Here is a 55,379-nt window from a genome sequence, read left to right on the forward strand (position 1 = left end):
GTTTAAACAGTCAGAGTTAATGTGATCAAATCAGAGGCCAAAGCCACAGTGGCTCCTTAATCCCAGGAGCTCAGTGTGTCGCCTCCGTTTGGACCTGGACTTTGTTTCTGAGTGGTGGAAAAAAAGAAAAAAAAAATCACACTGCCAAGTATGTGCAGCCACTCACAACCAGCATTTCATTATCCTGAGAACCACAAACACGATCATGAATGCACAGATAGTCTAGTCCTCTTGAATCCCTTTTATTGTCCATCTATCTGAAGAACGGCTGCACGAGAAGATCTCAGACCAGCATCAGTGAGGGAACAGCGCACAAACCAAATCATGAAGACTTTTTAAAAAAGGAACAAGAGGAAAAGCTTTTTTTTTTTTTTCAAACATGTTGGAGGTGAATGGACGATAAGACAGTTTAGAGTGACAGTGAACATGCGAGGAGGACACCGGAAGTTTGATTTCAGACCAAAACTAAAAAAATGACTGAATATCTGGATTTAAAAATAAATCCTTCCTGTGGAGGTGACGACACAACAGCAGCACACTTTAGAGTGTAACTGTATGATTACATAGTGAGAAGTTCTCTGTTTAATGAGAGGGCTCCAGGTAAAAACACTCTGGCTGTCGATGTTCTTCCTGATGTGTTTCTGACAAACAGATGCTGCTCAAAAACTATTGTCAGTCTGTCTGAAACTCTGTTACTTGTGTTGCTGCTTGTTTTGTCCGGGACATTCTTGAAAAAGAGATTTTTGATCTCAATGAGTTTCTCTTCCTGGTTAAAAAAACAACAAAAAAAACCCATCTCAAGTGGATCAGCCAATGATTCACATCATGTCTCCATACACAGATTAGGGGAAGTGACTCAGTGTGTGTGTGTGTGTGTGTGTGTGTGTGTGTGTGTGTGTGTGTGTGTGTGTGTGCATGTCTCCTCTTGTAAAAGTCATCTTGAGCTCAGTGTGATTTTTCAGATTAAATAAAGTTTAATATCCTCACATTTGTTGGTGTTAATAACTAATGTTAATTGATGTTATTATATTTTAAATGGTGACTTTTGGGGGCGCCTGAGGGGTAGCGGCGAGTGCATTTCCTCACGTACGGAGGCCAAAGTCCTCCAAGTGGGCAGCCAGGGTTCGAATCCACCCTTTGGCTCCTTTTTTCCAAATCTATCCGCCGTCCTATCTCGACAATAAAAGCCCCAAATTAGCACAACAAAAAAGTGTGTCTCTGATGACAAAATAACACAGATTAACTAAAGTACAGTTTAAACTCCCTGCTGCTCTGGTTCTGCCAACACTGAGTCAGCATGAGGCTAATTTTAGGGCCCATTAACTTTACAACAAGCCCTCTACACTGAAGCATGAGCAAACAGAAAACAAGCACAATCTGTGTGAATGATACAGACTAAAGATAGTTACACAATCCACTTCCACTCACTCATTTTCCTTTTCATCAATCCGTAATCTCAGCTCAGATTCATTGAACTAAAGTGTGAAATGCAGCGTCTTAATCAGGACCTCCAAAGCAAACATGTTGAAAGAAAGACAGGAGCTGGCTGTGAATCTTAGCCTTAAATCAACAAAACACATCCTTGGATTAGCGACGAGGTTTGACCCACAACGTTTCAAAAGACACCTCACAAAACTTCTGTCAAATTAATCAGAAATCAGCGGATTTTAATCTGCAATCTAATGCTCGTCTTTAAGATAACAGAAGCCTGAAAAAGTGGATTTTACAAACCCGAGTCCCTCTCTCTCCTTGAAGCATTTTTGCTGTACAGTAAAAGCTTGCAGACAGGATGTGTATATTTATAGAGCAGGGTGTTTGCATGTTTACCTGTAAAGGTGATGAAGGGTAGATGTCGTCCCCGGCCGAGTCGATCAGGTCCTCCTCGTCCAGCGTGGCTCTCTTGTACGATGACATCTGAAACGTTAAGTGCAGAAAACTCTCTCTCAGTGCTTCCATGTTCCTTCTCCCCTCTCCCACTCATGTGTGTCAGAGAGTTTTTTTATCTGCCTGTGGGAGTGAGTGAGTGAGTGAATGAGTGACGTCTATTCGTCAGCCGTCTGTGCGGCTTCAGGGTAGGGTTTCCCTCTAAAATCCATCAGCAGGTATCTGGTTTGTCTGGTTTGGTGAACCAAGTTGACTCTCAGAGAGTGTCTAAGTCCTCGTCTTTCACAGTCACCTCTGTGCTTCCTAAAAGCCCCACCACACTTCTAACAGCCCTCATAATGTCCTGCTGATAACCCTGGGGGCAAACGGCTCAACAACAACAACCGAAGAACCTCGTCCCGTAAAGTCCTCCAATGAGCTCCTCGTAGGTCCTCTCACAGTTTTGTGCCTCTTCCTGGGCAAAGTTTTTTTTTTTTTTTCCTGGACTTCCTCCTCAGCATGCAAACACGGAACAAGAGAAGAAGAAGACGGAACTAGTGAAAAACAGGAAGAAGCACTGACTTGACTTACACGAGTGAGGCTGTGTGTGTGGAACTGGTTGTGTGTGTGTTTCTGTGTGTGTGTGTGTGTGTGTGTAAGTACATTCCCCAATGTGTTTTCACTTAGATCTGGGGAGGGACCCTCACAGTTGTAGTTCACACACAGTGTCTCTTCTAATAGGACATGAGGCTGCCAGGGGGGAGGGGCACAGACAATATATGCTCCTCCTCCTCCCCCTCCTCCTACTACATGTTTGTAGTTGCTGCCCCGGGTTACCGTTACCCGATAGTCAGTGCGTCTCCAGTTCAACCCCTCACCCACACCAGCACGTACAAGTGGAAATAAACACTTTAAATGCTTCATCTATCTATCTATCTATCTATCTATCTATCTATCTATCTATCTGACACTTATTTCAGAATACTGAAGAAGAATGTGTCTTAGTCCTAACTAGTGTAGGAGTACATTTTAACTAGTTTAAAATATTCCTATCTTGAAATCTTGATACTTTAAAAGCAAGTTGCTGCAATGTTCTCCTGTTTTATCAAACATTTCATACATCCATTATCTATACCACTCATCCTGTTTGCGGTCGCAGGAGCTGCAGCCGATGTTAGCTGTTTTCTGGGCGAAAGGCGGGGTGCATCCTGGACGGGTGGGTGCTCATGGGGTTTGTATTTGTTTCAGGTTTTAGCCTCTTTTTTTTTTTTTTTTAAATTCACTTGTACACCGTGTTTTGGATTTGCACTGTATTACGAGTAGATGTGATGGAGTGTTGTGAATCCTTCATCGACCATGTGTTTGTTATGAAGCTGTTACAGGTCCAATGTTTGTCTCTTTGAAGTTGCAAGATCTACTTAATGATAATCTACTTAATGATTTAATGACTTCATGATGGATCCATCATCCATACTGAATGACCTTCCAATGCCAACTTCACTTCAACAAATAACTGGCACTGCATCATAAAAGATTACCATTGTTTTACTTCCTGCTTTCCCTCATGTGTTCTGCACTGGCTGCTCGAATGCTTATTTGTCCTCCATTGTTGACTTTATGGCTTCTTGTTGTCTTCAATCTGTTTGTCAGATGCTTTCAAAACATCTGGGCAAACAGCCACTGCTGAAAATAACAAGAGAGCCTAACAATAAGATTTATGAGACAGATTCAAAGTCAGATTACAGATGTTGCAACATCGATGCATTTACTGAATTACATTGAAAATAGACACATTTTGATATGGTTTGTTTAACGTTGCATAAAGTGCATTTGGTAGGCTGCTGTCTAAAGTAACAACTCAACAAAGAAATATTTAACATTTTTATACATAAACCAAACTCTCATGTATTGTGAATCAAGCCAGAAAAATAATTGGTTCATTCAAAACCACCCTCTCTGAACTGTAAACGCTCTCACCCCCTCCACCCCGACTTAAAGTCACAAAGTCCCTCACAAAAACTTCTACTAATCATTCATTCCCTCTACAGTAACCACCCGGAACAAAATTAAAGAGACTCCTTTTAACAGTGATCTCCTTTTCAAGAAGTGTAAATAAGTCTCAGAGCTCCCCAACACATGCCCTGCTCAGAACAGGCTGTTTCTGTGTCTGTAGCTTTAAATATGTAAATGAGTTGGGTCTGACCACGCCCCCTCTGCGGAAGGGGAAGTGCGCCAGGGCCGCCTTGCACCATACCCAATAGTTCACAGTGAGAAAGCTGCCTCAGAGGGCAGAACAAACACCAAGCTGTGGGAGTGTCACCCACCTGGGGGGGGGGGGGGGGGGGGGGGGGGGGGGAGGAGTTACTGCCCTTTGTGATGTCATAAAGAGAAAATCTCCAAAACAGCCTGTTCGAGCAGACTTTTTCCCACACATCACAATATGTGATCTTTAATTAAATTAATTGACTTTTTTTCTCTTCAAAAAGTCCTCGTTAAGACATATTTAAAGCTTTTGAAGATTTAAGGAGGAGGATAGAACAGATCATTTTGGGACTTCAGGAGACAAGGTTTGAACCTATCACTCAGATAATGAAAAGGAAGATGTTTTAATAGAGGGACTAGCATTAGACTGCACCTAGATGTATTCATTCATGTTCTCAACGCTGTTATTGGGATGGGATTATGGTTCAACAATATAAGATTAAATTGAAATAGAATTTGGTTAAACAGTTTTTTTTGTTCAAAGCGCTTAAAGCTAAAACATGGTGATCTCCATTGTTATATAGTTTCCTTAAAAAACCATGATTAACCTCAGCTGTCTGTCAACCTGAAAGGAATCAATACAGAGACACTCACTGCTTATTTTTTGCCAACAGAAATATGATGAAAATGTGACATGTGCAGCCAAACAGCCAATTCTTGCCTCTGTTGTTGTATCTTTCCGATCTCAGTGTCTCTCCTTCAGGCTCTGGCATGCACCTCGTCCTGTAAACATCCACCCAGCACAAGACAAACCAGACACTCAACATAAATGTTTACTTGACAAAGACCGATTAGACTTTATTGGAAACTCGACTGGGAAGCAATCCAGTCTCCGATCCTGTTGTTGTTGGGTTTTTTTTTTTTCAGATCCCACATGTTTCACGTCAACATGCCACCGAGGGACAAAAAAATAAATAAAAACATGTTCCCACCACAAGCGCTCCAAGGCATTCCAGCCAAACCAGGAGCGCAGATTCCTGTTCAATCTTGTTTTCTAAGAAGCAAGATGCGCCAATTCAACGCCAGAAACACCAGCAGGAGTGAACTGCCGTCACCTCAAACAGCCAAAACAAAAACCAGAAACATACAACGAACTAACCTGGCTTTGAAGATGCATTTTAAATAGTAGAAATGACCCACTTTCAGTTTATAAAGGGGCTGTTAGGTTAAAAGGACCAACTCAAAAACACACAGAGGAAGAGAGGAGGGAGGAGAAAGAGGCCACAGACGCTTTTTAGGGCACTTTCAATGACATAACTTTCATCGGTTGACCTTTAGCCGAAGGCAAAAATGGCTTGGGATATTGATGTATGACTACACACACACGGGCGCGCACACACACACACACACACACACACACACACACACACACACACACACACTGAATATAGTTCATATTGAACCCACGTGACATGAAAGGATTACAGCTGCTCCATTTAACAAAATGGTGGAAGATGAAAAACTACTGAAACTTAATCTTTGCCCACAAACGCCTCATTTGGTTTAATTTAAACACAGAAGAAGAAGAAGAAGAAGATAAGTGTAACTCTTCTATTCACTTTGTAAAGCACAACAACATGTGAACCTGCCTTGTAATATCTCACATCGTGCTTATACTTCACTGGCCCAAAAGGTGAACATTTCAACCTTCCAATTGAAGCCCAACTGATCAATGTGCTAGCCAACAATATTGGCTGATAATGGTGTATCAATATGACTTTATTAAGTTTAAACAGAAAACTTTAAAGGAAAATATGGATAAAAATGAAAACACAGATCACCATCTGAAGTGACAAACAAATCCATTCTCTTAACTTTACCAAAATCAAGCACACACACACACAAGAGAAGCTGTCCAAAGTAACTCCCATGTAATAAGCGTGTGGTCTGTTTTGGATCACAGTTCAGAGTAAGACTTTGTTCTGCACCGACGCACGCTGTGTTGCTGTCACACTCGTACATTCCTCCACACACACGTGTGCTGTTTTTCAACTCTTTCCTGGCATGGCGTCTGTGCAGATGTGGTCCAACACGCAGAAAGACCCCGCTGAGCTGACAACACTCGGCCTCTCTTTTCCTGTTCACCATATTTGGTGACTAATATCATCCGAAATGTGTCATCACATCTGCCTCTGGTGTCCGAAAGCTTCCTAATAAAACACAGAAGTACAGAAACATGTACATGCATTAAGTCTCTGCTGCTCTCGCTGCGTGTTTGAATACCATCTGTAAAACCTGTAACCTACAGGAGGACTTCCTGTTGATGCACTTCATTTCTCAAAGTCACGCTACAAGTAGCCATTGGGAGCCATTTGCAAATACAAAGTGACACATAATAATAGTCAGCGGTCAAGGTCACTTGTGGACACTTTACAGCAAATTTCCCGTCGTGTCCCAGAGTGCACGAAGATGTCTTTGCGAGGCGAAGCGGACAGCGCGAGGGGGTCAGAATCCCACGCTTCCTGGAAAACCGACGCGAGGCCACGGCCCTCGAGTGAGGCTGTAAAACCATAAACATGCGTCAGTAATTCGTCACTGATCCTGCAAACCAGACCATTATTTGTAGTGCTGGGGAGGGGAGGGGGGTGGGGGGTGGGGGTGGGGGGGGGGCATTCCTCCAAGAATAACCGGAGCGTGTTTTCGTTTGGGATTGGGCGCTGCGTCGGTTTGACCGTTTATCTCTGAGGATAAAATGTGAGAACAGAAGAGAAGAAAGAAGTTCAGGAGTCGTGCAGCAGAATGGAGATGACGGGCACGACTGGAGGGAAGTCAGGTCCCGGTGATTTATAGGCTAGTTTGACGTAGGATGGCAGTAAACACATTCTGCCTGTGAGGGAAGGCGGCTCACTCAACCACCATGTTAACCCAGCGAGATGCGAAGTCTTGAAGTGGTTTCAGACCACAGTCGAACAGTAATTAAAGACTGCACGGCAAAAAACTATCTGAGTGACAATCTAAGCCTGAGAGATTTCTGTGAGGAGAGAAAGTACTGCTGCCGGGATTGTCCTCGTGTTTCTGTTGAAATCTCACTTCTGCAGTTTGAACACGCTCTCCTGCCTCTCCGTCACATGAAGTGAACCCAGGGAGAACAAACGCACCAGACCAAAACCTCCTCGTTTTGTTCATCACAAATGAGAACCCCGAGGTTGGGAAAAACATTCAATTCAATTAAAAAAAAAAAAAACTTTATTCGTCCCCGGGGAGCAAATTCACACAGGGCAGTCAATGAACGACAGCGGAGGTCTACTACATTTAACCTTTGATACAAAAAAAGGAAGGTTTAAGTTCACAGCAACAGAACATAAACAGAAATATGTATCTATGTGCAAGGAGGCAGATAATAATCAATAAAGTGATAGTGGTGCATGGCAGATAATAGAACAACAGACTAAATGTATTTTTAGATGTGTAGGGACAAAAGATGAAGACTGAAAGAATAAAGTGGCCGTGATGCTACCAGAGCTGAGAAGTGACGTAGAATAGAATAAAGTAGAATAGTGCATGAGGCATGGCGTTTTAGGTGCACGCTATGAGGAGAAGCTAAAAACAAGGAGGTCGATGTCACAGAGTTCATGACCTTCTTGTCACAACAAGATTTAGAAACAGTTTCGTTTGACTCGACAACACTTCGCCTGAAGGACACGCTCACGGCGGCTGTTACAGAATGTGTTTTTGTTTTTTTCCAGGGACACAAGCTGCTTTGCATATTTTCCTCTTCAAGTCACCGTCGCTGTCTGCACCATCGTTATATGCAAACGAGTTCACTTCTGGCCCTCACACTTTGAACACGTGTCCCTCCATCGCCGTCTGCTTTGGATCACACTGCAGAGACGATCGTCCTCGCTTGTGATAGACGAAGGGATGGATGAACCAACCAGTGCAGGTCGGCACATCACCGCAGCGCTGACCCCTCACACACACCCCTCGGGGCCGGCAACACAGATCGCTGATCGCCATGACAACCAGCAGCGTTTTCCACAGGCTGACACTCTGATGAGCGTCAAACGGTCAGAAACACGTTAAGATTCAAAATGTCTGTTTTTTTAAAGGAGTGTATGAAGGCCAAGATAAACTGCTGCACATTTGAATTATTCCAACAGCTCTGTCCCGTCCCAGTAAGAGTGTGTGTGTGTGTGTGTGTGTGTGTAAACGTTCAGGGAGTCCACTTAGAATACTGGAGTGAGTAATGTTACAGAGAAAACATCTTCTGTATCTGAACAGGCAAGTTATTGTGCACTGAGGCTTTACGTAAGGTCCTGACCCCCCCAGTTATGTACACTATGTGCTTGTGCGTATGGACGTGACTGGATGTCCTCACATCAAAATACAAACAAAGTAAGAAGACGACTCAACAAGTGGACAGTGAGCCTCGTCTTGTCCTGCACTTTATCTGTCCCACTCAGTCGCCTGTGTTTTCTGCCTGAAGGCCGCAGATAAGACAGAGTCAGCTCGGGCTGCAAGTCCTGATCCATGAGGTCAGGACAGCCCTGGAAATGTCTTTCTTTTCACAGCACAGAGACGTTTCCTTTGGCGAAAACACCCTGATAATGAAAAGAGAGAGAGAGAGAGAGAGAGAGAGAGAGAGAGAAAAAAAAACTACTTTCCCAGGCAATCGGCTTTCCCTCCGCTCCGGAGAGCGGGATTGTTAAACTAAGCCGAGGGCCGCTTACCAGACTCGTAACACTTTTGGTTTATTTTTAGTCATGCATTTGCAGGGTTGCAGAGCTGCAGCTCGGAAATTCTTTGGATTCCTGGTTGCCAGCGGGGACTCCAAGTCATTTCTTCTGTGCACGTTTCAGGTAGTGACGCATGTGCGACGATCAAATATCAAGCAGAAGGGTCCTGTGTCGCCGCCGTCATGCAGCCGGCGTTTTTTAAGTTCTATCTGCAGCAGTGTGCATGCACAGTGCAGTAAAGCAAGTCCGGCTGTATGTCGAAGTCAGAGCTCGTCTATGCATGTTCTGAGATTGTTCAAAAGCACAGCAGATTATGGGACTCTCATGTCATGTTGATGTTAGTGGGATGCTCTCAGTTTGACTTTTTCAGGATTAAATGGAAGCTCGTTTACAGTGAGATCTCCAGACAGATAACAGGAGATTACCTGTTCCGGCTGTTGTTATGGTGCCCTGCAGCTCACTCACCATCACACCTAGGTAATGAATAACTGCTGAGTAAACCGAGCTCCGAAAACACAACACACGCACACACACACACACACTGAGCCATGCAACATTATTAAAGCAATCAATCACAGCGGCATCAGCATGTGGAGTGAAAAGTTCACCCAAGCAAGACGAATAATAAAAACCCCTTCGATGCGTTCATTGGTTTGAGGAGTTTAGGCATTTTAACAGCTTCACGAGACAAAATACAGCCGAGCTGGTTATCAAGTAAAAGAAATGAGACACGACCAAAAGAAAGAAGACACAACACGTCTGCCTGCAATGCAATCCTTTTTTGGGGCAATAAAGCGGCCTGCACCTAAATCTTAATTTAATGAGGTAAAAGGCGCTGCTTCATTTAAGTTTACGCTTGCTTGCTACCATCATCTTTTCGCCCCTCTCAACTGATGCTCAAAGTGAAACCTCTTTGGGTCGTGGGTGGAGAAAAGACGAAAGAGCAAACTTGAGAAGAAACAAACAAACAAACAAACACTGGGTTGAATGTCACCTCTGTATTTGGTTTAACTTGTCTTTGCTCAAAGGTTGATCATCTATAATTGATGTTCTCTCCCATGCTGTTACCTACAATCACCCCCTTGACTCCTCATGATCCATCAACCCATAGACAACACAACCCAATACTTAGACAGTTAAAAGTACACCGAAACGTCATGCCTTTGCAAACATTGGATAAAGCCAAACAGCTATATTGTGGCTGAACACGGTCATTTTTGGCTACAATGTGGTTTTTGGTTGCAGCAGCTATGAGATTTGAAATGTCACACAAATAACTGAAACTTCTGTTGAATGTGGCAGGATGACTCACCAAGAAGTACCCTGAGTACAAATGACGCTCAGATGAGGAAACATTACTGGTGTCACAATATCTGGTTTACAATGTCAAAAGGAAACAGATTGTGAAACTTAGATTAAAAATAAAAAATAAAAAATAAATAAAAAGTAAGCAAGAGTGAGGCTGAAAAGGAGTGACAATCAGCTCATAAATGGCACTGACATCTACAGCAGCTAATAACTATTTTTCTATTCTTTAATCACTTTTTTTTAATTGAATTGAATTCTATTATTATTAATATATAGTGTATATTCTCATGATAATTGTGAACACCTAACAGTTCGGGTAATGTAACTGACTCACTGAACTCCATGTAAAGTCACGTAAACAGCTAATTTTACCTACCTTGCAGTTAAATAAGAAAAAACACATTTTCTAATAGTTTTCTTGAGGAAAAACAGAAAGTTTCATGTCAACAGCCGCACACACGCCTGACACAATCAACAACCTTGGAGCAGAAATAAACACGTGTTCTGTTGTGTCAGTCCTTAAAAACGTCATTTAGACCCATTAAACTCGTTGTTTGTGTGATCAGACTCAGAACACCTGGATACAGTGAAAAGCTCTCTTACCGTGCTGTCAGACGGTCCGCGGACGCAGCGCCTCTGCCCGTGACTCCCCGTGTGCTTTCTGACCGGGGGGACAGCTGAGACGACCAAAGACACTGCACTGTCAAGATAGTTCACTCCCCCCCTGACTCGCACGCCGCTCATGACGCTACACCGGAAGTCTTCGCGCGTTCCTTAACAATAAGAGAAAAACGAAAAAGCCCTTACAAATAAGTTCGTTCAGATAAGTAACCTGTGAAACGCGAATTTTTCTCTTTCATTAAAACAATATGGCGGACTTCCTGTAATGTTTTGATCTTGATATGTTAATGTGCATTAAAATTGTCATGCATGTAGGACAAAACATTTTTATCAGTAGGCCTTTTTGAAAATTTCAAGGAAGCGCCACTGAGCCAAATGTTTTTTACTTGAAAACAAAAATATCACACTTTTGAGATAGCAAATTTGCCTGGGCAGCACAGCCAATCAATTTGAACCTGAGACAAAAAGTTAAACAAATATCTTGTAACCATGCCAACCTGACACCTCTACCTGACCTGGAGGTCGGTTACCTGCTTCAGTCAACTTCAGGGGAAAAATATCAAATCAATGAAAACTTTATGGTGTGTCCAATATTTGGTTTCAGACTGAATTTCAGATCTGCCAGATTGTTCAACAGAAACCTGTGAAACAGTGACACTCAGAGATCAGCCACTATAACTGCATGATAGCTGAATTTATTGTCTCATTAATAAATACTGTGCTTTAAAAAAAGGCTGTAGTGTGAAAGACATATCGCTCTAAATAGTCTGTCTATAAACTCCCCAAAAGTCCTCAGATCCTCTCCATCGTTCGTCTGCTCCACTTTTCAGAAAACGCTTGTTTAAACAGCCCATCTGGAGATTTTCCCTTCATGACGTCACAAAGGGAATGAAAAAGATGAAATCAATTAGGAAGAAAAAATAAATGAAAACCCATAAAGCAGCGACACTATCAACGTTTTGAAAACACTTTGACCCTTAAGTGATAACTGTTTAATATTAAATGGCTATGTATTATATCTACTTTTATTTTTTCATTTTTTCTTTATTTGTATTCAGAATGAAATATTCATAAATGTAAATATATTTAAAACAGACTATCAGCCCGGTCACTGAAGCAATGGCATCGGTCGTCCGACAGGGGGAGCTCCCGGTCCATGTCCTCCCACAGAGTGCATGGCATCGTTATTTCTAAGGCTTTTCTTTTTTTTCCCCCTCCCCTCGTGGGATACAGACCGCTATTCTCAGACCCCCGGAGCAGGAGTCGAACAAGTGTGGCCTTATAAAAGGACCGAGAAATATCGACAAGGACACACATTTCAAGGTGAAGGATTGAATGCACTGCAGACACATTTGGATGCACATTTTGTGTCCTGGAGAAAACGCCGCTTTTCAGTAAGTAAAACGACACCACAACTTTTTTTAAAAAAAAAATATAATCTGGCTCTTTTTAACCGACAACACGCTGTTTTTGGAGAGCTGCTTCTTCTGCATCTCGGATCATCTCGGTTGAAACTGTTTGTGTGACAGGTTGTTTTTTAAACATCTGCATCTTTACTCTCAGCATCCGCTCAGTGTAAATGCTTCATGACTTTATCCTTGTTTTTGAAAGGAGATGTAAGCGATCCAAACTGGATTTGAAAGACTTGCTGGTCAACTGTTGCACCAGGACCAGGTTTTATGAACGCCCCTCTTCTTTTCCTTTAAGGATTAACTGTTCTTTGAAGAGCTTCCTATATTTTAAACTCGTTTTATTTGAAGTCATAGGCCTGCATGATTTGATTTGAAAAACTGAAAATAATTCATTCACTTTGAGTTTTCAGCTTGTTCATGGTTTCATGGGTTTCCCTGCACCCACTCCTGTTCCCTCCTCCCTTTAATGTACAGGAGGTTGTAGTAAAAAGCAATTTGGTCTCTATTTATAGCATTTTTGGGGGAGTTTTAATGACAACCTTTCTGTCTTTAAAAAGTTTGGAGGCATGAACACGTATGAGAGGCTTTATAAGTCTTACACCACCCATTCAGGACACATTGGCACATTGAGATGATGTGTTAGCGTGTAACTACATCATTTTTGGTTATCAAGGAATTCGAGGATTATTTTGAAGATAAATAAATGAAACAAGATTCAACTTTTCCAAAGGCCCATTACAAAGTGTGTTTTGTTGAACCCTCAGAAAATCTTTACATTGAAGAAGTGTGATGAAGCAAAATGTGATTATTTTCTCTTTTGATGGAGTGATCGGTTTCTCGTTGCAGCTCGAGTTTTACCTTTTTATTTCACTTAAAAATCGTGTTTCATTGAAAAGCCTGCGGTACTCAAAACAGGCTAAGTAAGACATCTAGTGCAGTGTGAAATCCTGTTAAAATGTTAGTTATTCTGTGTGCATCCAAGAGGTTGGAAGAAGCAGCCTGGTGCAAGAAGCAAACCAAGCTGCCTATCTAAAAACCTGGCAACTGTGTTTAGTGTCCTTGCCAATCAGAGTGAACTGAGACAGAGGAGATAACACAATCTAACGGGTCGTAAAAACCCGGCACAGAAAAATAGTTGTAGAGCTTTGTTGCGAGTTTTCACAAGCCTCTGTCTATCAGCCTGGCACTTCTCAGCATAATTAAAAGCCTAATCCATCTACCTGCTGGGGTGACACATTCAGGTGGCTGAGTGACTCGCCTCAGGCTTTTACAGCAGCTCAGAGGGGGTGACGTTATTTACTGCTGGGAATTTTCACCCCATTTGACACCGACTGGGTTTTTTTCAAGTCGTTGAAACAGCCGTGAAACCATGACGGAAATGGGATCTAATGTCATTCTGAACACGACCCTGTCTGGAGTCCTGCTGCTCGCCGCGGTGGTCCTGCTCTGCTACTTTATGTGCAGACTGGCAGGTCCACTGCCCCCGGGTGGACCTGGCACCTTTTAAAGGGATGTGACTAACTATGGCCTGCTGCATCTTGAGAACGGTAAAAGCACCTGAATTATCACTTCTTCTGTTTTTTTCTCAATAATTATACCCATGGACTCCTGCCTGGTTGGACCCTTTCTTAGTCCAGGTCGGTTCAGATTCACCAGTTTCTCATTAAAGCAGATGGAGTCTGGCACCGGGTTTTTTTGGGGGGGGGTTGGGTGGTGGTGGTAAGCTTTTGGACGTTTTACCAGATAATGTTTACAAGCTGTTTGGAATTTGTATTAAAATGGAAAAATGCAGTTCAAGGATACAATGCGTGCACAATAAACTATAACAGGCCAGGACATGATGGGAAACATTATTGGCAGAATGAACAGCATTTAGTCAGATGTTGCCAGAGATTTTTTTTTTTTGGATTAAATATCAACTGATACAAAGTAACTTTAGTACAAAAACTAAACCCATTGATGATGCTGGCTTGCTCTCTACGATAGAGCACAATCTCACAATTCAATTTGATTTCAATACTTTGGGTCACGGTTCGATTATATTGATCATTATGCTTCAATATCAAATTTCATGATGACCCGATCACTAATCACAGTACCTGCTTTGTATTACACAACATGTTGCTAATGTATCTGTGCAATTCAGTGACTGTGCAGAAGTATTGGGTGCCTGGGATTTAGACGTTTATTGCCGTGGTTTTGAAACAGTCGTCGACATGCTGTGAGATAAACTCCTGATGTATTGAAGTTCAAAAGTGTGGTAGCGTGACAACCTCACTTCTTATACCAATGTTTGCTTCCTGATACCTAGACTGGAGCACCTTCCACTGGAATTGATAATAATAATAAAAAAATAAAAACATTTTCTTGGAGAAAGGATGATATTTTATTGAGGGGAGTAGAGAAGAAGAAATGTGGTCGTTGCAGCAGTCCAAAGACAGTATAAGTGAGAAATACAACATGAAAACTGAAACAGAGAAATTAGATGAGTATAATAGGAGGCAGGTGAAGAGTGTAAGAGCTGTCAGTGTGATTTCTGATTTTTGTTGCCAGTTTTGACCAACATCACACTCTGTAAGCTCCAGACTCGTTATAGATGACCTAAAACAAGTTGAATTGAGATATTAGATTCTGGTTCAGTTAAGCCCTGTTCCCACCAAGCGGTCTGGTTCAGATCGGTTCTGTCTCGATGGGAAGGGTACCAAAATAACTGGTCCGTACGTTCCTACTTTTTTGGTACCCTTCTGTTTAGGGTGCTCGGCGTATCGATCCGACCCTAAAGGGTGGAGCTAGACCCACTGCAGCCCCTTGATTGGTTGAAAGAACCTTAGCAGCAATAAAGGACAAGCACAAAACGCACCATGTTTAAATATCCTGAGGATTTTGCAGAGAGTGAGGTCAGGGTTGTGTGCTTTTAGCCTCAGAGATTCAGACCTTCCTTTGAATCATTCTGTGTTTACTGTGTCACATTCTTCTTCTTTGTTGGCTTTGTTTGTTGGCTATTTTCTCTATGTCGAGCCCTTGGGATTTAGTGATGAGTAATGGCACAGTGGGCTGTGGAAGCACAAGCAACATCAGTGACAGAGCTTGCTGTACCAAACCGTTCTGAACGAAACAGTGTTATGAGGTACTTTTAGTCATTCCTTCAGATACCACATGCTGCTTTTTTGGGAAGCCTTGGAAACATGGTGTTAGTATCCCAACAACTCCATGTGATGTGATACTGTTCCTGAAATCTGGTGCGTTTGCACAGAACCCTGTCTACGCTCAACAACAACAACAAAAAAAAAAAAAGAGTTTTGCGATTAAAGTACTGTGTAAGCATTGTCTCAAGTGTTTCTTCTTCACGGGTGGTCGTGTCCAGTCAATCATTTAGTGTTAATCGGCTTTATTATGGCCCTTAAACCGCTCAGCACTTTGGAGCTCAATCCCATTAAAATGACCTTGACTGTAAGCACAGGGAAGAAAGGGAAGAGGGTGTGGATAATTCTAGATGAAAGCATGGCTTCCATGTTGTCACTACCAACGTGGACAACAAGGCGTCCTGCTTGACTTGAACAAGCTCTTGACTTAAACATGTGAACGTCGTCTAGTGATGTCAGATATCTGGAGAAGTCCTGATCAGGAGGCCTGCACGACAAAAGGAGGGTTTGCTTTTAGCGAGGTGCTCTCAGAATCAATCCTGAGTCCTTTTCTTGCTCTCATCAGCTGAAGATCTTTTAGCCTGTCTGAACTGTGAACTGTGAAGAGGCCAGCTAAACGGTCCTTCATCATGCTGTTTACCAAAACTGTCCTGCAGTGTTTACCCTACCATTCATTCTATATAATGAAGTATGACTCCCCACCACTTCAAAAGAAAAGTACACAGTACGTTTTGATGGGATTTATGTGCACTTAATTTAATTTCTTTCACTGTCCTCTTCAGCCAATGGGGAAAAAAACCCCAACACGTTTCCAGAATGCCGGTGCGACTCAAACGACTTGTGATTGTGTCGGCAGCCTAGATTCTGTATATTTGCCTTGAGCCCATCCCTTGGCGGCGTTGTTTTCAGACACCCATTGATCTGATGTCTGGCTACGATCTAAACGAAAAGGCGCTTCCATCAGTGAGCGTTCGGCGTCCCTCTGCACTGCCTCGAAAGAGTTTCCCCAGGAGGATCTCAACGTTTTGTAATGACTGTGTGTGTGTGTGTGTGTGTGTGTGTGTGTGTGTGTGTGTGTGTGTGTGTGTGTGTACATTTACAAACCTGCTCTGTGCATTGCAAAGATAGCAGCAGGAGACACGATGTCTCAATAATAAACCAACACACATACGCTGGCTAACTCTGTTATCATCTGGAACAAATCTTGTTCAACTAACTTTGCTCTTGGTTTAGAAACGCTGTCACACATGAAGCATGCAGAATATAAAAGGTGATTCTGAAAGCACCTTTAAACATCATTTACTTCACATTCAGTCCCCTCAAGTTTACAGCATGTGCTGTACAGTGAGCACAGTCTGTCACGCAGCCGACAGTTAAGTATCTAAGATGTGTTGTGGTTTAATTTTTAGCTCATAAAGTAACACAGCAGAGGAGCAACATTGAGATATATGTCTGAAGTGACAGTCACCTCTGACTACGTGTGATAGGGATGATGAATGAAACAAAAGTGTTTATTGTATTCTACTGTAAAACCAAACAATATCTTGTTGCTGCGTCTGATACAAACCATGTAGGATATATGTGTCAGTCAGTATGACGGCGTTAAAGATGAAACCTTGCCCTGGTAAGACACGCAAGCTCAGCAGGAGAGTGAAATGCATAAAAAGGCTCTGCATAAATAAAACGAGTATGCATGCATTTTGTAAATCCATAAAAAAAGTATTTCATTACTTCATTTTGAGTTGGCGGATGGGCTGGTGGGGGAAACAGTGCAGTTCAAACAGACCTTGTAAAATATCAGCACAAAGTCATGATGAGCCGAAGTGTGAATATTTACGGGGCTGCTTCATTTCTTCTCACATTAGTTGTCTGTTGTTGGGGTTTTGTTTTTTTTATGACAGAAAAGTTCTGATACATGTTCTGTTAACTGAAAGCAAAGACTCTCTCTCTCGTCCTCATGCTGCATGCTTTACACCACAGCCTCCTCACATAAACCTGAGTGGTATTTTGAATTGTGCAAAACCAGACAACCTCCCTTTGGAAGGGAAATGTGGGAGCATCCATTCTGGAAAAAACAATAGAACCTGAATGTTCTCAAATTATCTAGAAAATGTCCAAAAAATAATTCTCCTGCACACTGCAAACATGCATTTAAAGGCATGATGTTGCAGAGGGCAGTAGTATTAGCAATGCATTGTTTCAAAGAAGACAGTGTGCAGGGTTTAACCTGTGTGTTTTTAATGGACACATTCCCCTCCTCTGCACCTGTCTTATAAAATAGATGTGCAAAGTGTTTACAATTTTTTACGAGCGAATGTACAAAAGCAGCTTTTGACTTCTTTTGTAGCACAGGCCGTTTGGTATGACAAATCGTCACATGCCAATTGTTGCGCTCAGATAATACCAGGATGCTGTGACAACAAAACCCGGTTTCTGATAAGTCAAACAAAGCAAAGGATAAGACTCACAACGGAGAAGTAAGAGTGAGTGCAAACAGTTTTAATGTCTCTTAAAGCAAACTGCCAATACTGGAGCGGATTTGTCGATTCATCATGAGCAGCCTGCGATTATATCTGTCACTTACACACAGTGGATATTTGGAGAGGTGAAGACCGAATAAGGATTCAGATGTTTGCCTTAAACACGTGTACTTTGTGAAATTATCATCAAGTAAATACCTATTAAACTAGTTTGTCAGTCAGAGTGTGTGACATAGTGTGTCACATAGACTAAATTACTGTTGTGTGTGTGTGTGTGTGTGTGTGTGTGTTTTCCTCCACCTAGCTGTGCGGCGACTGCAGACAGGCTCTCTCAGCTTTAAAAGTGGCGTGTTGTGTGTCAGCCGCACAGAGACGACAACATGAAAGTGACAGCTCTGCTCATCATCTGCTCCTGTCTGCTCCTGGAGATCTCAGCGAAGCCCAAATTCCCCGGTAAGTTGGCGAGTTTTCAGTCACACGGCGACAGAGGCAACAACCGTCTGGACGTGTTTTTCAAGGTTGTAGGTCATTTGAAGCCCTTTAAGGATTTCACAGGAATTCCCCGTTTGAATCCCAGTTCTTCAGGAAAGGAACACCCTGCTCCTGTGTAGGATGCAGATGTGGTTTGTTTTTACTGCATTTTGGTGAACCTGGGTCACCTGATAGGATATGAATTATAAATAAATATAAATGGGGGCATTTGTATTTAAAATGACTTGACTGATTTTGTAACCATTCCTTTCATTGAACTAATGATAACTATATTGTTTTGTAAGTCAATTTTAAAGCAAATCAGTCAAACATTGTTTTGTTTTTTTGTTGTTTTTTTTCAGGTTCAAATGTGATTTGATTTAACCCTTCTTTGTGTTTTATGTCAAAGTGGACAGAACAAGTACACCCCAACCATTAGCGTCAGGGATTCAATAAGAAAAGTTTCAATTTCAGTTTGAGTACATTTGCAGTGACGAGGCTTGAGTTGTAAACACAGCGACATCTTAGTCAAAAAGGTCACCAGCTAATGATTGCACTCAGAGAAAACAGCAGGTCTGAGATCACTGCTTTTTTACTCTGTGGTGAAGAGAGACCAACTTTGCAGCTGCAGCCTTCACCAGATACAGACCTTGGTGCATGATATCTCTGTGTTTGGATCTTTGGTTTTCTGCATGTAGAACAAATCCTATGAAGACACTGCTTTGACTCTTGGACATAACAGTACAGGACATTTTAAAGATCAACCTGCCTCTATTGATTCCTCTTACTATAGACAGCTTACCAGATGTGCGTGTTGTTTTACACAGAACAAGAAAAGGATCCCAAGTTTTGGAATGATTGGGCCCAGAGGACCCTGAAGAACGCTCTGACGCTGCAAACGCTCAATCAAAACACAGCAAAGAATCTCATCCTCTTTCTCGGAGACGGTAAGCAAGGACATTATAATATTCACGTTCCGATATGAGGCAAGAAATTGTGAAATATACCTGAAGGGCTTTTTCAAGTCCCTTAAACGTGGAAGGTTACCTTGCCGCAGGTGGACATTAATTGCAATAAAAACTCACTTTTCTCCTTGATGTCGTCTTTACGGAGCATTAACTGAGCCAACAGTTTGGAGGGGTAAATTGAAATCTGGCCGAAAATGATTGAGATTTTACCCTTCTTTTTTATTTATTTTTTTAAACAGGAGTTGATTGTATTGTATAAAACAGATGAAACTGTGCTCCCAGCAGATCATGGAGCTTCCGTTTGTGCTGGGCTGCTTATTGGTCGCACAATAACCTTTGTCCTCCTCTCTCACTGGAACTGTGCTCTCTGTTTGGACTGTCGGCACCACATTGACATTCTTGCCCACTGCTGCGTGCACGCTCATGTTAGCGTAGTCAAACTAAAAGGCAGAATATTAACAGTTTTTTTTTGTTTTGTTTTTTCAAGACTTATGTAAGACACAGCAAGTAATGTTTGCCAGAGTGGGAAATGTTTTCCAGACATTGTTTGACTTTCGCAAGGAAAATCACAGGATTCTGTAGAAACAACCCTCAGCTTCACAGGAACAAAGTCATTCTTGTTTACCTGAAGGACTCTGGTTTTGTCTAACTTTCATGCTTTATTTATGCAGGGCAAGCTGCAGAATGTCTGAAAATGATCGGAGTAAACCTTGAGCAAATATTTTACTCTTTGCTTTCTGGCTGTTAACAATAGCAGAGAAGCTGTAACCTGTGAACACCGTGAAGAATTTCTCACATTTTCCTGTAGTTATCTTTCATTTCCAGCTTCCCCCTCTTTAAAAAAAAAAAAAAAAAAGCTCAGCAAACAGCTTTGAGAAGTGAAAACGAGAGTTTGTTTTTTTAGGTCATTTGTATCAGAGAAATATTTTGCCTTGCTGCACTCATCCTTGTTCTAAAGTATCTAAGAAAACAGAAAGGTACTGGTGCAACCTGGGCGCAGCGTGAATGAAACAAGTTCATGTTTGCAGAGTGCTGTCTTTTGCTTTCCAGCCCTGAGGGGAAACTAACGGCTCTAACAGTGGATGTGATTTTGGTGTTTAGGGATGGGCGTTCCCACGGTGACGGCCGCTCGAATACTGAAGGGTCAGCTGAACGGAAAGAGCGGAGAAGAGACGCAGCTGGAGATGGACAAGTTCCCTTTTGTGTCTCTGGCCAAGGTCAGACTCCAATATTAATGTATATATATATAATCATTCCAACATGTTTACAAGCACCTTCTTTATACACTTATTTTACCTCATTATTTATAATGAAATTGGATTTTAAAAGCTAAAAGGGTGATTTTCACTGAAGACAAAATGACTATGAACCTGGGTGCTAACACAGTGAAAATAAAAACTTGTGTCATACTTAATGTAGACAAACTCGCTCACTGGGTGTAGGTGGCTGTGCGGTTTTGATAAAGAGCTGCACCTATGGGAGGCATCCATCCAGTGGCATTAAACTGGGTAACTTCTCAGTGTGGTCCGGCATCTGCCAATATGTTAACAACACAGGTTGAACAGGCTTTTTTTTTTTCTCCTGGTATGTAGGTTAGCTTGGCAGGTTGGTTAGCTCCTTGTTCCTGTCAGTATAAGCATAGGTAAAGGTTCAGTAATTACATTTTATTTATATAGCACCTTTCACAGACAAAAGCCACCAAGTGCTTCACAAACATAGTTAAAAACATCACACGCAATATAAAAGGCCAAGTCAATACAAAAATCAAAGCAGCCCTAAAGAATCTAATTAAAAGGCTGGACAAATAGAAGCGTCTTCAGTTCGCTCTTGAAGGTGTCAAATGATTCAATTGAGCGCGGAAGTTCATTCCAGAGTCTCGGAGCAACAACCTGGAAAGACCGGTCACCTCTAGTGCGAAAAAGAGAGCTCGAAGGACCGTCATCAGATTCTGATCCATAGACCTCAGTGTAAGGCTGGATCAGATCCCTGATATAAGAGGGAGCCTGACCATGCAAGGCTCTGAAAGCAAGAACCTGAATTTTAAACTTGAACCTATAGGACACCGGCAGCCAGTGAAGATCTTTTATCTCAACCTTTAGGGGCCTAAGTTCCTCCACTAATTCACGTCTGTGAGTCAGAGACTCCGTGAAGGACTTCCTGACAGAGTCCTGTAACTGTAAACAAGGTCCTTTGAGCCCCGTTTCCACCGAGTGGTCCGGCTCGGTTCGTCTCGGTACGGCGCGCATTTTGCGGCGTTTCCATAGACTAATCCCGTGAAAGATTCCCAAATAACCGATCGGTACCGTCCCACTTTTTGGGACCCTTCCGTTGGGGTGCCTAGAATGTCAAGCCGACCCGAAGAAGGGGAGCTAAACACTGCAGTCCGTTTATTGGTTGAACGAATCGTCACTTCCCGTGTTACGTCGGCAAACAAAACTCCGCCGTCTTTAAACCATACAGAGCTGATTGTTTACGTCTGTATTTCTCCTCACAGCACACTGAAACAAAGCTTGATTGAATTTTTGTAATAAGTAGATGAACTGCTGGATGTCTTCTTCGTTGGTTTTGTTTGTGTAGCGTTTTTCTCCTTTGTTGAATTTATTAGTTAGCTGTTAGCGGTTAGCTGCTATCGTGTGATACTATTTACATAGCGGCTATCGTCATCCGGCTTACACGCCGCCTACCAAATACGGCACGGGTGGCTGTGGAAACGCAAACGGGATCGGGCTTAATCGAACCAAACTGTACCAAACTGTACCGATCCGTACCGGACTGCTGTATGGAAACGGAGCTTTAGAGTATCATGTCATACTGGCTGTCTGTATTGTTCCAGATTTGAAGCTGGACGAGCAGAAATCACTCAGTTGTTTGTTTGCTTAGGGAGGGATACAGCAGCAGCTACGGCCTTAAACAAACACAATGTTAGTTGTGATCAAGATGATCTCGTACTACTACAGGGTGTCGTGTGTGTAGCTACGAGCCAGATATAGTTAACCCTTTGTGTCAGACGACTATTGTTGTCTGAAATCCTTTCAAATGAAAGAGCACTCAGTGTTGCAATGCATGAGACCTTCTTCCTGTCGTTGAACACAGGAGATCACTGTGCTAGTTTAAGTGTCTCTATGTCCTGTAAATGATTAATACAGATTTATTCTTTTGTTTTCTAAATAAATAATTATATGAAAGTGTTGGATTTAAATATTGAAATCAGGAGGTGAGTCGTGGAGCCATTTTCAGTGGGTTGCGAATGCGTGCCTGGGAGAAAAAAAAGCACTTTTTAAACATTTGTTACATTTAGTTGGGGTTTTTTTCACATCTTTCGTACGGACTGAGGTCCAAACTGCACAATTTTTCAGTAAATGATGCAAAAAATATCCAAAATATGAGTCGCGGAGGAGTTTGTGGTGGGTCCTGAGGGTAGACGAGTTGAGAACAATTGGTTTAAAAGATAAACTCAGCAACAGTGACATATTTTAAGATATTTACAGTTGAAGTAGAAACCAGTTGGATTTTCCAGAAGCTGAAATCTTCAAGCAGAGAGGAGTCTAGAAAAACATATTTGATTCTTTTTACGGCAATTGCAGAGGGTAAGAATAATCGGTCCTTTAGCCCTGCTGTTACAATATGTAAGACTGTATGTCATTGGTGAAGCACCTGCCTAGTTATTATCATGTCTAAATAAGTTACATCATCCAGCAGAATGACTTTACATGATCTGTTGTCTAACACAATTTTCAATGACCTCGCTCTGCAGACCTACAACACAAACGCACAGGTGCCAGACAGCGCTGGCACGGCCACAGCTTACCTCTGCGGGGTCAAAGCTAACGAGGGCACGGTGGGAGTGAGCGCAGCAGCTGTCCGATCTCAGTGTAACACCACCGAGGGCAACGAGGTCACGTCCATCCTCAGATGGGCTAAAGACGCCGGTAACGTGATATTGAATAAAGACTACACAACACAGCCTCTTTCGCAGATGTTTGCTTGGCAGAACTTTTATTTGTTTGTCATTAATTATGTGTCTCATGTCCAAGGAAACCAAATGAGGTAATCGTTGCTGCTGTGTTTGTGGTAAATGGAAATATGCGCTGCTCAAAGCAATGACTTTGAAGTGTTTTTGAAAGCGATGTTTTTTTTCTCCCCTGCTCCTTCCCCTTTTCAGCTTTTCATGTTTTGAACCAAAGTCATCCTTACAGCAGATCCTAAGTGACTTTAACAGACCCAGGTGGTTATTTTTGGGTGTAGTTCCATTTCACCACCAATTCATGTTTTCTAAAGTTACTCTATGGCAGATGTTTTCTATAAAGTATTATCTGGATTTTTTTTTTTTTTTTAAATCACATTTTTTAATCTCTGTTGCTACATCCTGGTTTGCAGATTTAGTACATGCGGAAGAGGTTGCATGTGGGTCTGGCTTTGAATTTAGTAATTCGATTCAGTGTTGTATCCACAGTGCTAGTCCCTGAACACAACATGGAGAAACAACTCTGTTAAAAGCTTGAATAATGTGCACCTTTCCTTTCCTTTGGCTTTTACCCTTCAATGATTCATTGTGGAGTTATGCAACCTGCTCGATTCTATGTAGAATAACCCTCAACATTAAAGAAAAGAAAGCAGAGAAGGCCTGTTAAATAAGAGACAGATGAGGGAAATGATGGTTCACCGGGGATTGGAGGGGATAAGTAAAGGGTGGGTGAGGGTCAGGGTGTATCCTTGTGCATAAGCATATGTGCGGGTTCAGGGGTCACAGATAATAAGAAATTCAATCACACCTCTGGGAACATGGCAAGAAGCAGCTGACAAAGCACACTGGAATAAAGAGATTTTTTTAAATAGGTCATTTTACCTGCCTGTCCTTTCTGGTTTAGCATTCAATGTTTTTTTTTTTCATTTTTCATCATCAAGATTTATTAGTGGAAAGAATATTTTTGATCATAAGAAGTGGAACAACCAATGACTGGGATGCAAATGACAACGTCAATTTTTATTTTCCTCATCCCGCCGGACCATAATCTGACAAATGCGTCTACAGTATAATGTTTTAGATTCCATTTTTACAAACGGTGTGCTTCGATTAAACATTTGATATGAAAATTATAATTTAGTGATTGGAGAGCCCTTTTCTTCTGTGCTCTTTATATTTTTGAACTGATACAGCACTGATCATTTTTTTCCAGAAACAAGACTGGATTTCACTACTGATCAAGGGATTGGGATAGGATAGGATAGGATAAAAAGAAATGGACGGGAGCAGGAATCTTGAAAATAATAGACCAGTTTTATACGCAGATAAATGAATGAATTAAGGCTTTCATTTCTACCAGCTTCTGTGTTTTTGCAGGTTATACTTGCATGACTTAAAGGAGATAGAAAATGTCTGTTTTGTAAAACGTAAGTAGCCAAATGGACAATGGTAGTGAGACTTTTCTTTTTAAATAATAAAGTAAACAGTAGTGGGACGGTATGGGAGTCGTTCTACTGGGATTGAGACCGCACAGGATTTCTTTTTGAATTGTGGCTCAAATTGGGATGAGACAGGATTATTTTTGTGGGAGTCGGATGGGACTGTTGTGAAGAACTGCTCCAGATTTCCAAAGTTAGATTTGAACTAGTGTGTCCCTTCATTCTTTTGTAAAGGCAGCCTTGACCAGTCCCCTTCATACATGAAAGGAACATGTCAAACTATTATTTACCCCCAGCAAATGACTTGGTAGAAGGAAAATAGGAGCCTAGAAAATGGACAGAGTAACTCAGAAGTGAACAGAGGACCCTTGGAAGTAAACATTGGGCCGTTGAAATTGTACATAGATTGTTGGAAATTAACCTGGACCCTGGACATTGATCACATAACCTTGTAGAATACACAAAGGACAAACGTTTGTGGAAATGGGAAGTAAACATAGGACACTATAGAATAAGTACATACAACTTTAAAGTTAGAAAAAACCCATCCCAATTTAACATAGAATAAATAAATTATAGGCTCCTGAGAATTAAGCTTAGGATCCTTGGATGTGAACGTTGGACTTTGGGAAATGTTCCTTCTTTGTGTTACTGTCCCTTGTCTTCACAAGTTTAAAAAGTGTATCTGTACTGTATGTCCACTGTAGGCAAAGCGGTGGGAATAGTGACAACCACTCGGGTCAACCATGCAACTCCCAGTGCTTCTTACGCCCACAGCGTGGACAGAGACTGGTACTCCGACAACGAGATGCCAGCTGAGGCAGTGCAGGCCGGCTGCAAGGATATTGCCAGACAGCTCTTTGAAAACATTCCCAACATTGATGTGAGTCAAAAGTATTAAGTCTTTATGCACAAATTACTAACAAGAGAATCATTTGGATTTTACAGAAATACACAACAACCTTTCGTAGAGAAAGGATGAAATATTGTGTTTTGTTCGCTCCAGCATGAAACTCACACATTAGGATGTCTGGCTAAATAACAAACACACTAAAGGAGTAGCTTCATCTAGCAATACTTCTCAGGTCAAGAGCATGTTATACTGCAATGTATTTTTTAGAGATGAGTTAAACAAAACAAGAAAAACACTTATTACATCTGCTCACCTTGAAGTGAAGACACTTCTGCACAAAACAGCTGTCATTTCCTCACTGTGGGAAATCTAGACGTTGCAGCTACGGTACGAGTCTGCATCTTCTCAAATTGGATTTGGAGAAGTTTTCACCACCACAGCCAAATTTGTAATCTTGTGTTAGTGTACATCAAACACGTTTCTTAATCCTTGGACGGATGAGCTGTTTTCTCATTACATGAATCCCAAATGTTATGCTTTTTTGTACACATCTTTTTAGCATTTCATACTCATAGCAATGATGCTTAATTTTACAACCATTTGGAAAAACAACCAGCGTGGAAAGATTTGCATCAATTAAACATTTGTTGTTTTTTTTTAGAGATTTGGTTTTCATTAGCTTATTTGACAGGCCAGCCATCATTTGCTATAAAGTCGAGGTCTGATTTTGTTATTCATTGACCTTTGGTTGGTGCATTTTGAATTGCAAATATACATTCAAGGGATTTGGATTATGCTAACGGTCAAGTATTACTTTCTCGTAAACTCATTAAAAGCTCTCAAGCCTAAAACAGTATTTTGTTTCATACTTTTCTTTGGTTTTCAGGTGATTATGGGCGGGGGGAGGAAGTACATGTTCCCCCAAAACAAGTCGGATGTTGAGTACCCTGCTATTGCAAAGCACAGCGGCACACGAAAAGATGGGAGAGACCTGGTGCAGGAGTGGACTGACAGAATGAAGGCTAAAGTACATGTGTCGTCCTCGTCCCCGTCTTTGCTTCTCTCATTTCTCTGCTCCCCTCTTTTATCTTTCCAATTACATTTACATATTCGGGAAGTTCAAAGTGAATGCAGTGTTTCACTTTGCCGTACATGTTGTGACTTTTTTCTCCCCCTGTTACCGTGCAGAAAGGCCATTATGTGTGGAACAAGAAGCAGCTCTTATCACTGAACCCGAACAACGTGGATTACTTATTGGGTACGTTTCTGCTCTTCGTCTTTTCAAAGCTCATTGAAGTGTAAATGAAGAGCCATATGTGTATGCATTTGCTGTAGGCATATTTTGGGCGTGTTATCCTTTTTCTCCTTGAACCGTGCCGTGCCTGTGTTACTTCAGGTCTCTTTGAACCTGGTGATCTGACTTATGAACTGGAGAGGAACACTGAGACCGACCCTTCGCTGACGGAGATGGTGGAGGTGGCCATCAAGATTCTGAAGAAGAACTCAAATGGGTTTTTCCTGCTTGTAGAAGGTGAGTGATCAGCTAAATGTCACAACTGGAGTATTGTCATCTTTTTATAGAAAAACTGTCTGACCAGCCACCGCGTAATGTGAGTGGATGTTTGGGTCAATCATGGTTTTTATTGTGTATGAACTGTTTTTTGATGAACCAGATAAGGGCACTTTGTGTCTACAATTTAGAGAACAAATGACATGTTGTGCTTTGTTGGCCTCGCCTTGTGTACTATCATGTAATTATCTAGCGTGAATGCCTGTCATCCTGTCACAGCTACGCAGAGTTGAGCAGACGTTTTTTTATTTCTTTACAGTTTCCCCTTTAAACATTAAAATTCCAGGTCTGATAACCAATGAAAAGAATCCAAAGGTTTCAGTTTGAGTCTGTTTTATTGATGAGCAGACCAGCCATGTTCAGTGAGCACTAGTTTCAGGTATACTGTTGATGCATGTGGAGGAATATTGGTGATTTGAAGCTTCCCCCACTCATTGTGTTTGGCTTGTTTGTCAATAGCCGAAACAAAATTAAATACAGCATATTATCAGTGACCTTTTGAGTTATTTGTAAGAACTTTTTTTTTATTCTTTGGAGAGAACTGGGTCTTCTCTTTTCTATTGTTTACAGTCATTAAAGCTGTACACCTGTAGCAGCAGCCGCTGTAGTTAAAAATGAAGCCAATGTGAAAGTTTAAAAAATTCTTCTTGTGTCCACTTGAAGTTGGTTCTTCGAGCCCCGCGAGTCACAGACATTCAAGAAAGGCAGTTTTTACAGGAGACATGAACAAGTTAACAGCCTGGTTCAGAAACCAGACTGGTGTTATTAGTTATTGTCCTCATGGGCACACACTGCACCAAGGTTTTTAATTTGTTATAAGTCATCCTATCTTCTACCATGTGCTGTTCTTAAACCGGGTCTTTTGTGACTTTGATAGTTCTTCCAAAACAAAGTAATAAAATCGATGTGAGCTGGGTTGCAGTTTTCGAACAATGCAGCGAGTGATGGAAAGCAGATGAATGAAAGAGATGTTTTGGACAATGAAAAGAACTCTTTGGAATTATAGTTTGCGTGCTAGTAATGACTTTTAACAATGTGATTATCGGCCATTTCTTCATTATTGAAGAAATGTCAAAGCAGCTTGTTGGCCTGTTGTAAGAGAGATTTCCCTTCAGCTAAAGGATCTGACATCCTTCATTTTGACATGTTCACATGAGAGATTTTCATTCTATTAGAAGTCCTACAAAAAAAATGCCTCGAGAGAATTCATTTGCTCGTAAACATCACTGGAAAACACTGATTTAGATTTAGTCTTACAGTTCAAAAGAAACTATTTTTTAAGTCTTTCAATTTTCACATAATTGCTCCTGGAAGGGACATTGTGCAACCACTCGTAAAAACACAAAGAGAAAAATACAACATTTAGTATCCATTAAATAGTTTGACAGACATAAGAGCCAGAACAAATCAAAGGAATGCTTATAGATGCAGGTACAGGATACACAGAATCATGTATCAACGTACTATATGTTACTAATGGGCCGTTTTAGGCTGTCTAAAGAGAGGAAAAACATGCAAGTGTGACGAGAACTGAGAAATCTGTGAATGGCCAGTGTCACCACAATATTAGATTTAGCCGGCACAGGAAGGTTGGTGTTGAGGCCGACTACGAGTCCTTGGCCGAATCTGTTGGAAGAAGCACGATAACGGTCTATCGCTGCCGAGGGCAAACACCTGCAACAATGACGAGGATTGTTCAGCCAGACGGAGCGCGAGCAGAGGGGTCCGTATGGTTTCAGACACAGTTTGTCGGATCATCGAGCAGCATCTCTTAGAAGATGAAAGAAGGCCTCGACACCTTTTTGATGGTGGAATTGCGAGGCCCAGGTGACAGCTTTTGTCACTTGTCAGAATTCTGGCATGCCCACTTCACACAGCAATAGGCCATGTTTGTGGGAGAGGAAAGCGGGGTTTGAACATTTTCTCTCAAGCTGTCTATTCTTCTCTGAACGTCGCCTCTTTCTTTGAGAGAAAAGGAGTGGGACACTGTTATTGCCTTTTTAGAAACCCTGTCTTCAAGTGCCAGTTTAAACAAATACCACATACTGCCCCATTCGAGCTCATCTTACAAGATTGTTCTGCCTCACACATGATTGAATATCAGGTCACTCCCTGTCTCAGTTTTAACCAGCTGAAACCAACCAAAACAGCAACACTGATTTGTCTGTATAAACTGTTTGTCAATCACTGTTTATTGCCAAGGCGGCTGCTGCTGTTTTCACCAATAGAAAAAATACCACTAATGCACCACAAGTCAAAGTTCAGTACTGATTGGTGTGCTATTTTTGAGTCCTTGAAAGGTGTTGGCATCTTGACAAAAATGGTGACATGATCTTAGTTATATGAGTGTGGGTTAATGGCAAAGTGGTTAGCAGCCCATTAGCTGTGAAAAGGGGGAAACCTCTCCAGACTGTTTGGTCGGTTCGATTTGTAAGAGAAGCTCATGAAAAGATTCAGACTGGAGAAATCCTAGTCATTATTAAAGCTGAGCTCAGAGATACAAGTTGGAACAGATAGAGATTTTGACCAATGTTCAGACATTACTTTCATGCATATTTACCAAGAAACAAGAGATAAATAAGATGAACAGAAAAGAGTCTGATCACAGCCTGAAATGTGTCTGCGTGTAACGTGATTGGATGATCTTTGTGCCTCTGTCAGGGGGACGTATTGATCACGGACACCACGAGGGAAAGGCCAAGCAGGCTCTGCACGAAACTGTGGAGATGGACAGAGCTATCGGGCGGGCGGATCTCATGACCAGCATCCACGATACCTTGACCATAGTGACAGCTGACCATTCTCACGTCTTCAACTTTGGAGGCTACACTCCCCGAGGAAACACAATATTTGGTGTGTAAAGGTTTTAAGGACGATCATCATGTCTTTGTTGTGCCATGGGCGGTGCTGTACAGTCATTATTCAGACATGTTGTGATTATGGGGTTTTAAAGATTTGCTTTCATTCACAGGTCTGGCCCCGTTCTTGAGTGATGTCGACCAGAAGCCCTTTACCTCCATCTTATACAGCAACGGACCAGGTTACAAAGTCCTTAACGGTGCAAGAGAGAATATCTCCAGTATCAACTACCGTAAGTAAATGAAAATAAATTCTACCCATAACACCTATCGAGGGATAAATCCATGGGCTGTTGCTTTGTGTAATTGGCCTTCCAGAATCAAGGATAACGGATTTAAAGTCCCAAGTGGTAACTAATAATTCAAGACTACACCATCTTAACAAACAACAAGCTTTGGCAGACTGAGCAGCATTAAGTTGTCTTCAACAGGCAACGTCAAAAAGCAACCAGTGAATGTGTAGCTTGCAATTTCTCCCTGTAATATGCAAGCGCAAGAAACTTCATTTTTAAGTGTCGAGGTGCTCGGCCCGTTCGCTAACACTGATCAAGTTTCAAATGGAACAATGTCAAAAACATGTAAAGTTAATCTTGAGTCTTGAACAAACTTACAGATGCATTTATTTTTCATACAAATAATTTAAATTCGTTTTCAGTAGTCAGTGTTTTGCGTGCATGTATTTTCTAGCAGTGTTGCTGATTCATTGGTACGTATCTAGAGATGATTTTGCTACATCATCGATGTTGTGAACTTATTGTTAGGACGTTTCTATCACACTTCCCACATGCAGACTTAAAAAAAAACATTCAGGAAATATTCAAGAACAAACAGCTCCACTAGAGTTTAACAACTCACCAGTGAACTTTTAACTTTGGTTGCGTTTCCTCTTAATTTCACCGGACTTTAGTACATTGTTATCTTTTCATCCCTTGTTGTCTGGTTCTCTGCCTTTCAGAGGACAACAACTACCAGGCCCAATCAGCCGTACCTCTGAGCATGGAGACTCACGGAGGAGAGGACGTGGCCGTGTTTGCTAAAGGTCCCCTGGCCCATTTGCTACACGGGGTCCATGAGCAGAACTACATCCCCCATGTGATGGCATATGCAGGCTGTATCGGCCAGAATAAGAAACACTGTTTGACACGCAGTGGGGCAGTCACACACAGTGGGACATCCACCATGGGCACAGTCCTCTCAAGCATCGCAGCCATTTTCACAGTCACCCGGCTGCTCTGCTGACACTTTTAAACCTTTGAATCCTCAGTTTTAATCTGTCATTCAGTTTCATTTTAAATCTGTTGTTGTTTTGATTTTTACTTATTATACATTCTTTGATCATGGGACCACTATTATGGCACTTGTGTGTAATGATAATAAAAAGCAAGTCATAAATCACCCCAACGCACTGAAATGAAAAAGTGGAGGTCAACACACGATTAGAGATCGCATTTTGTGATTTGTCAGTAGAATAGCTTTAATGGATGATTTAAAGACCACTTTGTTAAATGTAAGCCCTTTAGGTTTTGAATATAAAGGTCGGTTTAATAAACGTTTCAACATGTTTCATATCGTAAATGTGCAGTTAACAAAATCTACCTCATTAGCTTGAAAACAAATCTATCATGTAACTTTGGTGTGTTTGGAAAGACACGTTTCGATGGATTCTGAGCCAAAATCAGAGGCAAATGAATGTATCATTAAAAAAAAAAAAAGAGTCAAAATAAAAGACGTGTTTTGTCATACAACGTGTGCGTCCTTGTAATAGCGCTGAAAAAAAAGCCCACCCACCATTGTTGTGTCCAATAATAGAAGTTGTTAAACCTCTTAACCAATTAAAGAAATATTTGTTTTCTGATAATCTGTGGAGTTGTTATTTATTTGTCTTTATTTTAAAGTGTAGCGTTTAAATGTATGCCACCACATTCACAGCAAAAGCTAATTTGCATTCCAGATCCTAAGATATGGATTTTCTGTTTCTTAAGAGTCCCTTAGAAGAAGAAGAAGACGATTTACTTTATGGATGCTGGAAGGGAAATTGGGTTTATTACACTAATGAAAGAGATGTCAGAGCGAAGGAGCTGCCTCCTGCAGGCGCTCCTGAGCTGGTTGGAGGGTGTAGAGGGTTTCTGTGCCTTGCTCAAGTGCACGTTGGCAGTGCCCAGGAAGTGGCCTGGCACCTCTCCAGCTACCACACCAATTTCCGGATTTTTTATTTTTTTTGGCCCGCACTGGGACTCGAACCGGTGACCCTTCATTTCCCGATCACTGGGCTACCGCGCCTTGTAATGTTCAGGGTGAACTGAACGTTTGCAAGTTTGAAAGGGAACAGCTGAATTTTGACATGGCTTTAATGACTTTACATGGACATTTTCCCACAATCCCTCCTGTGAAACGTGGAGGGATTGAGGGTGAGTCAACGTGCGTGCAACAAAGAAACGAATTAAGGAACATTCACAGTGAGCAGAAAGGCGGGAAGATGACGTTTACATCAGGAGTGTGTAGTTTCTCAAGTTCTCCTCCTTTGACGATGATGTGTAGATGATGAAGAAATATCCGCTGACACTGACTTGCTTGTAATGTAAGAAATGTATTTACAAAGACAAGAAACAGCATCATTCCAGGTTAGCCATGGTACCTGGGAGAGTCACCAGCCAAATGTGAACCCTCATGAACAAAGAAAGACACTAGTATTTATACAACATTGGTCAAAGAAAACAGAAAACCATCCAAGTCCTTATTTGGACTTAGGACAACAACTGTTACCCTCCTTAAACTTACTCTGAACTTATGGCCTTAAGATTTACAATTCCATGCAGGGTTGACTTTTATTATCTCTTCCTCAGGACCAACACCAGTTTACTCCTGTTTAGACCCACATGTTATCCTACTCAGTCTTAAGGAAACAACCCCTAATAAACCACTTCATTCTCTTTGGTGTTAAACCAAACTCTTCTTGAGACCACTAAGTGCTTTAACATAAGTTCACATTTTAGCAGCACACTTACAAGTCACATACTTGTTCATCTTACATTGTGTCACATGTAAAATACACTACAAGTGTTAAGCAAGCAAACAGTGCATGTGCATGTATTGAAACTGTTTCCAGTTCTTATCCACTATTGTTTTTACTTCAATGCTTGTTTCCTGAGACCACCTCCCTCTTGTCTCATAATGTGAGTGACACTTTGAGAAGCGTATGTGAACAGAAATTCAGAAAAGCTTTAATGGAGCTTGTCATGAAATGTACAAAAAAAAAAATATTTTGGGGCTTTACCTTCAGCTCAATGTGTTTTTTTTTTTCATTTTTTAACATTTTTACACACAAAAATGTCACTGAAGTTGAAATAAAAAAGATGCTTTCAGTGCTATTTGCTCCTTAGAGGTAAAATCTTATATGATGTGTGGGAGCAATGAAATGGTGTAAGATGAATAACATCACTCTTTCAACAACATAATTGTGTTTGTCTGCCATGTAAAATATTCAACATCTATCACACATACCCAGAAAAATCAGTCAGTAAACATTTGTTTTTTTTCTTTCTTAGGATGCCACATATGATTTATATTGTGCTTTTCTATCGGTTCTACTGTGGCTTATGTGGAATGTGATGGACTAGAGCCACTCATTCCTTGGCATCATGTGGTCGCTGGGTAAACAGAGAAGGACTCATGTTGGCTGAAGCATGAAAAGGGGAGGAAAGGCTTAAAAAGGGATGAAATGGAGTCCTCATGCTGTCAGTATGGTCCACTGTCAGTGTCAGCGCACACACCGGCTGCTGGGAGTCTGCTGAGGGCCTCGAGGGATACTTCATGCCTTTGTGTAATCTTGCTGCGTTGATTAGTATTTCCTTCAATTCCTCTTGGCAGCTTAAAATCTTCCTCTAATCCTGTTTTTTTATCTTTTCTATTCTATATTTAGAGATGCGTGACGATGGGCATCTGATTGTTCGACATCGATGTTCAAGTGAGCTCTAAACCCCCGACTTCCTCTCCGTTTCAGACACATTTGTACAAAATTCAAAGATCCTTTTATACATATGGAATTTATTTTCTCGAATGGTGAAAAAGAAAAAGGCCATGGTGGCGCCGCGTGTGGCATTTTATATCACTCCTCTCCTAGTCCATCCATCACTGACAGGACAGGCTTTGAAGATGAAGAACAACAGAAGCTGAAGCCCCCTTTCACTCACGTCTCAGCTAAAAGCCATGTCAGCTTTGAAAGGTGGCAATACCAGAACAGATGTTTCAGTCGATGATGTTTGTTGAGTATGTATCTTCAAGCCATGTGTAAGCACGCCAATGTGTGATGATGTAACTTTCTGTCTCAAGCCTTTTCTGAAGATGTTGCCTTTAATGTAGCCATTACATGCCATACACATTTCATGTATATAATAGAGCAGTAGATTCATCTATGTCACAAAAAACATCTAGTGTTGTGCCAAATAATTACGTTACGTATAACAGGTTAATACACGCACATTCATACGCACTTACCTCACCAATGGCAGCATGATTGAATTCAAGGTCGCTCGCCTTAGCATCAGTCACACAGTCGAGATTTAGCTTCTTCTCGTCCAAGGACACTCTGACATCTGGACAGGAAAAGCCACAAATTAAACCACCAACCTTGTGTTAGAGGAGACTTTGTGAGACATGGCCACCGATACCTTCGAATTGTGAAAGAATTTATCCGCAGAGTTTAACAGGTCTAGGTTAACATGAGGCAAGACCTTCAGAGCAGTGCAGATGAGATTTAAGCAGCTGTACAAGAAGGGAAAGACTATTAAATAAAATAACTATAAAGGAAAATGTGCTCTCACACATACTTTAGGACTTTGTGTGTGTGGGTATGTTTCCAAATAGAGTCTAAAAACTGAACTTCCCCTCAGTATGAATATCGTATTGTATGTCTTAAATTAAAGTTTACTGATGAACTGCTGACTGTGAATTAAGGTAGGCAGAGCTTTGGTTGAAAAAAAAAAAAGTACCAATGAGTAAAACAAAGGGGACATAGGTTAGAGAGCTGATGCATTGTAATCAGCTGATCAGCCGAAATAATTAAAATCACATATGTGGGTCTAACCATGGGTTTCATGATGGTATTTGAGAGTCTGTGTTGACAGATGTTTATCAATTAAAGATGGGGTCAGGCAGTTAGTGCTTTTTCTTCATGCTCTAACAGTATGAAATTAAATTGAAGAGTTTGGTTGAGTTGGGCAATTTCATAATATTTCGCATGAAGTTAGTTTTCAAGTCCACTGTGACAGCTGTCTGTGACATGATGCTCATGCATCTTGGAGAGAGTACGTTTGATGTTTAGGGCTGATACACAAAATGATTTTGCAAAGTATGTGATGTCCCCAGAAGTTGGTATATAAAAACATTTCGTTTATGACTTCTTCAAGACATGAAGTTGAGGATTTTTTTTTCTCAACTTTGCTGCAAAAATGTTTTTTTTTTCATCATAAAGTTGATTTAAAATCACAAATTATAAAGGACCTTGAGCGAGGAACAAACCACACTTGGAAAACTTGTTGCATGGCAGAATGAACATTTTCACACAAGTTTAAAGTTTATGTGATTTGGTTTTTAAGGACAAACGTAGAAATCCAAAGTTTAAGATGTGTTTTTCAAGTCATATCACATTTGACAAGTATGATATTTTTCTTGTTCATGATACAAATGGAGTAATCAGACCACTTTCAATTTTTTAATCAACATTAGGTCAAAATGGGAAAGTTTGTTTCTTGAATCTTCAGCTTTTTTTTTTTTTTTACCTTTAAATTTAGAAAGTTCTCACCCCTCGATCCAAAATGTAAAATATGTGTTCATAATAAATGCGACTCATGTACTTTTCCCTTTAGATTGTCATCTTGTCAGCTGTATGTCAGAGCCTCAGTTTGAGACTTCACTGCGAGTCAGGATGTAATAGAAAAAAAAAGACTGCAGCAGCTCTGTAGATATAGATCCTGATTGACCCTGAAAAGTTCTGACTGGGTCATCAAAGCATCACTTACTCCGACATCGCTGACATCAATTCGCTCATCAAACACATCACCTCAGACCTCTCTGAGCAGCATGCTGTGACAGCTCGATGCTTTCCATTTCACCCCTCCTCACTGCTCTCGTCGCTACACCCTCCCCCTTTGATTCGGCCAGTTTTACTTTGAGTGATGATGTTTCATATCAATCAATCTCAATGTCTCCGTATCAGACCCCCTCTCTTCAATCTGAGCCATGATCTTCAGCCTTTCGATTCGCCGTGGGTTTAGTTGAACAGTTGGGGAAAACAGAAGCGTGCTGACATTCAGAGCCTCCGACGGATCAAACTAAGAAAGCAAGGCAAGGCGAACAGCTCGGGGCTTCTGTTTAAAAGGAGCAGTGAGGCTGCAAGAAGATGCTAATTCTTGCCTTTTCAAAGCAGAGATTCTTCTCTGAGCAAAAAAGAAAAAGAGCCAATGACCCTCCTCTCTTGGGTAATCTAGCTTAGCTGAGTTCATTTAATAAAGCTCATTATGATCCACAACTTGATGCAATATGCTAAACAGTCATTAGAAGACAGGGTCCCTCATTTTGATTCATTTGGATCAAGGTTTTGTATTAGCATGGATATTAACCAAGGTTAACACTCACTCTTACTCTGTCTGATAATTTTGTATTCCCTTTGCACTTTTCTGAATTGTTCATGATTTCATGGTCTTGTCTTTTTTCCTACAGGGTGTAAGTGAACATGTTCTAATCGTCTACACCCCTCAGGACCCCCCTCTGAGGGCAGCCAGTATGAGGGCTAATCCCTCTGCAGCTAATGAGGGCAGAATGAATCAGGCATCTTTCTGCACATATTTCCATTTGGGTTTCCCCCCCCCATTCTCCACCGTATAGCCTCACTGTCAGGAATATAACAGTCTAAAATGCCTCCAGCATGCACCAGGACTGAAGACCACAGCAAATGAACGGGCTGCAGATTAAGACCAGCTTTCATGGTCGATTGAATGGAGGGAAGGTTTTGCAATAAAGTCAGGCAGGAAGATTTTACGTACTAATTTGAAGAATGTGAAACCAAGCTCTTAACTTTCCACATAAAAAAAGATCTAACATTATCTTCAATTACATCACCACAAAACTGTCTGGATCCTTTTTGAATAATGGCTTTACCCATAATGACTGTCATTGAATTTATTGGAGACGTATCTGAGTCTTTTGGTTCCACTTTGTTCCTCCTTCATTGTACACTCACAAAGGCTCACAAGTCACATTCCTATGCATTGTCATAAGTCTCAGAGTTGATAAAGAAGTTGAGGGGTCTGTGTTGGTGGAGGATAGTTTTCGGCAGTATCTCTTAAATGCATGAGTAGCCTGGGTATGAGGATGAGAACTGCCGTGTGTGCGGTACTAAAAGAAATAATCATTTTAAACAATATTGGTCATTCATAATTCCTTAAAAGTTTTACAGTAATAATAATTGTGCAGCCCTAGTTCTGCTAAACCAAGTTAATAACATTACATCAATGTTACAATGAAGAAAAAATTGGTTCTTTTAGCCACAGTGCATTAAACATTTATACAGCTAGCTTAATTTTAATTACTGCTAATGTCACGATTGCGTGTAGGAAAACAGGGAGGAGGACCCAAGTGCAGAATAAAAATGTATTAAACAAAAGACAAAACAAAAACTTGCTTAATTAATAAATCCAAAACGTTCCGAAAAGCAACTCGAGCAAAAAAAGAAAATCCAAAAACACCACGAGGAGAGACACAGGGAGCAGGGAGAAGAAACAACAGGCCACGACAACCAACATCAGACAATGATCCGACAAGAGGGTAAGAACACACAGAGACTATATAGACAGACGTAATCAGACACAGGTGAGACTTATCAGACAGGTGAGGACAATCAGGGTCATCAAGAGAGGAGGGAAACAGAGCAGAGTTACATCCTAAGACCAGAACACTGACAACTACAAAGTAAAACCTGACACCGAAACCTAAAGCAGATAATACAAAATAAAACAGGAAATACACTTTCAGCTAACATAGAAACACACTTTAGACTAACGAAAACACAAGACTATGAAACATTAAAATACACCAGGGAAACGAAACATAACACTAAGAAAAACTAAAACAAGACGAAACACAGAGACAAAACCAAACCATGACAGCTATGAGGCAATTTGGTTATTTTAGCCCCGGATAGCACTAAATTGTCATTGAGATATGGTGTGGTAGAGAGGCTTAAATGTTGTGTGTGTAGGTCTCAGCTTGGTTTACAACAGAAGCCATTTATTGTAAATAAGATCTGCAGTGATAGTGGCACTGGATCAAAATTGTTTTGGTAAATGCCCTCAAACCAATAAAAAAACCCCAGAAGACTAGTTGATACATTTTGCAGCAGCGTAAGCGTACATGTGATGATATTAAGGTTGGGTGACCTTTTGAAGATAGTATGGAGCAAGCAGGCTTACAACTCTTGCCACTTGTCTGTCAAAGAAAGGTCACTCAAAATGTAATCATGAGTTTGTGGCAGCAGGTTCGATATTTGCAACGTCAAGACAGTCGTGTAAATGTGGCGTGGACTTCAAAGACAAGATGTTTTTTGAGGGGGATTTTTCATTTTGGGTTGAAAATGAAGTTTCTTTCTTTGAGATATCAAAAATAATCAGGCTTTTCTTCAGAAATTAGTCTGTCATCGGCAAAACAATATACCAAATGTGATATGTTGAGAGAATAAAAGAACACTGAGGGAGGAGGACTGGGGAAAAACCACGAGTTAAAGGAACCTTTGACGAGACACTGTGGAGGTTAAAGCTTTACAAGGTCTGGTTTGAATCTTCGTTTAGTTGAATGATCATCTTACTGCAGATTCAACCATATTGTGGAACATTTTCATGTATTTATCTTTTGGCCTATTACTGAGCTTAATTGTCTAAAATAGAACAAAACAAGGTAAAGAGAAGCGACATTGGGTGACGGTATGACTTTGTCGGTATACTTGGTTCTGTTCGTGTAAAATGCCTGATTTGAAGCAGATTGTTTCTTCTCTAGTAGAAATGATAACACTGTGTTTTCACTGTTGGAACAATCCATTGAGAATGTTTCTCTGTGAGTTGAGTAGTGGGCATAGAAAAAAATCAAGAGAATCTGCTTTGTGCCAATACATTTTTTTCAATACATACTTTTGACCTATTTATGTCTTTATTGTAGAGATAGGACAGAGGATGCAGTCAGAAATCAGGGAGAGAGAGAATGTCCGGAACAACATGAAGGAAAAGAGCCACAGGTCGGTCTCACGCCTAGAGGACTGGAGCCTCCACACATGGGGAAGCGTACTAACCACTACCGGCGCTCCTTTAATTTTTGAGTCATAATGGCCAACATGAATCAAATTGCTAGAATTTTACCCAGATACTGGATAGAGACCCTTCTTATGACTTATGTACTGTACGATTAACACAGTAATGAAGAACACCCAGGCTTTAAGAACAACTAATCAGAGACAAATGTCTTTGGAGGAGACATTTCATCATCATATTACTGCTCCAATTTGTGTTGCAATTTTCAAATTTTCGGAATTTCCTCCATCTCTAAATATCCTCCTTACGACAACATCTGCCTGGTGACAGGGTTCAAAGGCGATCATTACTACGTTAGGGCGACAGTTGTTGTAATTCAGGACATTTCAAAACTTCCTCCTAACAGGCAACTTTGGAGAAAAACTACAAAAGAAAAAACCGTTCAATCCAAAAATAGATTTCAATGAAGACATGGCTTACAAACTAACTGACTTCATGCTATGAAGAAATGTTTGAACATTTCTTTTCTTGACAGTTTATTTGGGTACTGGTCATTTTTCATCTGCTGCAACATTTTCTTCCAGCTGAAGTGTTTGGGTTGTATGCCTCATTTCTGTGCCAGCATTCCTTCCCTTTCACATTTCCTGAGTGCAGAGCTTTGAAAGAAGGTAGAGCTAATCTCTTTTGTCTTCTGACTCCCACATACTCTTTCTGCCCTCTCCTTTTGGCCCACCGTAACCTCCCCCACCCAGTATCTTGACACTCCTACACATGCATCAGATGGTCCATGCAAAGTCAGCAACTGTAGCTCCATTTCCCTCCGTGCCTTAAAAAAAAAAAAAAAAAAAGTCAGTGGGCGAGAGTACACCAAGTTAACCTCAAATGAGCTTTTTGACATGAACCAGAACAGATATCAACTTAATGAGACTTTCGAGAATCCAAACTATCTGTCTCTGAGCTCATAGAACATTTACCACCGCAGAAGCAATCAGACTGACTTTCTCTATGAAAGAGTCCACGTCATGTAACAATCATGAAATATTCCATTTAAAAATGTTGCTAATACCACTCTGTTGCATACTCAAGCAGTATATTAAATGACCATGTTACACATTAAAACATAACAGTACATTGAAAAAAAAACACCCGTGTATGCTTTCTCTCTTTTCAAACGTTTAGATTGCACTGGTTAAGTGTAAATGCTTAAAATGTAAAACCCTATCTCTGCTGTATTATTGGAGTTGGATGTCGACTACATTCGTAGATAAGAACAGGCAGTGATGAAGTCAATGTCTGTTGGAAAAAAAAAAATACTTGTGTTTCCTTTTTCTGCTCTTGTATGACTTCGAACCAATCAAGCCAACAAACCGTAGGTTGTGGATTAGAGGTTTTATCTGGTGTAGATAAAGTGACCTTTTGGTCTCATCCAGCTTTACTGTAACAATCCTTGGGGGAGTTTCTAGAGAGGATAAACAGTAAACGGGACAACATATTTATTTATTTATTTATTTTAATCTTGCATGTGACATTTTCAAGGCGCTGGATGGTCAGATAGAAATCTCTGAGTTCGTTTTAACCACAGAGCTGCTAGCAAACAGCGAGTTGATCTCAACCTTTCAACATGACTCAACATCGATCTGCTCTATGAACTGCTAAATCGCAACAATTCCCAAAAGGGATGCACGACTAGAAAACCAATCATCCAACGCTGCTTTGACACCTCCGAGTAATCACACACTACAAGATTTTAACATTTCAGCCAGGCTGTTTGTCCGCTTATCGTCATTATTTGTCAGATATCTAGAAAACGACTTGCAAAGGTTGAAGAAGAGAAGTGCATGTCAAGTTCACTTAATATCCAATTAACCTGATTGCTGAACCCAAATCTCCTCTCCCACAGGCCGCTACTGTTGATAATGTCCCCAATTAAAAGACAATATTTGAGGCCCTTTCCTCATTACATGGCGATTATCATCTGGTCCAGTTAGTCTGTGTTCGACAGATATCTCCTGCAGGACGGCATCATATGAATGGCTGCTTGTAATTCTGGTGAAACAGAGGACTCTTTCATGTGTTGTAATAAATGGCTGTTGGGAGTCATTTAATCCTAAACCATCCTCAGGGGTTAATCATTACACGTACATTCTTCCCTTCAGCTGAGTGGATTCCTCAGTGAACACTTTCTATTCAGAAAACACTGCAACTGGCTGTCATGTGACCTTTTGCTCTGCAAAAATGATATTTTCTTTCTTATAAACCTCAGACTTTGATCTCTCAGTCACACCATATTCTTAAATCTGATTGTTTATTTTTCTTAGTTGGGCGTGCTATACTAAAAGGCCATTGCAATGCATGTTTGTAATCACAAGGGTTATCAGAAGTTTATCCCATAATGCTAAAGCCAAGAACTCTATCTGCCCATCTGGCTATGAAATGGGATTAAGCATTGATTACAGTGAAATGCGGCTGGGTGGGGGTAGGAAACAGAACAAAAGACAGAGAGATGCAGTGATATCAAATGCACAGAGGCCCATGAAACACTTGATATGCTGTGTTTATATTTTCGTTTCTTGTTCCGGTACCACGACTGTACATTTTAAAATCCTAAATTGGAATTTATGCAAGGGTAAATTATTGGACTGTGATCCGATAGGATTAGCATGACAGAGGGTTTTGTCAGGGAATTAAAACATTCACTTTGCTCCCCTGTGATGTAACGAACATCTCCTGCTGGAATTGTTCTTGGGAAATGACAGAGTTAAAAGTGTACACTGTTGTGACTTTGAGACAAAGAAACTGAGGGAAATCTAAACATAATCTTCACTTGGGGTTACATTTTCTGACATGTCTGTCATTATCCCATGAAAACAAATTAAAAATATACTTAAAACCAGGGTTTTAAATAGACAACACACAGGTTTTATTTTTCCTTTACGATTCTTGCAATGAGGATACTTTACCATGTATTTCCTCAACACTGACCATTCACGACTTTTGCAGATCATTATGATCCAAAAAAAACAACTTCATGTTGACGCTTGGTGAAAAGTCAGAGGAGCGTGGCCATACATCATCAGCTGCAAACTAACCCCCTGCTGGTGTGGCTAAAGGGAATTCAACAAGAAAAAAAAATTAGAACAAGAGATAGAAGACAGTCAGTGATGAGACCCTTTAACCAATGTTTGCCTCAAGAACGTGGACTTCTTTGTCATAGTGGCGGCTTCAACTCAAGTCACAGGAACTGATCTCACTTTTCTTCTGGATAACTGGGTTTTTATGTCCTCTGTCATTTCTTCCCTCCCACTTTGTGTCCTGGGACAGTAAATCTCTCTGCTCTTCCAGAGAACTCTGCGGGAAAAGAACAAAACTGTTTGCGGCTGTCATGGCTTCAGTGTAAGCAAAAGCTTATGTTCCCCTGTCTTGTGTTACAGTCGGCAGGATGTCTTGCACGGTCGAAAAACAAAACAGGATGAAAGGTGCATTGCATCATGGACGAGGGGAAGTTTTGTTTGACATGTCAGACACCCTAACACATCGTTTGGATTAACTGAGCTGAATTTAGATTCATCAGTCAGTTGTGAACCTACATTTAAATCTAGAGGGGGGAACTTAGAAATTAACACCCGCCCAGAGCAAAATGTGGATAGATTTTTCCATCTGGCAAGTACGTTTCAGAGGACTCTGCCACACATGGCGGTTAAATGTCTGTACAATAATAGTCATGTATAAACAATAGGCTGAGTTTTAAGCCCTTCTGGTTTAGCAGCAGCTTCTGCTCCTCTGCTGTTTGCATGTTTGAAGTGTTGCATGATTAAGGCTGAGACACACACAACACACACATGTTTACTTTGAGTGCACCAGAACACAGTCCTTGATCCGTGCAGACAGACATAGACTGATAGTATTAGTGGACAAAGTGTGAGTATGGGTTTGAATAGGAGCTGTCCGAACAAGAACATGTCTCTACTTTGTAAGTTCACCTTTTACAACGATGTTTACAACAGAGTTCTCGGATGATCTGACAATCGAGAAAAACATTTGAACAATGAGTGCACAACACACTGTATGTGAGCGGACACTTTACATACTTTCACTGCAGAGGACTAAGCTGGTCTTCAGAGGGGGAACGAGACGAGAATAAAATAATAAATTTCTGCCCTGTCTGAGGACCTGCACAACTACGTTTTCAATCACAACACAAATAAAATTATCATCTTGTGTAACGGTCCTCTATTTATATAATTCTATCAGTTCACTCAGTGAGGTCTGGACAATGACAGTTATTTCCATGCAGCATTTTCTCTCTCTCTCTCTCTCTCTCTCTCGTTCAGTGTCGGTGCAGGCAGGTGTGTCGGTCATTTAAACTGTCCAGACTCCTCTTCAAACTAAGTCAAGTTAAAAATAGTAATAACATCAGTTTTTCATTGCATGACCATGTGTCACAGAAATGAAACGTTCTGGATCAGTTTTACGTTTCCATTCTGGTTTCCATCCTTACGAGTGCATCATCAGAACAAAATAATGTCATACAATAAATATATTCACTTTAGGCTACACGTATAAAGAAACGTTTGAAATTCTGCAGGGCTAAACGAGTGCAGAAACACTTCGACTCTCCAGTCCACGTTGATGAAAGTATTCAAATGCATGTATTCATCACTATGTGAACATGTGTCTGATGAATACTATAAGATATTCCCAAAAAAAAAAAAGGGAAAAGATTCACTAAATCTTAATCAAAAAGTTGCACAGAAAAAGCACAAATTGGTTGGGGTCACCCCTGTGTTCCCTCATTTCTTTGAAATCTTCCTCCCATCAAAATTCGGCCCCATGTCCCCTCAGGCCAAGATTACTCCAGCATCAAGGCTGCCTCTTCTATAACTCAAATAACCTGTTAATTTTCAACACCCAAAAACCTAGATAATATACAAAAACTTCATTTTGAAGATACATTTAAAATTAACAGAACTTCTTATTGAACTTCTTATTTTATTGAACTCTTATTGTATCCCAGTAAATCAGAAACTGGAACCAATGAGAGCATTGTAAGCGTTGCACTCCGCCAACACTGTTCAAATTTCTAATGCCTAACTGAGCAAGAGATTCATTAACACAATGAGTAAAGATGTGCCCAGAAAAAAATACCGGTCAAGACAAAGGCAGGAAGGTATAACGCTTTAATTAGTCAAAATCACACCCAAGGTGAAAGACGATCTGCAAAACTGAGTGCTTCCATCAAGAAACACAATGATCTCATCAAAGACAGTGATTCCAATCCCTCCTGCAAAATGAGATTTCCAATCATAACTTCACTAAACTGAGGAGGACTGTGTTTTTGGAATTCCCACATCAAGGTTTCGGCTCGTGTATTGCAAGACGGTTTAATTGGAATGACAGACAAAAAGGACTCGCAGAGACAGAGCACTATCTGTTAACATGAACGTGAAATCACTACAGGAAAACAGCAAATCTCAACAGTGAGAAAGAGAAGAGTCGTGTCAACAGGGCTACAAGTCGTTTATTCATTTCCCAAACTCCACATGGCATGGAGAAGTACAAGACATGTTTAAACCTGATGGGTTTTTTTTTTTTTTTAAACTAAAGACAGTTGTTGCTCCACTATCTGAGAATGGGACACCCTCAGGTTATACCTCTACAGCAGTGGTGTCCAAACTTTTTTTCTTAGTTTTAGTTTATTAGTTTATTAGTTTATTTGTCAGGGACAATGTACAAAATACATTAATCTTTCGAAAATATGCTTTGTACCAGATTTAGCGAATGCTAGTTTCCATCTGCTGTCCCCGGGCAGGTGCACACTTTGCGGGCCAAAATTGTCGCGTTAGAATCGCTCACGGGCCACAGGTTGGTTTTTTTTAAATATTGGAAGGAACTTTTTGTATTTTGACTTCTTCAAAAAATAATGTAAATACACAATAACTAATTGCAGTGGGAAACTGTTGTGTTCTATTTTTTTGGAAAGAATAGTCAGGCTTTTATAGGTCTCCCTCGCTAACAAGAAGAAGAAAAAAAAGAACGAAATATGCCATCTGATGAGGCCTGGGGCCAAAATCTTCAGATTCTTCGATTTGAAGTCAAGGGCCACAAAAAATCCACTCAAGGGCCACAAATGGCCCCCGGGCCACACTTTGGACACCCCTGCTCTACAGAATCCCATCTGGCACCCAACCAAACCGAGTCAGCAAGCCCGATTACAGGATTGCTTAAGACACATTTTTCACCAACTCACTGAGCTAACGTTACGTCAGCTTTATGAGCTCGCTAACTGGTCAAATCTGCTAGCTGCATTTTTGTCATTTCAGAAATAAAAACAACAGCTGAAAACATAGAAGCTACACTCATAACCAATCAAGTGCTTCGAAAGCACAATTCAAAACTTGTAAAGGTTCTACTTACTTAAAGATGACGCTTTACTGCTTTTTTTCTCCAATAAATTAAACGTATCTTTTTATGTTATACTCTCGGTCCAAACAAAAAAAGGTGCTTGAACACGTTTTTTTTTCTTCTTCTTTTTCTTTTTCTTCACCACATTTTTAATAAGCTAATCAAGAAAAGGTTCAAATGTTGCCGTCTATAACTGAGAAGTCAGATTTGTTGTATTTCTGTCTTAAATCAAGGACTTTTAGTGTAAAACTGACAATGATCATCTTCGAAGACTATCATCGTAGACATCAAATTTACCGTGTGAGAGGTGAAATAGAAAGCTTGCAGGACGGGAAAGAAAATGGAGAGGGGTTTGTCGAATCATGAATTGACACACCTTGTCATAAATTCTGTTTCCCTTTTTTTCTAATTTCCAAAGAATGATTGCTGCGGGGAGTTTTTGGGAAAATGTGAGAGACTGACTCACTGTGTGAAACAAACAGCAACATGTTGACATCAAGATTGACTTTTTGGTTCAAGTTCAGAACACTTGACGATTAATGGATTTGAGTCCTTCAAAGAAATAAGGGGATCAGGGCGGTGGGTTTTCAATGACTTCTTAATCACACACATATGTTGACTATTTGTTTCACTGATTGCATCATAACATAAAGTCTGGGTTTGAGCTGACTCGGTGTGGTCTCTGCACATCCCTCCAGTCAAATCATTAATGCTGGATAAAAAGGAAACCAAATGTAATTGTCCTTTTCTGTCTGGATATCGCTTGGCCCTGACATGGACTGGCAGCATGCTTCTCTATTTTAAATGTGTTCTGGGGTTCGCTCCAACAGCCTCTCACTGAACCGCACTGATTTAGGAGAGATGCTGAAAGGGATTTCCTCCTAATAAAACAAGCATTGGAAATAAAACCTAAGCCTCCCCTAAAGAAAACGAAATGAAGCAACTAAGGAAACGTGTGCCTGGAAATCTCACTCTTTCTCATGGCTCACCGGTGTTGGGAATCAAACGGGTGTGTGAACTCCACGGGCTCGGCAGGCTGCAATGTTAACCACTTTTGCTTCTCAAGTTGTCTGCAAGGTTTTTAGCGTTCTTTTCAAATAGAAAAAATAACATGGATGCTTTCAGAAAATGGTACAAGAACAAATAAAAATGCAGCACTTTAAATAATAATTTTTCAACCTGACTTTCTATTTTTTATGCAGTGTTTCTGGGGGTAAAAGGTTGTGCTGCTGTCGTTTACATATGCTTTTATAATACTGATTATACTATACCAAGCAATTGCTTCCCTTTAAAAAAAAAAAGGCAAATAGACATTAAAATACTTTACTATCTTATCAATATTGTGGACGCCTATGGTTATGATGCATGTCCCTTGTGCGGAGGCGGTGGTCACCCACACAGCTGACTCGGTTCTGCACCTGGTAGAAAGCAGAAGTTTGGTGAGTTGTGCCATCTAGTGGGTTTTGATAAAAGTACAGCAGTATCTCTGTTACATTGGATTGTTATTTGATAGATTTGAATTGTCATGATTATTATTTGTTTATAGGATGTTTTAATTGTAATTTTTGAAAAACAAAAAACTTAATTGAGTGCTGTTTTGTACTATCTAAGGCCATGCCTTATATAAAATATAGATAGTGCTTAATGTCATACAGCTAAAGCTGACAAGCTTATTATTTACTGTGATTACTTATCCTTCACAGTAACTTCTTTCACTCTCTGTTATGGCCAAATTACACGAAGTCCTAATACTGTATATGTAAACCTCCAAACACATCAAAAAGGTGGGCTCGTCCGGGATTTGAACCCGGGACCTCTCGCACCCTAAGCGAGAATCATACCCCTAGACCAACGAGCCACGTGACTCACGGACTTGACTCATGTTAACAAGAAACTCATAAACTCATCAAACCCAAACTAAATCACAGACAATTATTAAATATTATTATATCATTATTATTATAGGATTATAAACGAAAACTGTAGTTGACTGCGTCCTGATCTAAACCTCTGACCATCTCTCAGTCGGATGACTCAGTCACATTTTACAACAAACTATGAAGGCTACTGCCAAAAAACATCAAAATGTCGTTTTTAAAAAAACAGTGAATACTAAAATATACTGAGCAAATTAAGTGTTTAGTTAACTTTAAGAAAAACCTCCTGTTAACAGATATTAAGGCAGATACCGTTGAACAGGTTTGAAATGTTGTATCTCCTAAAACAAAAGAAAATGACCTAAATATCTCAAATAACCTTAAGGTTATTAATTATTCTGTTCTGATTGAATTATGGTTTGTATCTGAAGCGAGCAAGTTTACAAACTTCATGTTGACACATAACATGTTAACTACAAACTGTTTATTTATACTGCATTATTGATCTATATTATTATTTGTAAATGGTTATAGTGTTTTTTTATATTTTGATATGTCATCTATTGGGCTGCTCTAACAGTATTTCATTGTACAGTGACAATAAAGATATATTGTCTTATCAAACCTGAGTCACCTCGTCAAAACTAAATAACATTTTTATTTTCAGCAATTAGAAAAGCTAAACCCGGGCAAAACTCAGGTTTATCTACTTAATTTCTCCTTTGAACGGGCATGTGTTTAATTTATCGGGGTACCTGGTTTGTGGGAAAAAATGACCGTTATTTTAAAATTCAACAAACCGTTGTAACGTCACTGAATAACCGCACGAGGTCGACATTCGCTGCCGTTGAGAAAAGAAACAGAGGTTGTAAACACAGACAGGAGGTCTCACTTCGAGCTTCTTCCGTTTTCGTTTTAATTGATCCTGCCCAAATCTCTTTTCTGGTAAAGGAGCAGGGACCAGGATTTTTTTCTCCCGGTGATGACTAATAGGTTGCATAAATAAGTGCATCATAACCAGAGGCTTGTACTTTAAATGTCTGATAAAATAATGCTGATATTTAAACATTAACATTCAAAGGGTATTTTTTGACACTCAAGGATAGATGCACTTGAACCGAAACTCAGGGGTTTAGTAACCCTTTAAGTAAAGCATGATGACAAAAATGATGAAGGTAGGAGTTTTTTTGTTTTTGTTTTTTTTAAATAATGTTATATGCATTTAATGTCTCCCAGGTGTTGCAAAATACAGTTTTTTTTTCTTCTTTAAGCTGAGGACCTCAAGAACCCATGTCACACACATGGGTCAGATGACATAATCACCAGGCCATCCATCACCCTACAAAGTACTCACTTTAAAGGTGCTTTATAAAGAAATCCAGGTAGTCTGAGCATTTAAACTAAAAGCAAATCTTCAAAGCTCAATAAAAGCCAATAATTACACAGAGTTCGATATGATCCATTAGTTCGGAGCTGTGTCAAATACAAATACAGTTCTCTCATGGGAAATATCCAAACCAGCTAACCCGCAGTGATAATAACTTTGTCTGCCTGCATGTGGTTGCTAATGCGATTTTTTATTTTATGAAGCAACAAGCTGTCATTCAGTGTGATAGTGCTAAATGCTAAATAAAGCTGCAAGCTCTACAAAGTAAACAAGAATATGCAGTAGTCAGTGATGGTCAGGTCAGCTGGAAGTTTGTGACAATAAAGAGTGAATTTTACAGATAATGTTATTATGCATATGTCATATTTACATTTGTAACATACTCATACATTTGAGATTATGTTTGTGTGCTTTTATAATGCATAACATTTAATGAGTTTGTGTTTTGTCAAATTACTATACAGAAGACCTGGTGCAATTTCTTTTTTTCCAGCAGAAGAACACGACACAGTGACTAAAGAGGGGATGAAAAGGAGGTTGAGAGCATGCAGGAGAGCGAGGATAAAATCAGTGATGATTAGTGCTCACACCTGGGAAACCTCTTACACAAACTCTCCAAGTGATATGAAGAATACATCTGCATAAACAAGCCACAGCTGTCAACCTTTTGATTTGACGACAAGTGTTTTTTTCTTATGATGCCAAAAAAGCGGTTTAAGAGTCTTCAGCTAACAAACAATAGTCATCCTTGATCTCAGGCATTGACTCTTCTGGAAATTTGTCTTAAATGAGTAAAAACCAAAACATATCCTAAGTCAAATCTTGCACTGAATGCTGGTTATGTGCTTCTCATACAGAAAAGCTACATCATGTTTTGTCTCTTGCTAAACCTGGATTGGGGCGGTTGTGGCTCAGTTGGCAGAGTCGTCCTTCTCTCAACCAGAAGGTCGGGGGCTCGATCCCCAGCCACATGCAGCCACATGTCCCATGTGTCTTTGGCCAAGACCCAAAGTTGCTCCCGCTGCTTCATCAGTATGAATGGGATTTGTTACTTTTGAAGGTCACTTTACATATAGGGACCTCTGCCATCAGTGTGTGAAGAAGAAGAAAAGAAACAAATACGCCTTAAAAGAATCCTGCAATGTATTGCCAAATCTAAATGAATATTTTCGAAATGACAATCTCCACAGCTAACTAAATTGGCATATTTTGCTGAAAGGTTTATATATTTCTAGGGAGAAAAGTCTAGTACAGTCAAGTCTTCAGATTTAATTTGCGTCACACCTCACGCCCCTTGGGTACGCAGGGAAAAAAATTATATAGTAAGAAAGAAAAAATGTTCAAATATATATATTTGTTGTTATAGTTCAGATTAAGAGGTCTGCAACTCAACCAGAGCTGGGTGTGGGAGGCAGGCCGGATCAGCGGAGGTCGCTGTGACCTCTGACCTCCCCCGCCGGTCCTCCATGGTCAGAGGGGTATCATCATTATTGCCACTATCATCCCTCAAAGACAAATTTTTTTGGTTTAGTTTGCTCAGTCATAAAATCAATCAATTTATAGATAAGGTGTTATTGTGATTAAACTCCTCTTCCCCATACTCCATAGTGCACTTCTCGGACATAAAGTTTAATATAAGAATGAAAAACCTCTAGCTTTATAACATCTGTGTTTTAAATCACGACATTTGTAGAAATCCTGAAAAAAAAAGTTTATATTCGCTAATATGGTCCGATATTGACAACAATAAACTCAGATGTTTTTATGTTCGGTAAGGGTCACTGAATTTGAGAAATTAATTTTTTTTGCATACTTTATAGTTTAAAGCAGACTAAGTCTATGTCTGTTCACTACTCAAAACCTTTTGCTCTGGAATCTCTGGATCACCTTACAGTTTGTATTTTATTGTTGTTTTATATTCATTCATTTTATTGAGGAACATTCCCAAAATGCGAGGAAGGCATTTATAGCCTTTGATGAAGCAATAAGACGTTTGCCGCTGTTCTTCAGCTGGAAGAGATTTTCAAGATGAAGAAAAACCCTTTGTTCTTCTCTGCCAGACAGAATTTAATTTCAACAATACAACAAAAGATCAATATTTGTCATGGTCAGGTAATAAAAAGTGACACTATAGAGTTTTCCTCCTGTACCATTGTGCTCCAATAACTTGAGAAAAAAGAGATCTGTATCTCTGTTATCTCGAAGGTAAAGTTCAAACAAAGATGCTGGATATTTGAACGAGCAGGTGTATTTCAAAGGGAAGTCGCCAACAGAGGGCAAAGTAAGGTTGTAATACTGTACTTATCTTCACAGTGATGGCTAAGTTAGTGAGACTGCTTTGAGTTATTCAGGAGCAAATGTGCTTTAATACAGCACATGCGTGTATAAATTTAAAAATAAGAACAGGTGTAATAAAAAAAAAAAACTACACCTTAAGAATTCTATAGCTGACGCATCATATAGTGAAAAGAGGAGACATCAAGCATGTATAATTGCAAGAGAAATACGTTTGACTTCGCAAGATCTATTTTGTATGGTAAGATAAGTTTGCCATTATGGAAACTCATCCCATAAAACGGTGCTGGCTACGAGCGTTTCAGCTGGATTTTGTGCGATGCAGGAAAAGAGCAAAAATGCATCAACTGAATCTCAACCCTGGAACCCATCGGCACTCATCTACTGACAGTTTAGCTTCAAAAGATCTCTACAAACACAAATCTGCATGTAAGTGTAGCTATCAGTTAGCTCGCAGATGTCTTATCTCAGCTTTGACTATAGTCTTGCTCCTCAAGTCGCTATAGTCTGACAGTAAAGGGCAAAATACAAGAAAGTAGGTTTGTGGCCAGAAGACCTCTCTCACTTTATAGTGGCTTCACATAAAAAAAACCCTGAAAAGTTCGCTGCTAGAGATTTAACTGTTGATAGCGGAGCGGTTCTGAGATTGAAAATTAATCGACTTCTAAAAGGGGTGATGAGACCTCTTTTGCTCCCACTCCACATTTTAATATATGCACATTAGTATGCACATCATCTGGGAGGAGTGTTGCTTGTCTGTAAACACCTTCTTTTACAGAATGAGTCCAGCCTATCTCAGCCTGGCTATCAGTTGTTGGCAAGAACTTGAATTGCACTAAAAAACTGTGTGGGTGACAAACAGCAACATTTAACATTTCTTTCATGTTCTTGCTCTCCGAAAAAGAACCTCATTGTTGAAAATAGCAGAGGAAGTTTAATTTATTCGCCTGCACTTTTCCTTGGCTCTATTGAGCCTTTTTCAGATAATTGGGCAGTTTTTTCGGGCGGACAATTGTTTTGTTTTGTTTTGGTGTCTTTTCACTACTCTCATCATCATCATCAGCAGCAGCAGCAGCAGCTGTTTCCTGCTCAGATGAAACTCAACATACACTCAGACAGCATCAAACAGCATGCGACACTAGCCTGTGATTACAGTGGAGCATTTAGCTACTAACAAACTATATGTTTGCTACAAACTTATAGAGAGCAAAATAGAGCTGATGTAAAATGACACTTTTACTTGCATTTTTGAACATCACAAACGTCACTCTCCATGATTTTTTACCAAGGTGGATGCATTACTGAGTATATAGATGTAATGCAATGAAGTTGATAGTGATAGGTGCTGAATAGATATATTGCACTTGGTCATGGGTATTTCTAGAGTCAACTTGGTGTGTCCATTGAGTGGGATCCGTTGATGGCTGTTTCCTTCCGGGTGCAGTGTCTTGTGAATGTCCTCTTGCCTGCAGAGCTGGGAGCCGGGGATCCTCTCTGCGGTCCTGAAGATGCACTGGGGAGACTTCCTGTTTCCTAGGATGCAGCCAGAGTACCACGCTGTGATACAGTAGGTGATGACAGACTCGATTTCTGACCTGTAGAGGTTCACCAGCAGCTGTTGTGGAAGTCGTGCTTTCTTCAGGCACCTCAGGACGTCTCTGGAGTCGTTTCTTGGCCTTCATTCAGAACCACACAAAGTACAAGCCGAAAGCAGAAAAGCAAAAACACGTACTCTACATCCGTGAATCTGTTTTTAGTGAATCCCTAAGCATTGTGCTATCAGTGCACACATTAACTTCCTGTTTCAATGATCCAAAAAACAACATTCTTAGATCTGCACAGAGGGCAGACTTCAACTCCTTCAAGCAAGTTATGAACTCTGATCCAACTCTTATCGCACAACACCAGTGACCAACCTCAATTATTTCACTGAGGTCAAGATCAATCAAGGAAGTCCCTGCAACCATGTTCCCAAAAGTCTGTTTCAACAAGAGCTTGGACTTTCATAGCTGCAGATATATGCCCTTGTTTTTAAAATGAGATATCAAAGACCTCATGTGGCTCCATTTTGTTTTCCAAAAACAATAGGCAATGCAGTGTATGCAGTTTGTCTTCACGGTTTTGTTATTCGTTTTGCAAAAGACCGCTGGCATGCAGGTTTTTTACATCCCACAAACAATGAGAGCCTCTTTTTTCCAACATTAACACTTGTGTCCTTTTCAACAAGTGTGATAAATGTCCTTCTACTTGACCTGTGCTAGATTTACAGGCAGCACAACGTGTGATATAGGGACGACATCACGTTTAAAGTTATTGTTACGCTTAGGAAAGAAAAATAAAGACGTCACTTAACGTGATGCAGTGTAGACACTGCAAGGCAATCCATCTCCTATAATGTGTCTTTCACATGAGCTCCAGCAGCAGTTCCTCTAATCCTTATCATACAAATATATTTGGCCTTTCACGACACAACTGTTTACCATGCCTGCCTTGGAAATGGCTTCAAATGTCAGTGCACAGTCATAAATCAAAAGCACTGCTCTTTGCTTTGAGGTGATGATTTACAGAAAGAAAAAAAAAAAAAAACAGTCAGGACTGTGAGCATGAAAATCAAATCAGATTGTCAAAGCATGGCTCTTAGACTGCGACAAAGATGAGAGACACACGGCTATACTAATAAATTGAGTTGTTTATTTTCAAGGAAAATGATCAAAACTCACAAAAAAGCGTGTAGATTTTAAGTACTTGTAAAGTGTGGGGAAATATGCTGTATATAAAGACAACGTCTGTGTCCAGAACCACATACTTATATACTATTCATACTCAAAGTGGCGTCACATTGAGAATGTAGTACAATCTGAAATCATAGAACGCAATTTTGAAGAAATACCAGATATATACTAGACTGACCAGAACAAGTATGAAACTGAGCTCACTGCGGCTCTCAGTGCGTCCAAGCCAGCCAGCCAACTATTAAAATAAAAGTTCTGATCTGAGGTACATCTAACATGTTTCCATATGATATTAAAATGACTGCGTATCGTATTGCAATGAGATGTTTGTATTGTTGTTGAATTATATTTAAGGACTAAGGCTCGAGCTAGCTTGATGCGAGCTCATCGAAAACAGGGCTTGGACCAGAAGTACGCCAAGTCACCTGTAATTTCGTATGTTGCTAAATATATACTAATGGTCCGGTTAGTATGCAGTTTTCAAAAAAGCCACAGTTCAGTATGCAGTGTGGACTTTTCAGTAGGAGGTTTCAGTAGACTGAACGCTCGTGGTCATTAGACATTTTTCGGGTCCATCTCATTCAGTAAACTGAACAGTTCAGGATTGATGCTAACATTCAGGGTTTCAAAGTATGCTTTAGATGCATCCTTTAAGGAAATAATTTATATTTTAACACCTACAATGCTGTGCGAAAATTAAATGTAAAACTTCACGTCACGTGTGACTCCAAATCAAAACAAACAAGCAACAACAACAACAAAAAACCCAGGATGTACGCAGCCAGAGGGACTGTCATAAGATGTACATGGCATAAAGCATGCTCTGTTCCATTCATAAAACTATGCCTTTGATTATATCATATTTAAATACAGGAAAGCTTTTTGCGGAGCAGCAAAACCATAGGCTCAGATAATACCTTGACCTTCGACATCAAAGGCTCAAACTGCTTTGGTCCCATTTCCTTTTTAAAGGCCAATATGCTCAAGTTAACTTTTGACGATGCAGCTGTTTTTTTATTGGTTGTTCTCGGTTACCAGGGCAACATGAGACACAAAGGTTGACCGTAGGAGGCGACGTAATTATCACATAGAATATAAAATCCATTCACTACACTTAGCCTAGATGTATAATGGCAGGTGAAAGATTTCCACTGCTTACTCAGACAGAAAACACTGAAATGACACACTTGTTAGACCTATTACAGACTTCCATGATTCAAAGTAATTACATATGATAGCAGCCCCCCCCCCCTCCATGATACCAACAAGAAAAAAATTGCCATTCACTGTATCATTTGGCAAACATCCTCCAAAGCGCACAGCCTGTGTTCGAGCTCAAACTGTGACTCCTTTACCCCAATTTCTTCCTCACTCTCTCTCCCTAATGTCTGCCTCCATCTAACATCTTATCTGCTCAATAAAGGCATTGCAAGCCTGTCCTTATATTCCCATACTACTTAGTATGCTAAAAGACGTTTCAAATGAATTTATGCCAAGTGTATAAA

The 55,379-nt window shown here is 40.4% G+C and overlaps 1 protein-coding gene across 1 annotated transcript; it reads left to right on the top strand.

Annotated features, from left to right (window-relative positions):
• Positions 1-13,548: 13,548 nt before the first annotated feature.
• alpl (alkaline phosphatase, biomineralization associated) lies at positions 13,549-31,746 on the top strand. The gene is made up of 12 exons (XM_079342692.1): positions 13,549-13,689; positions 18,070-18,218; positions 19,064-19,183; positions 20,306-20,421; positions 22,959-23,133; positions 25,315-25,490; positions 26,347-26,487; positions 26,649-26,718; positions 26,857-26,991; positions 29,692-29,883; positions 30,002-30,121; positions 30,844-31,746. The coding sequence occupies exons 2-12, from the start codon at positions 18,146-18,148 to the stop codon at positions 31,125-31,127; spliced, it is 1,602 nt and encodes a 533-aa protein (XP_079198818.1). The 5' UTR covers positions 13,549-13,689; positions 18,070-18,145; the 3' UTR covers positions 31,128-31,746.
• The last annotated feature ends 23,633 nt before the right edge of the window (positions 31,747-55,379 follow it).

The sequence above is a fragment of the Symphodus melops genome (genome assembly GCF_947650265.1).
Source record: "Symphodus melops genome assembly, chromosome: 4".
Classification (NCBI taxonomy): Eukaryota; Metazoa; Chordata; class Actinopteri; order Labriformes; family Labridae; genus Symphodus; species Symphodus melops.

Excerpts from the sequence above, each read along its gene's own strand:
- alpl (XM_079342692.1), top strand. The coding sequence starts at position 18,146 with ATGAAAGTGACAGCTCTGCTCATCATCTGCTCCTGTCTGCTCCTGGAG. Across the intron at positions 19,184-20,305 it reads CATCCTCTTTCTCGGAGACG|GGATGGGCGTTCCCACGGTG; the intron begins GTAAGCAAGGAC and ends TTTGGTGTTTAG. Across the intron at positions 30,122-30,843 it reads TATCTCCAGTATCAACTACC|AGGACAACAACTACCAGGCC; the intron begins GTAAGTAAATGA and ends TCTGCCTTTCAG.